This window comes from Anas acuta, chromosome Z (genome assembly GCF_963932015.1).
Source record: "Anas acuta chromosome Z, bAnaAcu1.1, whole genome shotgun sequence".
Taxonomy (NCBI): Eukaryota; Metazoa; Chordata; class Aves; order Anseriformes; family Anatidae; genus Anas; species Anas acuta.
Genome location: NC_089017.1, coordinates 28,630,811 through 28,702,899, shown reverse-complemented (window position 1 = coordinate 28,702,899; position 72,089 = coordinate 28,630,811). Strand labels below are relative to the sequence as shown.

The window sequence follows — 72,089 nt, the reverse complement described above, 5'->3', positions numbered from 1 at the left end:
AGCTTAAGGCTGGGAAACGCGGTAAGTCTTTAAACTATCCAAGGTACTTCAGGTGGTTAAACTGTAATTGACATTTAAATACACACCATCTTTTACAAAAATTACTGTAATGACTTCAATATATAATTTATTATTTATTTATTTTTAAACCTCAAATGGCAATGGCATTCCTACTTAATAGCTCGGTATTTCTCATGTTGAAAAGTACATTCCTTCTTAGAGAAGTATCTTGCTGTTCTTGGATACTGCCCTGAAGTAAAACAAAACAAATGAAAACAAAAGTCATAAGTGCTTTATAAGATATTTCAACACTGTGCTTGTTGTCTTTTGGCAGGACCTGCAACACAAGAAAAAAGGGAGGTTGAGTTCAGCACTGTAATATATTTGGTGGGTGGAGAAGTACTGGTGCAAAGGAAGATAGCACAACCATGAAGCAGGCAGCTTTTATGGATGCTTCCTTTGTTCGAGGTACATATACCTATTAATCTCATTAACAGTATCTGGTGATGTGAATTGACAGATTTGGTGATACAGTGTGGAAAATCAAGAGAGATGGAACTGCTCTAAACTGTTTTCCAGGAGCCAGAAAACCTAGTTGTGGTCAATGTCAGAGTCTATACAATTTAAGGCTTCTGGGAAAATAATAGTTTCATATTTTATATATAAATCCCTTATGTGTTCCCTTTTAGCTGGCGTGGAGGAACAGCAGCAGGTGAATTCACCCATGAACTTAATGAACTTATTGTCCTTTTTATTATTGTTTTTTGAAATATTCTCCAGTAAGTTGAATTGCTTTCCTTATCCCTTTCTCTGAGCTGAAATCAAATTTCTAGTTTGTAAAGGTTATTACTCCTAGAGTTGAGATGATCCTATAACAGCACAGAAAAAAAAAAAACTAAAATGTACATTGTCATGGAACTCACTCAGATGAATTGAAGTATTTGGGGAAGAACATATTTTGCCATTGGAAGACAAACTGGAAGATACTAGGCTTTTCTCCAAGTTGGATGCAAACCTGAAGTACTGGCATATATAACCGGTAAAGAACCATCTCTTTCGCAGGATTTATTTATATTCTTGACAGTCTTTATATGGGATTTTGCCAGTCAGATCACACCTCATGAAGGATCTGGGGAGGCAGCCAGACGTCAGAGGCCAAACAAATCTGCTTGGCCAGGTAAACTTCACCTTCAATTACATTTGTGTGAATTTATATTAAATGCACTCATATGGGATTTAGTTTAAATTAACATCACTGTAACCCATAGGAGAACTTGGGTCTAAAATGACCAAAAAATAAACCAAGTGATTGCATTTTAATGGGAAGGTTTTGTCTTATGTTTATAATAGTAATCAGTGAGGAGTATACCGTCAAATGTTGCTTGTCTTTTTTTTTTTTTTTTTTTCCACTACTTACTCCCAGCATAGGAGTTATAATTATTTAAATATACATGTATATGTATACTATAATATAATTATAAGAGTTATGATTATTTAAATACCTTGAACTTTGATAGAACCTTCCAGTTATTGCACATCCTGTTGCAGAGAGGAATTTGAAATCTTTCTTGAAATTACTTACTATGAGAATAGGGAAAATCTTAATGGAAATACTCATGGGATGTATATGAAATCTAAAACATAATTAAACAAACAAACAAAAGCATTTTGAAGTTCTAGTTGTATTGCAGTTTAGGGGCTTAATTCTTTGATGATGACATCGGTAATGGTGTAGACCAGTCCTATTTACACCTGTGGGGATACAGGCAGAATCAGATATATGAAAACTTTGGACACCTCTGACGCTTAGGTTTTTGAGCAGGTAGTTTACAAGCATGATATATGTTTCTCACAAGGAAAATCCAAATATGTTCAAAATCTAAAGGGCTGAAATCCACTTCTTGCTGGGCTTACTGGTGGGCAGTGGCTTTTGACCCTGATCTTACTTTCTGTAAACTTAACTGAGGACTGGCTATTTCAGACCAAATGTTCCTTTGAGCTCAGCAGGTGATACGTCTGTCTTCTTTTTAGAGAACTGAAGGCCCAGTCTCTAAAGGAAAGTTGAAGTCTAGAGACTTCTGTCTCTAGAAGGAAAGTTGAATACTGTATAAAATTAAGTTTGTTCTTCCTTTTTTTTTTTTTTTTTTTTTTCCTCTAATCTTGTCTATGACTTACATTATGTTAAATATTAATGAGCTTTACAAACAATAGATTATATTTATCCATTCACTCTCTGAGGTCCACTAGCTTAAGTCATATGTGTCTTACCACCCCTTATCATCTAAGTTCAGATTTACAAAACCCATTTTGCATGAGAACAAAGCAATAGCAAACTTAGATCTTATCTGTATATAAGATATACGTATCTGTATACTTGAACTTATCTGTATATAAAGCCAAGGAAGACTCATTGTTATTTTTTGAAAACAGGATTTCTTTATCATATTAGCTGTCTGTGAACAGTTTTTGAAGATACAATAAATGAAGCAAATGAAAAAAAAATGTCTGGGAAAAAAAAAAAAAAAAAGGTTACTGTTAGACAATTTCTAATCTGTTCAATAAAGAAAATCAGTTGTCTTCCCACATTTACTCTTGGACATACTGAGTCTGCTATCTAACCTTTTCGCTCCAAGAGTGATTGAACACTCTTTCTTCTTCACCACTACACTTAAAATTTTAAGGGTGAGGGAGGAGAAATTTTCTGTCCTCTACCACTATATGGTTTCAGATGATGTCTTGTGGCACCCTGGTGATGATGGGAGAGTGAAAGGCTCAGATTCATTTAGTCTTAAAACTGCTGAGGATGATGTTCAGAGAAAGAACCTGACCCTTACTAAACTTCATGTCTGTGCTTCAGAACCAAGATCCTGGTATGTTTTCTACAATGCCTTCTATATTGATAGACAGACAGACAGACAGATTGAGAGATCGCTCTAATGCCATGAAAGCCATCCATATGGGAGAATCTGCGTGTATGTATGTACATATCTATCTATCTGTCTACTTACCTATCTCTAGCTATCTATATATCTATAGATAAAAGCATATAAAATAAATAGGTAGATAAATAGATAACCATACAGACAATGACATAAGTTCATATGGCCAAAACACAGAGCTGATCATCTAGCTCATTTTTCCTCACAAACTCAGAACTAAAAAAAAGACATTTCCACAAACACAGACTTTTGCACATTCACACAAACAACCAAAAAGAACATGAAAAACTTTAACTTTCTTGTTGCCAAAATGAAGCTATGATAGCAAGCATGATGCTGCCTTGAAAGTCCAGCATACACTTTGTCTCTAGGATGTTCATTTAACTTGCAAGTAATATCCTGAAAATCAGGTAGCAGTGATGTCACTCTCTCTATATGTTGGCCTTGAAATGAGACAATTAACTATATGGCCTGACAAATATAGATGGTGACTTATTTTATGTTACATATGTTACATGACTTTGCAAAGAATAAGTGCTTTACATAGTGTCAGAGCAGAGCATCAATAAACATAGCAAAGCATCCTGTCTTCTAAAAAAAAAATAACATTCTTTAAGCTAGGTAGATATGCCTTGCTGGCTTTCAAGGTCTCCAGGCCAATAACCCTGAAAGAAAATGAGAGCTGTAATTAAGATTTAGTATGAATTTACTGCAGAGGCATTCAGTGACTTTACAGGCTTCAGAAAAAGCTGTATATTTTGAAGGTCAGGAGCACTACCAAGAACCATTCTCCAGTGACTTTTTAAGCTTTTATACAGTGTAATTTGAGAAACAAAATAACCTGTCTTGCTCTCTGTTCTTTCTTGTGAGCTGCAGTGCAACATCTTGGGGCATTGAGCTTCTGAAGGAAAGGAACACAAACAGCAGGTGAGTCTAGAGGGAAGAGACTGATCACACCCTGATGATGACATAGATGATTTAGAGATCTGAAGTAACCTGAGGGCTGATGCTACAGAACTACGTGGGGAAAACCCACAAGCAAAGCTTATACTTCATGACTTTCCCACCTGCTGATAACATAAACTGAATATTTCACGTAGACGGGTAGACAGGCCATCAGGAATCTACAGGTAAGTGACCTGGCTTTCAAGGGAAGTACCTCAGTAAACTGCAGAGATAGAAATCAAAACAGAGCTTGATTACCTCTGTGGGGTTTGATAATTCTGTTACATTTTTTCTTCCAGCTTAGTCAATTTCTCACAATATTTGGGTGCTAAAAAACTTTTTTTTTTTTTTTTTTTTTTTTTTTGTGGGGGGGAGGGGAGGAGGTATAGGAGGGAAGAGGAGGTGGTGTTACAGCCATAGAAATTATGGAATTACTGGAACACCTACCTGTCTGTCTGCTAGGAGTGTCAAGATGGGTCTTACTCATTGCCCTGTGCTCCAGTTTGGCATCTTCATACTTCAAGCACAAAAAAATAGGAAAATGAAAGAAACATTACCAGATTGTTCTGAAAGATAACTGAGGTTATACCAGGTAGTATTCTAGATAAAAATAAATAGGTCATTGAGATTATTTCTTTCATTGGTAAATAACAACTACACCTAATGTAGAAAAGTGACTAAGGGGGGAATACTTCTTAGGTAAATAATTTTATATTTGTCCCCCAGCCTTATTATGCAGGCTTAAATTTTGAAGTAAATCCTAGTAAAATCTAAAGAAAAGCATACATGAGTGACAACAGATGATGAATCAGTTGTAGTGAAGGATCATTTGCAAGAGAGCTGATAGGAAAGAGAAGTTATGGATGCCCCAAAAAGAAGCTGTGGATGTTACATCCCTGGAAGTGTTCAAGGCCAGGCTTGATGGGGACTTGGCCAACCTGACCTAGTAGTGGGTGGCATCCCTGTCTGTGGCAGGGGTGGTGGAGCTAGGTGATTTTTAAGGTCCCTTCCAAACCAAGCTATTCTGTCATTCTATGGAAGGAGACATTCCATCTAAATTACAAGTCGTCTGCTTATCAAAAAAAAAAAAAAAAAAAAATTGTCTGAAATGTCAGTTGCTAGAGATGCGTGTGGTATATCATAGCAGTTTTATTAGTTTGGTCTGTACTATGTTAGCTGTCAGCATCAAGGGAAAAGTCATTTAAGAGGGTCATTTACATTACAAGTTTTTGCAAGAGTCGGTGACCTTCTGTCTGCTGATTTTGTAGCCAGTATGTGATTTCTAAACTAGTTCTAACAGAAAAATAGCTCAAGAGTAAATACAAAAAAGCAACTTACTGGAAGTATGTTTTCCTAAATAAATCATAATATTGAGAAATGTTGTTGTGTGGTGTCCTACTCCTGTTAGCATTTTTGTTGTGCTGTCGTCTGATGCTCTTGATGTGGTGTCTCATTGCACATGAAACTTCATCTGAACATACGGCATCATCTCTTCCACCAGAGTATGACTTTCTGGTATTTCTAGGGTATATATTTTTGAAACAGTCACAAAAAGATACTCATGGCAATCTGTATGTTGGGAGTATTTCAGTTACATTGGACCATGTTAATTCACTGTGCTTCCCAGCAGAGTTAGTTTGCAGACATGAGGCAGTGAGCTCATGAAGTCAGGCCGCTTTGATACATCTGCATAGATTCATGGCATGATGGGTAGATGCTCTCTAGTGTCTCACATTTTTTATTTTATATATTTTTTTTTTCATGAATATAAAAGTTGCACAACGCATAATAATCCACTGTCCTAGTGCAGACCCACCCTCCACACACCTTGTGCAGATCACAGGTAGGCTAACACGCTCCAGGATTATACACATACTTCTCTGCAAGTCCCTTTTCAGCACCACAGTGCTTCAGATGTACCAGACACTGCAAATCACTTCCTTGATTCTATTTCCAGAACTGTCTTTTCCAGACACAGAAAAACCACAGTTTAACAAAACTTCTTTCTTTTATTTTCAAGTAAATGACCAAAATTGTATTGGAAGAATCTAATTTTTGCATTTAGTAATTTTCAATACCATTTGTCAGGCATTTGTGTGTAAGCTAACATATTCAAGTCTTTTTCTATAAGTGACTGCTCTCCTATTTATTTATTTTTATTATTATTTTTTTTTTTACTGTGTTTTGATGTTAAAATATATTGACTTAAAATATCTATCCAGAACAAATGATGTTTAAGCAGAAAGCTTTCTTGGATGGACATTATGTCCATACCCAACATTTTGAGAGAGTAAGCCCAAATAAATCATTGTTCTTTCTGTTGAACCAACTGAAAGGTCTCCTCTCTACATATGACTAGAAGCTACTCCTAACGTGTTTATTGCTCTGCTTTTATTCCAAGTGCATATGCAAGATTTCACTGGTTGATATTTTTTCCTCGTCTGTAGCTGAAATCTCCTCTGGGTATTCATTTACTTTTTCCCTTTAATCTTCTGGAAAACATATTTGCTAATCTAAAAATATTTTACTTGTCAGTTGTCACTAGTGTTTTAAAATAAAATTTGGTAAAAATGGAAACATTTTCGTAAAAATTTCCACTACACCTTGCTGAATATTTTTTTTTAATATATTAATACAACTCTTCTTTATACTGACAGAAATAAAGGATCTCCCACTCAGTCTGTTCTCTGTCTGTAAGTGCAATTTTATAAATCAACTGAAGCAGTTCTGCATTATTGTAGACACCATATAGCAAACCGTATTGCAAACCTTTTTCTCTTTGCCACTTTTTATTGTTTGACACTTGAAATCACTGTTGTTAGAGAAATGAGACCATAACTGGGCAAATCTGATTTAGCCCTTATTCTGTGCTTTGAGAAAAGATTTATCGGACTCTTTTTTTTTTTTTTTATATATATATGTGTGTGTTTTTATTTTATGATTGCCAAAAACATGAAGTTGAATGTTGCTTAAACTGTCATATGTTACTTGAAGATAGGTGCATCAGGAGGAGAAATTGTCAGACAAACTTTCTGATGGAGTATAATTTCTGAAAAGAGATTGAGGGATGTACATCTTAATGTTGATTTGCAGAGATACTGCAGACCTGTAGCTGTTGCTGTTCTGGACCATGTCCAGGGTCATGAGATACTCTGAGCCATACTAAAGCTTGAGATTTTGTGTTGGTGTCTGGAGATTATCGCTAAGATTAGCATCTCCCGTAACAGTTTTATCTCAGGCTGGGATGAATAGGATCTTGAAATTTACCAGTGATGCAACTGGGAATATATCCACCTAGTTAACTTCCTTTCACATAGCTGAAATTTGGTCAGATCAGCACTATCCACAGGGGCAAACTGCTGTACCTAAGAAATCCAACCTGCTATTGTTCAATCCCTACAAAATCAAACCACAAGTAATTGAGATGCTACTGAGGAGAACTCATTACTAAACCCTGGCATATCAATTGGAAATTATTAGTACACTTAAGTCCTAGGACAATATACAGTGTTGCCATATAGCCAGTGCTGAGCTAAGGGGGAAATGATATGGTTTTAATACAGAGGAAAAATGGACCAGAGAGTAAAAAAGTAAGAGCAAAACCACAAAACAGCTGGTGTCTTCTCAGAATACCTCAGTACATGCTCCTTCATCCATTTTTGGTGTTTTGTACAAACTGGATCTGGAAGTGGGTGTAGCAAAACAAAGGCTGTCTTGCATTCAGATTTGTGAAAAACAAGCTCTCTGGAATAATTTAAAAGAAATATGGGTTTAACAGTCCTCAAAGATTGATCAACATCTCCAAGGCTCTCATGTACTTCTAAGACTTTATCTGTTGCCAGTTTAACCTAAAGAAAGACAGGATTTGGTGCAAAAAGGATGCAGGTCCTAGTGTCTGTGTCAATGCTAGAATTGGTTGCACTGTAGATCTGCATAATTTTAAGCAAAAAAATGATGGTCTGGTGATAAATCATACATCATATAGGTATATCATACAATGAAAATATTTTTGTTCTTACTGCTACTTAAGCATGGAGTTAAAGAAATGGTGAGATGATTTTGAACAGTTGTGTCTTAGTTGAGACTGCTTGTCATAAACTGTCCACTAACTGTGGCCTTTCCTGTCTGATACAAAACTCAAGAGATATTTTTGTTGTTGTTGTTGTTGCAGCTAGAAGAATAATTTTTGTTCATAAAAGTCAAAGGTAGGTCATAGCATTGACTTCAGTTAACTTCAGTTTGACCTCGCATTTTCTCTTTGCAAAGGTCATCTGATTCATATTGTGTTTACAGCTGTCAACATCATTCAGCCTTTGATTTGCTCAGAAAGGTCAGCCTTAACTAGACCACAGCAAGACACATTTAGTTGTGCTTGCTTACAGGCACAGGTGTGGTGTCAAAAATGCTAGCAGGGACTTCACTGAAAATCTATGATAGCAGCTTTCCTTCTCTCTGCACTGGGCTGAACACTGCTCCCACACTGGAAAGTCATACTTAAAGGACAGCAGAGCTGCTTATTTTCACTGACTAGTCCTAATGAAGTTAGTCATAAAAAGACATTTAACCTTTGCCACCAGCTCAGTGGATGGCTGCAAGTACCTAGCAGAGATATTTACCATAAAGGAAAGCTAGCAAGTTACTTCCTTGTGACTTGTAAGCTGAAATTAACTCCCAGAGAGCCATTTAAGTAAAAATTTCCAAGGGAGTTTGAGGGCATATCCAGGAGAGGGTGTCTCAGTATGTATTGATGTCATGATGACAATGCTACTCTGCCTCAAAAAGACTGGTATCTATTAAAGTTAACACAGGAGTTCCTACATTGAACAACACAGTTCTCAGAACTACACTGGGAATAATCAATGAGTTGCTCTGTTTCACCTTGCATGTTTTATGTTTTAGCTAGAAAAACTGATATGCTTGTTTGTGCAGAAAGACCATTTCAGCATAACACTAAGAGAGAGGGGCAAGAGAAAGAAGGCAACATTTGAGTTCAGACTTCACTGTTACTTGGGGTTTGTCCTCAGAGCTTTGACCGATTATATGTGATATAGCGAAAATTAATTATTTAAATTAACATAAATAAATAATTAGATATTTCATATTTAGAGACTACACATGTATGCACACTACAGGTAATAGGAAAGAGACTTCAAGTGAGCCTGATCCCGCCACCATTCTGGAGAAAATACGTTTGCAATCATATGAAGAACTTCTTTGTAGAATCAATGGGACTCCTTAGACATGTTAATTAAGTAGATGTATAAATCCATTCAAAGAAGTAGGATCTTGACATACTATATACGTTCTACATTCTTCTAAGGAAGTCCAATTTCATAGCAGCATAAGACATTGGCACTAGGAAAAACTGATCATAGGTAATATACCTCAATTATCTTACCTGGGGTAAAGGATGGACACATAAAACAGCCAAACTGTAGATATTTCTCCCAAAATTACAGAAATTAGCAAACGCAATAAAGGGGGAGTAAAAGACAAGTCATCTTTGGTCAGTCATCTGGACATAAGACTTCAGGATATGCTAAAACAACATTATCACTGACTACAATTATCACAGATCCACGTAAATTACTAGATCACACAGCCCCTCCCTCCTGCCAAGTCTATAAGATTTTCTGATTTACATTTACAGATGCTTTACTCTTTCCAGTATTCAAATGCCATGTTCAGTAAGTCAAACAGTTAGGCTTCAAGGTGTGCATAAACAGAGTAAACAAATACTTCCTCCACTAGTATGAGCAAATTAGTTTGCATGTCAGTTGTTACTTCAGCCAGTAAGTTGAAAGTCTTAGAGATAAGATAACTAGAAGGAAGAACAAAATAAATGTATTGGAAAACACAAGATTCATGCTTGGGGCATGGACCACTGATCCATCATCAGTCACTGCAAACATACCTAAAAAGACATCTATTTCTCTGGGGGTCAGAGCTCAATTTTCAAATAAACAATTGACAGCATAAGTTTCTGTGTTAAATCCCTTCAACTTGTTGAGCACTGGCTTTCAAGAAAATTTAGCATAAATCTTCACCTCCCTACTCTTTCCTACTGCTAGCCTTCCTGAGAACTGGAGTAAGTAGCTGAGAGGTAAGAGGCATGAGGCATGAGTCCCACTACTAAGGACGTATATACATGTATAAAAGTATGTAATATGTATGTAATCTACATATATGTAGATGTTATCTACATCTCTCTCTCTCTCTCTCTCTCCCTCTCTCCTTCCCTCTTTCAATCTATAATGTTCTTTAAGAACATGGCACACAGTAGCTTCTCCAAATAAAATCAACTCCAAAGTTTGAGATAGTGCATTATCTTTTTATTTAGCCTTGCCTTGCCTTGCCTTGCCTTGCCTTGCCTTGCCTTGCCTTGCCTTGCCTTGCCTTGCCTTGCCTTGCCTTGCCTTGCCTTGCCTTGCCTTCCCTTCCCTTCCCTTCCCTTCCCTTCCCTTCCCTTCCCTTCCCTTCCCTTCCCTTCCCTTCCCTTCCCTTCCCTTCCCTTCCCTTCCCTTCCCTTCCCTTCCCTTCCCTTCCCTTCCCTTCCCTTCCCTTCCCTTCCCTTCCCTTCCCTTCCCTTCCCTTCCCTTCCCTTCCCTTCCCTTCCCTTCCCTTCCCTTCCCTTCCCTTCCCTTCCCTTCCCTTCCCTTCCTTTCCCTTCCCTTCCTTTCCCTTCCCTTTCTTCTTAAGCAGTTCATTCTATGCTGGACCATGCTCCACTTTTCTAACGGAACAGAGATACCATTAATCAGGATTTTCCCCAGCAGATCACCTTCAGTTGTTAAATGAGCTGTTATGGAAAATAAAAAGAGAGAATATAAACTACCACAGTTCATATTATTGATTGCGCAAACTTTCCACACAGCCTAGAAGAGATCTAATTAACAGAGCTCCAAGGCAGCTGAAAAATTCTGATAAATGCTAACATTAGCTCTGCTGTTTCACCAGAGAGAATGTATATAAATGAGACCAAATCCAGAAAGCAAGGTTGTGTCTCTGTTGCCGTTCTAGCATAAATAAGAGAAGATAGAAATATGGAAACACCAGGAACATAATAACTGTTTGCACAAACTTTAATGTGCACTTCCACAAAAAATACATACTTTAGTGCTGAATGTGAGAACCATAAGCTAGAGAGCATCTGTGAAGGAGGATCCTGAAAACAGAATTCTTTAAAAAAGGTAAATTGTTAAAACTGCAAAACTGCATCACAAGATGAACATCCACTTTACATTCTTACTATACCTAGAAAACAAATACAATTAGCATACACTTGTGTTATGCACATCTACACCAGATTAAATATAAGGAATGGATTTTTTTTTTGTTAATTTTTATTTTTCCCCCAACATCATCATCATAGTCATTATGCACAGTTAAATTTAGCCAAAAATAATTGTAATAGTACTATATAAATGCTAATTCCTAAATAATCAGGAATCTTATGGATGGTTTATGGATGCTTCAGTGTCAAAGAGATTCAGCTAGCAGGCTGAATGGCAACAGAGAGAAGAGGCAAAGGTCTTCTGAAACAAAAGGAGGACAAAGATTTGTTTAGAAGTATAAGTACCAGATGGAAGAGTAAAAGAAGAAGAGCATTAAAGAGCATCACAGAACAAAATCTTCAGTATAGATGACTCTTTAATTGCCAGAAAATGCAGTTTGTTTTTGCTGTTGTTGTTGGTGCTTTTTTTGTTTGTTTCCCAAGGAGTCTTTTCTCCTTTCTCTGTACACTTTGCTGGCAAAATCTGATCTTTTATACAGAATTTAATTCCATGTAGACTGGAAGCAAGAAGGCAAGAAAAAGAAAATGTTTTTACTTTATAGTATCTTCTGTCTCAGACTAGATAAAAGCTCAGTAAAATACCTTGAGGAGATTTTCTGTGACCACATTGCACTTTGTATGAATTTGCTATTCTTTCTTTATAGTCTGGTTGGTTTTTGTTATCAAGAATAGCCATGAATGATAATTTTACAGTCATCTTGATAATGTTATGTTCTGGTTGTGTACAAATGTTTGTGACAATAATAATCTGACGTTGGACTGAAGTGTGTCTCCAAATCACAATAGCTGTGACCTTGCATGTCATGAGAAAACAAAACAAATCAAAACAAACAAAAACAAACAAACAAACAAAAAATCATGTAAATTTTTTACACTTCAATAAACCAATAATATTACTAGGAAATACATCAGACTTTCAAATAAAATAATATATAAAAGGATTAAATACTAGTGATGCTAATATGGCCAGAAGATATGTCTTTATGCTGTCTGAAGTACTTAGTAGCTTCAAGTGTCTGTACCAGTGGGAAAAGCTGGGATTCTAATATTATTTAAAACAGAAATGTGCCCTTCCGCTCCTTTGCATTCAAGAAGACAGAAAATACAAAGTTTCATGTACCAAAAGAGTAAAGCTGCTTAAATAAGAACATTAGCAGACTCAGCCTCCTTCTGGCTTGTTTTGAGATGAAGGTCAGAAGAAGTGGTACTTTTGAAAACAACCTTCTTTAGTAGAACTTCTAAAATGTAATTAAAACTTTTTTTTTTTTTCTTTTTTTCCCAATTAATGCAAAGCCTTGTAAACTAACAAATAAACAATGAGGCTAGTGATTCTGATGAATGTCTGGTTACAGAAAGTCTATTTCTTCTCCAAGATAAGAAAGGGAGATTTTTTTTTTTTTTTAATTAAACATTCTTATTAGATATAAATGACAGAGAAAAGAAAACAAAACAAAATAATTTTTAATGAGTTCCCTGGGAAAAAGTAAATTTTGGTACTTCTAATAATGACAGATGTAAACATCATTATAAAAAGTTAGTTAGAGCAATTATTGAAATCTATTTAAAGCCCTAAATCTTGTAATTCTAATATGGAACAGCTGGTGCTTATGTAGCGATTGTCCTCCAAGATGTCCATCTAGCTTCATCTTCCGTCGTATTTTTAAGGAACTGGTAATTGTCCAGAATTCTGAATGTTTTCAGTCCCATCAGGCTCTCAACATTCCACTCCTAATTCAAAATATAGGGCACCTATCCATGAATAAAAAGTATTGCTTGATCTTTACTTGCTATGATCTTTCTAGTATGCCAGGGACTAAAATGATTTATGTATCACCAGCTTGTGGGCAAGCTAGCAAGGCAGTGCCTAGCTCTCAACAGTTACTGAAGTTCCTTTAAGCAGAATAAATATTTCTCCCAGACTGGATACTGCCTGCCATTTTCCCTAATGTAACACAGATACCTTGGGGACTGTGGCCAGCAGAGGAAAACTGCAGGCACATCTGTACTACAGTAAGGTATGTTGTTTCTGTGCAATATGGAGTAGTCACTGTCTAAAGAAGGGAATTTTTGAGGAAAAAGGAGTTGCATTTTGTTGGACTGAAAGGCTCCCCTGCACTGCTGCAATTTGCTAGCTGAAAGGATGGCTGCATAATGAAACACAGTTCTGAAGTCTTCACAGTTTGTAAGTGTGTTTCCTGTGAGTGCAGATACACACGTGCATTGTTGATGTTTAACCCCTGTGGGCAGCTCAGCCACACACAGCCAGTCGCTCATTGTCCCCAGGTGGGATGGGGGAGAGAGTCAGAGAGGTGAAAGTGCTAGAACTTGTGGGTTGAGATAAGGACAGTTCACCAGGCAAAGTAAAAGCTGTGTACACAAGCAAAGCCAAACCAGGAACCCATTTGCCACTTCCCACAGAAGGCAGGTGTTTAGCCACTTGCAGGAAAGCAGGACTCAGCACGTGGAATGGCTTCTTGGGAAGACAAACACCATCACTCTGAATGCCACTCTCAACCCCTAACCCTGCCCCCCAAGCTTTTTTTCTTATCTCAGCTGTCATTGCTGAACATGATGCCACATGGTGTGGGTCTATCTGGGCCAGCTGTCCTGGCTGTTCAACACCCCCAGTTCCTGGTGCACCCCCAGGATCCTAGCTGGCGGGGAAGCAAGAGGAGCAGAAAAATTCTTGACTTAGTGTAAGCACTGCTCTGCAACAACTAAAATCAACTAAAAGTGTTATCACTACTGTTTTAATGAAAAATCCCAAACTCAGCATCATATTAACCTCTATGAAGAAAATTAACTCTGTCCTAGCCAAAGCCATGACATGCATGCACAGCGCAATTTCAGCTCCACTGTTTATGAATCTGAAGCAAAATATTATGCCTGACCAATTCTGTTACCTCTCCAGTGCTTAACACATGATATCTTCAAAGAAAATCTTTTCTTTTGATTATATATTCCACTTAGGTATATGCTCTGCTGTACATCCTTACTGTTCCGTGTATACTTTCAGTGACATACACTGAACTGGAAAGTATCTACAGTCAAAATACAGAACACTTAAAAAGTCAATATACTGTAGCAGGCTATCAGCATTTTCAGATTCATTGTCATGGAAAACTCTACAATGAGACTAAATGTTTGGAAGATATAATATGCAATAAACTTGATGAAAAATAGAAATCCAAATTATTCCATAAGAAAAGAACAAGCAGTTGGAAGTTTAGGTAAATACACAGCAAAGTATACCTCTGTGCAGTAGTCACAGCAGTTAAGAGAACTGGATGTCATCCTTTGTTGTAGCCTAAAATAAATGAATTATGCCAGTATCAATTATAATTTGCTATATGAGTGGGGTTTGATTTCACAGGTAGTAGTTTTAGCTTGTAAACATTCTGTAAATATCTCTACATCATAATCTCTTTGTATGCATTCTTAACAATAAAATCAGAGGAATCTTAATAGAAGAGGTGAATACAGACCATATATTAAAGCTGATTCTTTGGTTCTTTTTTTTTTCTTTTTTTCTTTTCATGCTAAAAATTCTTGTTTTAGACCAAGATAGTCAAGAGTGCTAATATTGAGCAAGTGTGCTTTGACTTAGTGGATCTGTGGATGAGAAAGCACTCCAGATGATTGGAAAAATTTTCGCAGATAATAGATACATATTTTAATCACAAAAATATCTCTGGTTCACCAGGATATACAGCCTCCACATTTATTTTAATTTCTACAAAGAGAATGCATAAAAAGTGTAGAACATCTGTACTAAGCAGCATTAAAATGAATTGTTTTTGTGAAGATCAAGTTTTCTTCAAAGATATTTATAGAACTGGGAAACTTTGAAGTTTATTCAGACCTTGCCTCTACCCAGACATTTGTTTCTGTTTGTCCTTTCACTACTTGCTTACATGGAGGCAAAGCATTTCATCCACCTCAGTGCTCTTTCAGCACAGTAATTGCTGTGTCCTAGATTCTAGTCCTGTTATTTTCAATGAATGGCCCTCTTTTCTTTTAAGAGTGTTAAAAAAAAACAAAAAACAAAAAACAAAAAACAACAAAAAAAAAAAAAAACACATCTTTTACGTCTTTTATAATGGATGACAAACTTTGTCTTTTGCCTAGCTGTGACTTGAATATTCTAATCAACATAAAGTAGAAACAGGACTCAATCAAACAAATATTTTTTATCCCTATGCCACTAGATAGTGAACACTATTTGGATTAATTATATATGTAGCTATAATTTTAACTACAATAATTAAAAGATTATTTAATTGTGAGTACATTTCTTAGGCCCAAAATAGAAAAATACATGAGAAAATATTTACAGAAAATATTTTGCATACGAACGTTAATCAATGAATATTTATTAAATTATGTTACCTGTGGAAATTAGAATCACAGAAGGCTGTATTTTCAAACTATGACATTTCAATGTCATGATATTTCAAAATATGACATCATAATGCATGAGACTAATCTTCACCTCATGTCTTCACCTGAGTTCACCCTGAAGTCCTTCACTCATCAGCTGTTAGGCAGTGGAGCATGATTCTTGTGCCTTTTTATTTTGAATAGGGGGACAGGCCATCAGCCAGGCAACTTCCCAACTCTTACATTGTTCGTGCCTCTCCTGGTTCACACTCTCTGAGTCTAAATAAACCAACCTACATGTTCTCACAAGAGAACAATCACTCATCACCTGTCTGTAGCCATGGAGTTTGAAGTCCTTCTCCTTACTTTTTAAGTCAAAGACCATTTATTTTTTCATGAGCTCTAGACAACTCCTTTGGCTCTGGTTTCAGCTCAATACAATTACAAAGCACCCCACTGTGTGCAACCACAGTGCAGGCTAACATTTTTTAAGCAGACAATCCTGAATGACAAAAAAGAGTGTTTCCTCAGTGAACTTCTTTATCTCCTTCTAATACTTTCCCCTTTCTTAGACACAGTTGACATCCCTTCACAGATTTAGACTGTTTTGGGCTATCCTGAAAGTTTGCCTCTCTGCTAATTAGGGAAAATAGAGACCTCTGGCAAGAGCTGCATTGTACAACAAACAAACAAAGAAACAAAACAAAACAAAAATCAGGCTTCTCTCAAAGTCACAGTGATGGAGAAGCCAACTGTATCACATAAATATAATTTTCATGCTGAAGAAACTCGCTTCTATGTGGAAAATTTCAGATTTTCCTCTCATGTACACTGAGGAATCTGACACTTGATCTACTCAGGAGACAGAGATTTGCCAAAGAACGAGGAAAGAAAAGAGGAAAAAGTAAAAATGGAAAAGTTAGGAACCTTTTATATTCTGATTCATTTCACATATATCTTTACTGTTTTGACTGGTGTTTTGAGAAACCTGGCATCAAAATACTTCTGTTTTCCTTCTATCTGCAAATCTCTTTGAAAAACCAGTCAGACAGACACTGTAAAACTCAGGATGGATAAACTCCTTCAGCAGAGACATTTCTGGTATTTCAGTGTTTATATAGAGGATTCTGTTCATGTGATCCATTGGAAAAGAAGACTGAGGCTGTGTACTTTTCAGACCTTCAGTTTCCCACAGTGAGCTGTGAGTATTAGGTACCTAAAAGCAGCATTTTAAGAAAGAAACAAAGTATTTATCCTAATCACCAGAGTTTTTTCTTGCTGTATAATAAAATCATGAGGTTGATACACTTCCAAACAGATATACACAATAATGCTTTGAAGAAGTCCATAAAGAAACATTTGGGTGAAGATTTTCCTTCTTAGCACTTGTTGAGAACAGAGTGTATGTGTGTATTTAAACAAAACTCCTGGTAAAAAATAATCAAAACAAACAAACAAATGAGAAACATGCATCCCAAAAAATCCACCAAACCTAGCCAAACCACAACAAAGAAAGAAAGAAAGAAACAAGACAACAACAACAACAGCAACAACAACACCAACAAAGAAGGAAAGGAAAGGAAAGGAAAGGAAAGGAAAGGAAAGGAAAGGAAAGGAAAGGAAAGGAAAGGAAAGGAAAGGAAAGGAAAGGAAAGGAAAGGAAAGGAAAGGAAAGGAAAGGAAAGGAAAGGAAAGGAAAGGAAAGGAAAGGAAAGGAAAGGAAAGGAAAGGAAAGGAAAGGAAAGGAAAGGAAAGGAAAGGAAAGGAAAGGAAAGGAAAGGAAAGGAAAGGAAAGGAAAGGAAAGGAAAGGAAATTAGAAGGCTATCAGCTATGACTACTCATCTAGGGAATGAACACAATATGGTGGTTTACCACTAAAGATTAAGAGAGTCCTTTTGAATGTAATTTCATTACCACAGGTTTGTATTGTTGTCTTTGGGGCATTTGAGAAGGGAGAAAAGAAAGTAAACTGTCAAGAGGCACATACGAGAGTGTTTCAAAGACACTGTTTTTGTACAATTTCATGTGTCAGTGGTAGGCAGATGAGCTTCATAGGGCTGCAATGGGAAGAAACTTAGGTGTGTAAAGTTCTGTCTTAGAGGACCTTTCTTTTAACTTACAGATTAAATAGTAGTCTCCAAATGAAAGGAAATCTTGGATATTTCTTCCTTCAAATTATGACTCAGTAACTAAAGGCCAAACCTACCAGGTACTTAAACACTTAGAGATGTATGTAAGTGGATAGTGACATTTTTTAAAGTGCATAGCTACCTTGGCCTAACTTCATGAAGGTGATTGAAATTATACACTTGATCTTAATCTGGTCCTTAATTCCACTGAAATCTCTTAGAACCACATGCAAAGTTACTTCTAAAACTCTAGTTGCCTGTAGGAGTCTTCAGACACCTAAACCCATTTTAAGCATGTAACTAAATCTGCCTAAAAATTACCATCCTTATTTAATATTAAAGTACCAGCCCAGTGCCAATGTACTAATGCAGTAATCTATCTAGATCCCTTGTGCAATGACACCAGCATCTTGTAATGGAGCTTTCAAACATGAAAAACCCATAATAATTTACCACTGGCTATTGAAACAGTGTGTCAAACCCTGAAGAAATCCAGAGAAATAGAAATGTTTGAAAAATATTCCTATTAATGCTAAACAGTTTTCATGAAGCTTAAAGGCTTGGAAGTTGTAAATAAAAATCTCATAATTTTCATGTATAAATCTACTTCTATATGTATGCTAATGACTTCTGAAAGATTTAAATCACTTTTCTAAATAGTAAGTTATACGATCTTTTCCTGATTATATGTATGATTCTGAAGGTAATATCTTAGCCATTTTGTGTAGAAGCTCTCTGGGTAGGTGCGACATTAGCAGTGACACTAACAACAGCCACCTGAAAGTAGATGGATTACTGAGGAAACAATTTTAATTTTAGAGCACATGAAAAATAGCTGTTATGCTGGAGTTAACAGATAAAGGATAGCTTGCATTTCATGAGTATTGTATTTATTAAAAGAAACAAATCACAATATGCATCTAAAGTTATCCTTGGCAGGATAAATAGCAATAAGCTGTCTGAAACACAGCTAGTAATAATTATACTGTTAGTAGTATAACAGTACTACTATTATACAGTTAGTAGTTAATGTAGTCATCATTTTTCAGCTGCTTTCGGCAGTTGTTTTCTTCTTGCTGTCCTCCTATGCATTCCTTTCAGAATTAAGATTATATTCTTCATTACCACCTCTCATTCTTCAGAGTAAATTGTGAAATATCTAAACCAACAGGTGAGGACTACTTCACAAGAGAGCTTAAGGTATGCCAGTTTTAGATGAATTCATTATTGATTAACAGTTTCAAAATCTACTGAGTTTCTTGCTTAGTAATCACTAGCAATGTTCAGATGAAAGAAAACCAGAAAACACTGTACCAAATTCTGCTGCTTCAAAATTACAATGATTTCTGTTACTTGACATCCTGCAGAGAATACTGCTAATTGGGAACAGCATCTCCAGTACTAGAGGCAGAGAGATTATAAATCTGCAGTGCAGCAACGTTGTCCTGACACATGCTGTTACCAAATTTAGAGGGAGAAAAAATGCAAGTGACATATGAGAAACACCAAACTTCCGTAGTTACAAAAGTAATAGCAATATGACTCCTTGCATAATGATCTGAATTCACAAAAACTATATTTTCCTGAAATATAGTTTTTTTCAGGAAAAAAAAAAAAAAGACAATTTTTCCTGGTGACTGAAATTATACCTACAGGAAAGATCCTTGTTCTAAATTAGGATTTTATTTTTATTTTATTTTTTCTATTTATGTATTTATTTATTTAATCACAGTCCAAAGGTAGTCCATGATTTATTTGTTTTAAACACAGTTTGACCCAGATGCACTGTTAGAGTACAGAGCAATATATTCCTATTCATTCTGTAGGGAGAGTTGTGAGGCCACATCTTCACATAATCTCTGACTTATTTAAATTCTGAGTCTAGGACTCAAGATAAGATTTAAGAAACTGCAGAAAATGATAAGAGAGAAGGTTATATACGAGCTTGGTGAACAGGAGAACAACCCTGATTTGCCCTGAGATGGTTGAATCACACTTGCTTTTAATTCTTTTTTTTTTTTTTTTTTTTTTCTGTTTATTATTACATGATCATGTTATGAAAGTAGTACTTACGAACGTGCTTGGAAAGGAAGGCAACAGAAGAGACCTGTGGCTGTTATCACCTAGAAAATCTTGTTAGTCTTGTAATTTTTTGTGTTTCAAGATTTTAACTCAAGGATCTAGCATGAAGGGAATTTCTAACAAGGTAAAATTCTTTGAAGAAGTTGCACTACATTATGCTTCAGTTGTTACAGTTATACAATGGACCGTTCAGTATTAGAAACGTGTATCTTGCTTGTCATTTCATGGGGTTAGACAAATAAGTACAATTTTACAGGTCAAAGATAGCTGACATATGGGAATTCAAATATTCAGCCTTTGTGAGGATTATTAAAACATTCAGACTTTTAGAAATGCATTATAAAATGTAAAATACAATAAAGACCCATTCCATGTGCTCTAAAAGCAAATATCATTGTTAAGAGCACACCCATTTATACTTAAAAGTTTTATAGGAAACAACATTATTTAGGTTTTGTATCACTCTAAGTTCACAAGGACTATGGGTTATAATTGATCCGTCTACTCAATCTATTTTTAATTATTTGCTACAATAGGTTTAGGTTAATCCCTGAGAATTACAGACATAAACAGATATATAAACCAGAGCACCGAAAATAGTTATTGAGAGCTACTCATAGAGTACAAATTTGTTTGTTTGCTTGTTTGTTTTGTTTCAACCTGCAACACAATGGTGCTGGAGTACTGGAGCTCTGTAATTTCTCTCTTGGTTTGATTTCAATAGCTACCAATACAAGGGAGTAAGTGAAGTAGGAAGAAAGCAGGAAGGAAGAAAGAAGGAAAAGGAAAGGAGGGAGAAAGGGCATTCACTTAGGATGTTCTGTGTTTGGTATTCTCTCAAACATTTCTAAGAACTCTTCCTTAGTGTATAAATAGTCCTGTGTTAGTTCAGGGCTGCTGTTGTTTGCAGTGAAGTAGATAAATATACACTGAGCATTCTGGTGGTATGTTTCACGGGTTTTTGAATAATAATGATTTTAGATGTGTTCTGCTTCCAGCAAATACAATTGAAAAATGTCAAGTCAAATGTCCATTGGGTCTAAATTGCTTTTGCTACATTGACATTATAAATTAAAATGTAGTCAGATATCTTTTGACTCTGACTTGGACCAATAATGATCCTTTTATCCAGAATTACTACAATTTACAACATAATACTATCCACATTAAAAAACTTTAGTGACACACAAACTCACAGTGAGGATGACAGAACAAGAGGATGCAAATAAAACAGTAAAACAAGGAGCAAGTAGTAAGACTGGATACTATTTACTTTATATTTTAATATTGCCTGATCCTACACCAACGAGTGAGATTTATATGACTACTTCCTATTAATAAAAAAAAAAAAAAAAAGAGTAATAATAATCTTATAGCCTTTTATTCTTTTATAAGAGTCTAGTAATTCTTTAACTGAAGTTAAGTAAACTGACATTGTAAGTTTCAGGCCACTGTGTCATATTGTGTATATTCTGAAAAGTCCAAACATTGTTTCAAATAAGAAATTCAGAACAAAATTATATTTATAATATTCTTCAAATTCCATTAAGAAAGTATTCTCTTCTTAAATTACTCTCATTTATGTTTTTCTCTCTGTTGAAAAGCACACAGCTTTCGTGATACTAGCAACATCTTTTTTCTTTATTTTCTTATTTTTGGGTGTGAGGGATAAGATAGGTAGCATTATCCCAATATAAGATTGTCTTTTAAATCCTGTCTACCATGAAAAAAAGTAACAAACTGAACCACAGAGGTGAAAGTAAATGTTGACCTTTCTTCCCAAGCATTCCCATGGCGACAGAGCTAACATGCATGAATTACGTAAATATAGAAAGATCTAAATTAATCTTACTAAATAATATCAGGATAATTTATTAAAATGAATCTTTGTTCTTAGTTCTAACCTAGCATAAATGAAAGTACAGCACATATTTGTAAAAATTATCTAAACTATAACTGCTGCTACTAGTAGAACAAAGAAAAAACTGAGAGATTTTGGCCACTTTATTTTTTCTCTTCTAAAGCTATTTTTGAAAAATACAACATAGATAGATAACTGATAAATGGTATAGGAAAAAGAGGTGTCTTTGCTCCTTGATGGCTATCAAGGGAAAGCTTATGTATCAGCAAATAATGTGATTCTCCACTGAGTTAAGATAAACAGCTTCCATAAGATGCACTCTGTAAAACTCATTTTAAGTATTTTGATTAGACTTGGAACAAATTGGCAGCAAAATTTTTGTCATTCCTTGCCAGTGTGCTGGCAGGAAACAGAAACATTTGTCACTATGGAAGCCCAAGAATCTGCTAAAATGAAGAATTGTTTATCATATTACTCTGTATAAAACTTTTTTTTTTTTTTCTTTTTTAAATGAAGAGAAAGACAAAGTAAATGTGACATCAAACCAGCTGGGGGGAGAGAAGGAGAATGAGAGAAGGAGTGGGGGTGGGGATGGACCTTGTAATGTATTAGTACTGCATTAAGTACCTTTATTTACATGCTATGGTCTAAAGCAACCTTGTTTACAATCATGAATTTCATAAGGCTTAAGGATCTTGGAATGCAATACACCTCATTTATTTAGCTCCTTCACCAGCCAGTAAGACTTCAATTTCTGACAATTATCCTTTATTAATTGGAGGAAAGGTCTTTGTAATGCTCCCTGACTTACAGCTGTGATAGTACGCTCATGAGACCACTGTTATCTGGCAGTCCTTCCTTTCTACTCTCTGTGTTCTTGTTTACGGGTAAAGATCTGGTCTACTGGCTTGACTAATTGGACCTTCAACTGCATATTTCAAATCAATTTACAAACAAACTTTCATTAACAAGGTACAAATGAACAGGGAATTAAGCAGTATAGTTTATATTTTTTACATCCTTATTACTGATTTGGAATGCTAAAGAAACACTAAGCACATCTGAGGACACAGAAATCCAGTATTAATTTATTATTTATGATATTAATTCCTTTACATTCCACCATATAATTAAAATTATCTATGGAGTTAAAAAAAACACACTTCAATGGTGATTCAACAATTCTTACTCATTTGAAACATTTTACAGTCTTCTTGTCTAAACAGTTACAGAAATAAAAATCTACTTCAAGTACATTAAAAGGATTAGGAATACTAAATTTTAGAAAATAAATTCTTTATATAGGAAGAGATATGCTGAATTTTTTATATGCCTTACAAAAATTTTCGTATCTGTTTTTTATTAATGAGTACTTAAATAATTAGATAAGACATCCAGAAACAGAATTAAAAAGAAAAAAGAAAAAGAAAAAGAAAAAAAAAAAAAACAAAAAAATATTTAAACTTGAGATTAATTGTCTAAATGATTTGTATTTATGTAAAATGCCCATAACAGAGGTAGGTGAAGAACGCTATTACACAACAGCATTTTAGTCTACTTAAATACACTCAGGACATATGCTCTGTGCTTTTTACTCTCTCTACTGATAAACAGAAGGCCTCTGACAGGTGATAAAGTGGCTATTGCTGTAACAATGATGGAGGAAAAAATAAGAAAAAACAACTTCTGATTTAATGTCAAAAAAGTCTTAACTGTGAATGAAGGACAGATGATAAATCCTCTTGGAGGCCGTTCATGGGTTGTTCAAAAGGCTAAGACATAAGAAGCTGTTCATTAGTGGTAAATAGAGACACAGTTTTGGAGGGACACAAGTTGTAGGATACAAAGCTGCTACTGTGTAAATCAGAGTTCTCAAGTTCAGAGCACATTTTCCATAATCCTACCTCCAAGCATGTATGACCTGAGAGCTAATTCTTAATGTTCTTTCAGTTTCAAGAGAGTAAAACCCATAGAATATTTTAGTACCTATAACAATTTCATATATCTTGACTAGTCTCTTCATCTAAAATGGGGACATGCCTACTAGGTAACATGCAAAAAGTAAATACCTTGTATCTATGTCATACCTATAGTGTTAGCTTATGGACTTCAGAAACAGCACTGCGCATGGTAAAAATGTGTGAGATTTTTGCCCTGTGGCATACTATCTCCTCAGTTCTCTCTCTCTCTCTCTTTCTCTCTCTCACACACACACAAAAATATATATTATATATACATATATATATATATACATATATACATATATTTATATGTGTATATATATATATTTGTACCAGTTACAAGCTGTGGAACAGACCGAGCTTTAAAATAGAACCTGAAGCTTTTCAATGCTACACAGGAGAAATTAGTTCCATTAGTTCCAGCGCAATGCATAACACTGTTGGTTTTGCACTAAAACTATAATTTCTGTTTGAATTATTGTGTATCACTTGAAAATACAGCTTGCATTGATTTAATAGTTTCAAGTGGCACAGAAACCACTTCACTGTTAATAATATGGTTCTTTACTTTCAGTTTGCATTCACCATCACCAGCTTCCTTCTCTTGATCTCTATACATTCAATCTCTATACTTTTTTTTTTTTTTTTTCCCCAGTAAAATACATAAATATTTCCTATATAGATACTTTGAAAATGAGATCAAGTTATGGGCTAGCCTCCTGTTGGATTATTTGATGGATTGATACTTAAATCCTCCATGGTAGAAGGGTCTTAAATCTTACCCTATGTAGTCCGTTATCCAGACCTCAGACCATCTTCGTAGACCTTTTCCAATTTTATATATTACTTTTTAAAGGTCTTTCAGACACAGTAACAGCCTTACTGATTCCACAAAGGTTTCCTCCTCCCAGTATTTTCAAGCTTCTCCATTCTCAAATTGTATTAGAGATATGTTTCTCAAGGTTCTTTCTAAATTAAAGGATGTTATTATTATTATTATTAGCTTTGTTTTTAAATAAAGCAAACCATCCTTGGATGGTAATTTCCATTTTATCTTTTAAATGGAACTCATCCATTGAATAGAAACTTCATTGACTGTATGTTCTTTAAAATCAGGACATATGACCTAAGACAAAAACCATCTTGGTTTGACTCCTTATACAGTGAAGATATCATACTATTCCTCAGCACTGGTTAAGCGCAAAAAGTAGTCTTAAGTCTATAAATTACTACAATGTTATTCTGTAGCCAATAAAGTAGCCTATAAATATTTCTGCAACACCAAATCCATGTGAGCCACAGAAAGGAAGACATGATAATGTTTGTATCAGAGCTTTACCAATTATGTAGAGGTGACTCCAAATTAAGATCGATATAAATGGGAAAACCAAAACATTTTATGTCAGTAAGCATATGCAATACTCAAACATCTTTTTTTTTTTTTCTTTTTTTCTCTGCATCCTAGGAGAAACACAGGAGTTGAAAGAACAAAACACTGGGACTGAAATTTTGCACACTGTGCTGTTATAACTGAAACAACACAGAAATCAGTTTGCACTCCTCTTTCCTTTGAACATGAAAACAAAACTAAACAAATCTAATCTTTCCTAATGGGTGGAAAGAGAGTACAAAAGAATATGACAGCCGTTGTGCCTGCACTGTGCTGCTGTGTGGGATTGAGTAAGAGCTTCTTACTTCTGCCTATCAAAAGCCTCTAATTTAATGCAACAGTATGTTGCATCCTCCAAGAGGCAGCACCTAGAATAGTGCTGTAACAAGCATGACAGGTTTGCTGAGACCCAGGGAAGAAAAAGGAGATCTGTATGAAAAGTGCCTTTTGAGTTTTGTTATATTGTGCCTTCACTGAATTTCACAGAAAGGCTGAGGTTGGAAGGAACTCTGAAGATTATCAAGTCCACCCCCCTCACCAAGCAGGATCACCTAGAGCACATTGTATAGTAAGCCATCCAGGTGGGTTTTGAATATCTCCAGAGAAGGAGACTCCATAACCTCTTTGGGCAACCTGTTCCAGTGCTCTGTCACCCTCACAGTAAAGAAGTGCCCTCTCATATTGAGACAAAACATCCTGTGCTTCAGTTGAGAGGCACCCACTGTCTCTCGTCCTATCATTAGGCACAAATGAAAAGAGTCTGGTTCCATCCTCTCAACACTATCCCTTGGGATATGCATTGATGAGATCCTCCCTCAGTCTTCTCTTTCCCAAGCTAAACAGGCCCATCTCTTTCAGCTTGTCCTGGTATGACAGGTGTTCCAGTCCCCTAACCATCTTAGTAGCCCTGCTCTGAACTCGCTCCAGTAGTTCCATGTCCCTCTTGTTCTGAGGAGCCCAGAACTGGACACAATACTCCATGCTTCTTTTGATGCATGCCAGAATACAGTTGGTTTTCTGAGCTGTGAGCACATTGCCAGATTTTGCTGAGTTTTTCATCAACCAACAACCCAAGTCCTTCTCTGCAGGGCTGCTCTCACCATCTATTTGTGCTTAGGACTGCCCCAGCCCAGATGCAAGAGCTTGTACTTGGACTTGCTGAACTTCAAGAGATTTACATGGGCCCACCTCTCAAGCTTGTCTAGGTCTCTCTGGGTGGTATTACTTTCCTTCATTGTGTTGGCTGCATCACATAGCTTGGTGTCATTGGCAATTTTGCTGATGGCACACTCAATCCCACTCTCCATGTCACCAACAGAGATGTCAAATAGTGCTGAGGCCCATATTGACCTCTGAGGAACATTACTGGTCTCCACCTGGATGTTGTGCCTCTGACAGCAACAATTTGAGTGCAGCCATCTAGCCAACTAATTATTCACCAAAGGGTCTATCCATCAAATCAATGTCTCTTTGTTTTGGGAGGAGGATGTCAGACAGGACAGTGTCAAACTCTTTGCAGAAGTCCAGGTAGACAAACCCAGCTAGTCCACATTTAATTGCCTTTATAAATGTCTTTAATGGAAAGAAGTATTCAGTTTCATGAAGTTCTTTTTGACATGTTACAGGTCATTTGCAATTGTTTTTATCTGTTCCACAGTACTTTCAATCAAATTCCATGGTAGCAGCTAATCAAAGGTTTCATGTCTACAGTATTAAGAGGCACAACTTTAACTTTCCAAGGCTTCTTTTTTTTTTTGTTGTTGTTGTTTTTTGCTTTTAAATTTATCCAACAAGTGTACACTTTCAAATATATATATATATACCTATCTTTAAAGCATTACCTCATCTTTTTATTTCTTGATGAAAACAATTTATATGTTCTTTGCTGGTTAGGTGAACCTCTGAAACACCTAGGGACATATTTCTCCTTACTACTTGTAATAGAGTCTCAAATAAAATATTATGTCCTCTTCAGATCATAGATACTTATCTGCTCAGTGGTCTTCCACTAACAAGAAAGTGTAATCCAGACCTGTACTTAATAAAACTGATGCTTTTCCACATTCCAGGTAAAGATGTATCAACCAACTGTCATTCCTTTAGAAATAACAAGCCTTTCCACTGCTATTATTCATCTACAAAGTCTTTACAAGTGCTGTTATTAAACTTCTTTTGATGCTTTCTCAGAATAGCTCAAAGAGTGGTGATTTGCATTGCCCCAGCCTCCTTTTTCAACAACACAGTGATTACAGAGTAAGTACTTTGAAGCAAGCCTTGGAATTAACGTTCCTATGGGCAAATTAAACCTTTTTTCAGCCTTACTGTTCTCAGTACATAAGAATATATACCTCATTGAGTAAAATTCCCTATTTATAATAGAAATCATTCTTCTTCATACTTTATTTTTTTACTGTTTCATTTTTTTTTAATTTATTTTATTTTTAGCAAAATCATATTATTTGTTCTCTACAATGATTTAGTTTTCTTATGAGAGTTACTTAAGACAAAGACTTTCAGTTCATTAGTATGATGCAGTGGTTAGGGTCCAAGCATGGGAAACTGAGATTTCCTGTTAGTCATAGCTTCAGTCTCTGTGTGCCTCAGTCCTGCATTTACATTAGGACAATAATAATGACAAGTTAATTAAATTTGAAATTCTGAGGTTCTCATGCAAAAATAATACCTACATATAAATTCTCAAGGCACCGTACCTTTATACAGCTATGCATCTTTATTCCAAAGTCATGTTACTAATTTGAATTCTCATGTTACCAGTTGCCACAGCGAAGAAGTTGAGCAAGAAAATAAAATACATGCTAGCACAGATTCAGATTGCTAGAGTTATAGTAAAAATATTAATTAAAATAATAATGCTTTAAGTGGCAGAATAGCCAGTAACAGATTGAGAGTGGTGGACACAAAAAAGATCCACCTTAAACTTCATCTCATTTAACTTGTTCATCGAGGAAGTAAAAAGTATGATAAATGGAATGTAAATGAGATTTACAGATCATAAGATTTGATGTGGTGAAAAAGAAGTACACTAAAGCCAGCTGAGAAATAAGAAAGGTTAGAAAGTTATTCAGGAAATAAGAAAATGAAGTCCAATCTGGAAAATATGTAAGCCATTGCATCTAGGGGAAAAATAACTTGAAACTCTGATATTTAACACAAAAGGGGTTCAGCCAAATTCCCTCTGGGTGACACCAGACTGCAAATTATAGGAGCGCTTGCAAAGGAACACAGCAACAAAAAATGCCAGTGTAAATTTAGGTTGTACATGTAGAAACACAATAGTATGGAGTATCTAGATAGCTCTAGTCTGTGTAGCATAAAGAAGACCACAGATGCTGCTTATGGCTAAAAGCACCTTTGTGCCAAAAAATAACAGCAAGCTGGAGGGAGTTCAGAGAAAGAAACAGAAACAAACATGTGGTTATAGGGATTAATTTATGAGGAAAGTTCAAATGAACTAAATACCTTGGTTTGGATAAATAGTTACTAGGGGGGATATGATTACATTCTTCAAACACTTCAGAACTGTTATCATCAAGGAAGAAGATAAATAGGGCACAAATCTGGCTCTACTTCTACTTTCATAATGTCCATGTACTTGAAAAAAATGTTCTCTGTTGTCTTCCAAATGACGTCTTTCATCTTCCTTCAAATCCCTTTCAAAAATGTATGTGTTGGTATAGAGGTTAAATATAAATTTATTATTTTTTTTAAATGTTTCAGGTCAACTTAAAAGTTTTATCTAGCTTGTAATGTTGCTTTAATTTTATTTCTTTTTCTGTTTGGTTTAGAAAAGACATCTGAACAAAAGCTAGCCATTTCACAGAAGAATGCCCTTAGAAACAGGCACGGAGGACTTATACTTCTGTATAAGTCCTTCAGTTTCTCCTGATTGCGTGTTTTCCTTTTGCACAAATTACGTGTATATACTTACTGACAGCAGGACTGAAATTCACACACCATTTTCCCAGGTACTGTTTTAATCTCTAAACAATTTTGCTCCACACAGAAGTATCTAGAGACACAGGAATTGAAATAAGGGGTAGAATGGATATGAACAAGGATTTTCATATCCAAATGGTAAGCTGAATAATGAGCTTCATGTAGAAACTGCTGGAAGAACTTCTGTGTCACTCATTTTAACAATGGTATTTAGGTCTTCATTTAAATCAGGACTTGAAAACTTAGATTCGTAGATACATTTTTTTTTTTTCCTGTAAAAAACACTTTAAAAATCAACAAACCAACAACCATCAATTTGGCTTGTTGAGTTCCATCATTGGACCAGGTCCTTAGACCTTAGTGCCACATACACTCATCTTTTTCATATATACAGGGATGTGGGTTCTGACTTCCCCGGGCAGTCCATTCCAATACTTGACCAACTTCTCCATGAAGAAATTCTTCCTAATGTTCAATCTAAAACTCACTTGGCACAAATTGAGACTGTTTCCCCATGTTCTGTCACTTGTCACCTGAGAAAACAAACTGACACTCTTCTCACTGTATCCTTTCAGACAGTTGTAGAGAGTGATGGGGTCTCCCCTCAGCCTCCTTTTCTCTAGACTAAACAGCTCCATTTCCCTCAGCCACTCCTCATAAATCTTGTTTTATAGTCACTTCTCCAGCTTTGTAGTCTGTAGTCTGTAGTCAAAGATTTGTTTGTCTTTGGTTTGGGTACGTCATACAGTTAGCAAGAGTTAAAGGGGTAGCCAGAGTCATCCTAGTGGCAGTGAGTCCTTCAAGCTAACTGGAAAGAACGGGTATTTTGGTCTGCTTTAGGACCTCAAGGACCTCTCTGTGTATTTTGTGCACTTGCTACAGAATTCCAGACAGTAAGAATTTAAGATGTTGCTACATTTCCACTAAGATGTTGGTAATACATTCCACTAATTAGAAAGTATAACTGTGATAAACATGTAGTTTCCTGTTGCTGCTTAGTGCTTTGGGAAGGTGGACTACATTCTCAAGTTTCTAAACATGTGTTTAATTGCTAAGTTTTAGATACAGTTTTAAGTTGTTGACCTTTATTTTAGGACAAATAATTCAAGTCAAAGGTAAACTCTTGCTGAAGTGAACAGAAGTAGTTAAGCTGTATCTCATACTGTTGGAAAGAAAATCAATATTCAGCTATTTCTGTTGATAGAGGAACTTGATCAAACATATAAGAGATTTGTATTGAAAAAATAATTAACTCTAAATATCTTCTTCTTTAAAACAACCAGGTTACACACTTTCTGTAGGGAAAAAATAAATATGAATCTCACACATAAAAATATCTCTGAAAAGCAGTACAAAAATGTCAGGCACTGGTAAGCTAGATTTTTTTTTTTTTTTTTTTTTTTTTTTAGAGAAGGGTGAGATAGTTTTCAATTTATTTATTTATTTATTTATTTTGGACAAACAAATTGCTTTTTCAGCTATCTACACTGATAATCTTTATGATTTAGTCTGACACTTCTATGAGGTACTGGCTCAGATACTTATGTGTTTGTCCACAAGAGGCTGGACATCTTAACTGTGTAATTAGTATGGAATGCCTCAGAGACATTTTACTGCATAGCTTTTCAGAATGAAGTGAGTATAAATTTATGCTTTTGTCCCAGTGAGATTGTAAACATTACAGCTCTTGTCTGACTAGATCAGAATTGTTAAACATTTAGACAGTTCTGAAGGAATTTATGCCACCCATATTTTTGCCATGAAGATATTATCATATTTTGACAAGAATAACTGTCTCTGTACTGCTCTTTATTCTCAGTGAAAGCCACAGTCAGATCAAATAATCATTCAATATAGATAGATAGATAGATAGATAGATAGATAGATAGATAGATATTTTTCATAATGTTGGGCTTCAGTGCCTAAACAGAATAAAGCTTCAAAAGCTCAAAAATGTGCTTATATTCTTATACCCTTGGAATGCAATCTACTGTAATCATTCTTTTTTCAGCAGCCATTGATTCCTTCTATACTGGTCAATACTTATTTAATTTCACAGCCTGTTATACAGGTTTCTTGGTTCTTGCATTCTATTTGGTAGAATCCGTTAAATTGGATCCAGCCTACTATTTGTCTGAATGTCCTTGAGCTTCACAGTGAAAAAAATGAGCATTCCCTAACCAATCTGTTACCTTCAATGAAAACAAAATAGATGCAGATGCACCTTTCTAAATTAAAAGTTATATAGAGACAAGGATTAAATAGTTGGAGCTTTCCTTGTAACACAGTTTTCCATGTAAAATGAAGCAGCCAATATATAATAGTAATAGATCTGATCTGTGCAATGAGGGTTTAGGTCTTCTCTGTTTTGTAAGAAGACTGGTAGCTCCAAGTCTACCAGCTCCTTCTGATTTTATGCTAATTGTGTGCTTATACTCTCAGGTTAAGGTTTGGTCTTCCCTACTAGGTCTATGATTTTTAAAGGTGACATGTGAGAGGTGAAGATAACATAGCAGCTGAGAAAACAGTAAATTACACTGGTCATACTGTGTAGCTTTGGTAAACTGTATGCCATTTATTGTCATGAGGTAAGTCAGTCTATCAAAGACTGTAGGACTATTTGGACAAATAAATCTAAGCAAGCGTGTAGCTGCTGATAGAAAGAGGTTTGGGTCGTAAGCATTTTTGAAGGATAATCTCTTATTCTCACATTTTTGTTTTAAATGCCAACTGTTTCTACATGTTTCTGCTTCCTCATCCTTAGAACAATAAGGTCTACCTACTTTCTGCTTATGGGGACTTTGAGAAAGGATGAAGATAGCTACAATACATTTAACATTTAATCCTCACTTGAAGAAAAAGCGATGGCCTTTTGTTAATTCATACTCGACTCCAGAGTTACTGTGGAATGTTCAATACACCTGAACTTCTTGATCACAAGATACACAAAGTCCTCACAGTGATATTGTTTCTTTTGTAAATCCCACACTAGAAAATTGGAGGTGCTTTATTTATTTATTTATTATTAATTTATTTAAATCATATTTTGTGTAGACAGACAGGGACGGAATGATGAACTCTAGCAGTCAAAGAGGTATTAGCAAGAGAAAGAGAAGTCTTTATCTGTAGTCTGAGCTAAGTCACTACCACCTGACACTTAATGGAATGAAGATTATAATAGGGACCTAGTAACTACTATTACAGAGCAGTTAGAGAAATCCAAATTTGTCTTGACTTTCCTTGATTTTAATAACACATGCAATGTTTTAAGGCATGAATTACAGTTAGTACATAATTCACAAGAGTACATATTAGCAACGTGAAGGACTGCTCTTCAATTCTTGAATTGAAACAGCTTTCCGTATCTCTTACCTCATCCTTAAAAAAAACACACACACACACACATTGGTAGTTTTTGTTTGTTTGTTTGTTTGTTTTCCCATGGGGCTGAGTTGCAGACATTTGGCTAGCTGACAAGGAAAATACAACTTTTTAAATATCTTAGACAGGTGCCATGACATAAAGCAGTACTGATTTAACAATGGCTGAATGACTAGAATTTTCCCCTACTCCTGGCCTGACACACATTTTCCAGTTTTTAGAAAGCCTGACTGAAAAGCTGGACTAGAACATCACTACCCTTAAAACAAGTATTAGTTCTTAACACAGAAGACCAATTCTTGCTTTATTATTACTACCTTTTTACTGAATCCTTGTATGGTAACAATTTCAATGCCAGTTATCAGAGAATATTGCTCCATTATTATCTCTTTAAAGATTAAAAAGAAAAGAACAGAAAGTTGAATAGTCTTCCGGTAACGTTATGATTATGGAGGCATTCAACAGTGAAAATAATGAACTCTGGATACCAAGTGACTCTTCAGAAGACCATTTGGCAAGCTTCATTTGGAAAGATTCAATGTCTGCATAGAGTCTGCTCTGAGCAGGCTGAAAGGATAACCAGCAAGATTTAGCTCCTGATTCAGCCAGGCATTTAAGAACATGAATAGTCCCATTGAAGTAAATGAGATTACTCACTCACGTACTTGAAGTTAACCACACACTTAAGTATCGTTCTGAAATGGACGCCTACACTTGGAGAATGGTAGTATGAAACTTGTTTACCAGAGACTGGCTACAAATCAGCCTATTAATGTTTGTACGGAAAGTCTGTCAGAGCTTTCCCATGAAAGGTACATTTCTCCACCCCACTGAACCACTAGGATAGCCAGGGTACATAGGTAAAACAGATAAAATAGTCCTTTGCCTTGCTCTTTAAGAAGATTATGCTGGGGCAGAGAGTAACCTCTTTCCACTTGCATGTCAAGAGAGCCATTTATTTTTTTTTTCTGGACTTGATTTTCTTATATTTGAATGTTTATGAGTGAACATATTGATATAGAAAATACTCCTGGGATACAAATCTAAAATGAAATTAAAGAACAAGTGCTAATCAATTTGCAAGATTTGCAAAATGATATTCATGTTGGTTGTTCTTAAACAAGGCTAAAATATCCCATTAGCATTATTCAAGAAGTTTTAAATGATGTCCCTGATCACTGTCAATGATCATCGTTCTCAATTGAAAAAAATTCTTTCTCATTTAGCTTCAATTAGAGCCATGAAAGAGGCAAACACATGTCCATCTTTAGCATTATGAAAATGAGATGCTCAGGAACAACAACAAAAACAACAACAAAAAATCAATAATTTTAGACAACAAAAAGAAAAGACTGTAAACAGAACTAACACCTGCTGAATTTCCAAAATGAGGCTACCTACTCAAGAAATGACTATGAATTGTTCATCTGAAAAGAAATGTATATTTCACAAATAAAGTATATATACAAACCAATGATAAAATACCTAGAACACATGAAGATTTATACGGTATATCATTTTTTTCCTCTTAGAGTGTGAAAGTCATAAGACATAATAGAAAGTGAGATACCTGCTCTGGAGAATGGTATCTTCTCATTAGAAAAATGTGGTTCTTGATATGTGACTTCAAGTTCTCTGGGCTTTATTCCAAATTTTACTTTGAACTTCCCTCATTATCATGGAAAAACGATAAACCTTCGTACCTTATTGCTCCATATCAAAGAGGTAGACAATATTTTATTATTATTTTTATTACTATTTTATATTTTATTATTATATTTTTAAATTTCTTCATGGTAAAGCCTAGGTTTTCACATCTGCTTACCTGTTTTAGTGATGTTTAGATACAACAAAGCCCCAGTTTATTTTGAGTACCTACAAACTGCTGAAAGTTAAACTGTTGTAGAATATAGACTCTTACTGAATTAAGGAATTTCCAAATCTATAAATTTTGTCTTCTCATCACTACTTTTTGGCTAGTATTAAAGCTGTGTTTACTGTACTGCTTAACATAAACTGGTATCTGTCAAAACATATACACTTCTGAGAAGAGAAGGTGGATTTAGTAGTGGCCAGTTTTGTTTCTGCCAGTGTTCCTTCCAAGAGTGTTAAAGGGGGCATGGTAGGGTTTCTTTCATGCTCTTCCTAATGTAGAAAAGGAAAGAGCATTGGGAAAAGGCAAGCAAGTTGTCACAATTTAAAGGATTCTTGAAGTTATTCCCCATATACATAGAAACAACCAATGAAAAGGAACAATGACTTGTGATTGTATGCCTCAGTGTACTATAATGTATAAAACCATGAGGTCAACAATGATGGAAATGAGACTGGAAATGGAAATGAAGAGAAGCAATTCTCTTGCTATTTCCTGTCTTTAATATCTGATCCTGCTTTGTGCTCTTGGTTCTCAAACACTGTCTGGAACCTACACTGAAACAGCATTTTTTGTCATTGGCTGTGTCCTAATCCTTTTTCCACTTTCTCCAACTTCTAATCTTTCTTGCTACAGTTGTCTTCAATACCGTATGCATGCCAACAGCCTCTGAAGTTTTGCATCAAATAATCTGGCACTGATGGAAATGTGTGTTCCTTTTCCAGGCCTGGTTGTGAGAAAACTCAGCAAAGCAAGCCATGAGTTTATATCTGAGAACATGGCTTCTATCCAATAATGTATCAAATTTGTCAGAAGTGTCTGACTGAAGCCCTTTATTATCACATACTGGTGAAACGATTTGCCTGAAGGGGAGGGAAACAGAGCATTAAGAAATTGAATGAATTGCACATTGTTCATGAGAGACTGTAATGGTACAGTCTTCTGTGTCCTGTACATTCCAGTAACCACCCCAGGCCCTATCTGATTAATATTCGGATGCATAGAAGCATAAGAATCAACTTTGGGTTGGTAATACAAATCAGCCATTTCTAGCATGCTTCATGGAATGTGTTTTTCAGGCTAGATCATATGCCTGCTAGTCTTAAAACATGGCAATATATCATTTTTACATTGTCATTTGTTCATCAGCCTGATGACATGGCAAAACTGGCAATTCGTGCTTTAAATATTCCTGTCACAATATTAAGACTAACATCCATTTATAAATGTGGAGGACATTATACATGGATTTATTTATTTTATTGTCATAATAGCCATGGTAAAGCTTACAGTTTATTTGTTTTCTAAAAGAACAGAGATGTAGCCTAGTAAGTCCAGTACAAATTTTGAACTCCTTCTTGAGGAAAAAACAATGATTTTTGTATTTCTAAATAAATCTTACATCTTTATGAATTAACAAGTGCTTAACAGTCTTGCTAGAAGTTTGTTGGCTGAAATGATTAAGGGAAGAGGAAAAAAGCTCTGTAATTTATTGTACATGAGGGCAGAAAAAGAGAGCCACAAAAATCAAAGGGGTTCACATTATGTGAAACTGTAAGAGAACCTTAGTGTAAGAATGATTTTCTCAGTAAATCTGTTTGAAGTCTGATTTCCTAATAGGGAAAATAAAATATCTATTGAATTACTCTATATATGCATATTTAAAGGTACAGGAATGTCAGCATTTCAACAGACAGTCCAGCACCATTCATGGTGTTATGGATCAACATTATTCAGTGGAACATGTTTCTAACCTGAAACTTTTTGAGGAGCTGCCTTTGTTCTGGCTCTGATAGCCAAACACTTGAAAATACAGACAGAAAAAGGGAAGTGATTATATCTTCTAAGCCATAGGCTGGCAAAAACAGCTAAACCATTCAGAATGAAGCTGACCCCAACCAACCTGAACAAAAAATACCACCAGCAAACGTTTGCTTAGAAGTCTCTGGAAATACTATATCAAATACTCTGTCCTGTGCAAGATGTATCTCTAGAAATCCTTCAAGGCTCTACGTAGCCTCCAGGACCTATACTAGTACATAGTTCACCATTGGTCCTCTGTTTATTCAAATTATTCACTACATATTTACTCCCTTGTTTGTATGTCCCAGTTCACAAAATAAATACATTTCCTAAAAAGTTTATGTACTCTCAAAGAAAGTATTAAGAAAATGTGTTGTCCTTTAGCAAATTCAAGGGTATGTTAAAAATTAGAATTCATTTCAGAAGAAAAAGTACAGTGGTAATATTGTATTAACATTTTGGGGGGAATCTTCCTCTTTTACTTTTGCTTCTGTATAAAGGATCAATAACTGTTACAACCAGAAGCTCACCCTTCAGCTTTCTGCACTTACCATAGTAATTTAAGCTACACTATGATGAGTGGAATAAGACTAAAATCTGGAAGTTTACTATAAAATATGCATATATATATATAAACAATTGCTATCTAACAGCCTTTCTCAACTCTCCCTTTCCTGGTAATGATGCTACCTGAAGAAGTAATTGGTATAATGTGAAGTTTAAAATGAGTTGGTAACTCCCTATACAGCACTGTGACTCACTTTGGAAACCAGTGCTGATATCAGCACGTCAAATACCAAAAAGAAAGTGACCCAGCAGTGACTTTGGGTAGCTTCACAGACTGAAGCAAATATTGACATTACTTCAGGCAATGGGGAGGTGGGGTGGCACAATGAAAGCCATATTTATCCTAAAGATTATGTCACTGTTCCGAACACAGCCTCTCTGTGAAAAAAACAAGGAACATTTTAATTGCCTTTCTCCTCCCCCATCTTCAAAATATTGTTAAGATTACTTGGCTGTGCAAACTGTTTGATAGCCACTTGTAAGGAAGCATAGGGCACTGTATTCCTGAAGAAAAGAAATGGTCTTCTGAGCAATCAAAATACTAAAGATTCACAAAAGGTGAAGAGGTGCTCCACAGTTTATTTTTATTTTTTCTATAACCTAGGAAGCAAATAAATTTGCTGAAAGAATTTTATTGCAAGAAATAAATACTGGGAGAATGCTCTCAGGTTCACATGAAAAGACAGACACAGAAAACAACAGCACCAGCTACAAATGAGATGTGGCTCTCATATAATGCATAAGGGAAAAATAAATACAACATTTACCTTTTAAATATTTTTTATTATATATGTATTTCTGTACTACTTTAAGACATGTGTAGCACTTTGCCTTCAAATATTTTAGTGGCGTGACTTAAGGCTGGGATAAACTATCCATGGAGTCTGACTACCAAATGCTAATCAGAACATTTTTATTTAATTGGTTTAACAAACACTTTTTTAAAGTAGAATTTAGAAAATGGTTGTCCATGGTAAATGCACAACAGGCATTTATATTTGCTTTCTGTGTATAAAACCTTTAGGCTGACCTTTGTAAGTTATCATCAAGCAGATGGTCTGGTCAGATCTGTCTTTACCTATGAGGTCGCTATCATCTGGATGTACAGAGGACTTAGTTGTTCTCCACTCTGTGGAGAACAATTCTCAATTCTCTCTCCTATTTTTTTTTCCCTAAGTAGGCAGCGCAACTGCATTATTAGAAGTAGCACTTTACACTGTATTGCTTTATTCTATTTTGCCTGATAAATCATACACTATTGTTTATACACTCATTTGGTGAGCGTATAAAATAATGGGAACATTTTTGGCACTAAAATTTGAACAAAGGATTTACTAAGTCATTGACTACAAATACTCTCACATGCAACTTTTTTTTTTTTTTTTTAATTTTCTGTAATGTTGGTTCTTTGCATTTGACTTGGAATTCAAATTAAAAAAGATTTGAGAGTCAAAATCTAGATTATTTGTCTTTAAAATAAAGTTAGTAGCAATAGTGACATTGTCCCAAAGCCACACTATTCTAACAATAAAACTTTCCTTACTAAAATCATAACAAGGTTTCAATGTTCTTGCTGTTTTCTTGAATATGATAATGATCATATGCAAGGTCTTAATGGACTAAAACAATTGTTAGCTTTAAACCTTGGACCCAAGAAATGTGTGCTTTACAGTCTGCAAGTACATGCAGAATTTCAGACCTCTGGGTTCAGTCTGTTGCTTTCTATCCATATGGATGTCACCCAAAAATAGAATTAAAACAAAACAACAAAACACAAAACAAAAACACAAAAGAACAGCAACAAGGCATTGTTCAAGGATACCAATGTAGTTTCTGCGGCCAACTAGGGAGAAAGAGGGAAATTAAATTGTGTTATTTTTTCTCAGACATTTGTATTATGAAGTTCTGTAGGAGTAACTAAGACATATCTTTCCAAATATCTTACTTTCAGGACTGAGTCAAGAAAGCCAACCAAGACTACAGAGGACTGTCAGTCCTGAAGACTAGGTGTCTACTAGAAAAGCATGCTTTTAAAAAGACTTCACAGATATTGTCTTATTAATATTACATAACAATGTAGAAAATTCCATGGGGGAAATTTTTATTTACTATATTTACTGGGCAAATTTAATCTCTGTCTGGTACAAAGGTTAAGTGCAGACAGCATTAATCTCTCATTAATTCATGTAAGGGAAAAGCATCTACATGTATTTGTTTCAGGGTAGAATGTTCTTATACTGTTTCTATAGTAAATTCGTTGCTATTCTGGAAAAGACAAACTTTCTGTAAAAGAGCACAGTTAAAGTAAAACAAAGCCTCTTTTATTGTGACTCACTGTAAGGTGATAGATGTTTTCTACTGATAAAGTGTTTACAGGGTTTAAGTTAATTCTTTATATCAAAGACACATCTCTTAGGCTTGTTTTAGAAATGTTGGCAACATGAAAAATACTAGCACAGGCTTTTTAGACAGATTAGACTGCTTAACATTGCTAAACAAAAACCTCACAGAATCTCACTGGGTTATACGGGGCTATATGAGATGCAGCTATATGGTGTAACCAGACATTACTTCAGACTGCACTTCACCTACCTTTGCCAAATAGTTCCCTTCTTCAAAGGGAAATGAACAGAAGAATTTTGTAACTTTAAACTTTCAAACATTTCACCAGTACTTCCAGCCTTTAAAAGGATGCATTTTATGACTTCCTGTAAAGGTCACATCTCATTTTAACAGAATACAACAGATTTCTGCCTTCTTTATCACCCTCTTCCAATTTCTATGATCATGATAACATCCCTTCCAAAGGCAGAGGTGCTGTTCTGTCTTCAGTTTCTGAGTACATTGTTTCTGGCCTATTGGTGGATTCAGGAGTTTCTGATCAGTTCTACATCCTTTTCCATAATTTGTGGAGACAAAAACAGTCATGCAAACTTGAGATCAATATGAATCCTGGCAGTTAGCAGAGCGTTTTCAAAGACTTTTAATTGCTCTTTTGAAAGTGCAACAAAACTTCACATCTAGGCCCATATTGGCAGAATCTTTAAAGCACCCATTTTCAGAAGTGAAGGTTTGAGCTTCTTTTTCTTCCCTTGACAAGTTTGTGAATCAGAGAACATCCATTTACTAGTCGGTTCCTCTTATTAGCTAGAAACAGTTCTTTAAAAACAGAACGAATACTAAATTTATCTTTTGGATTGTCCCCTTTTGCCTCTGAATTGCATGGCTTACATAGTGGAATCTCTGTCAAAGATAAAACTAAAGCAGCATGGAAATAAGAATGGAATGGGTGTTGCTTGTAGCCTGTGATTTCACAAATTGTCTCAAAATTGCCCATCATGCATGGAAACAAGCTAAATGACAGAAGAAACTAAGCTATACAAAAGTAAGAAATAACAGACAATGACAGAAACAACAAATGAACACTATTAGCTGTTTTTTCTTTTTTTTTTTTTTTTTTTAATCTGTTTTTCCACATTTGAAACAGACATGCATTCATAAAGTGCTTTCAGATGCACTGCTGTATAGAGCTAAATATTTTTATATTTATACAAATGTATAAATTTGCATTGGTAATCAAGAAAATAAAAACCTCAGCTCTGCTAGAAAAGGGCATCTGGATCCCTTTTTATCAGACAAGGATTTTACAAGGCCAAAGTTGACCACGTCAAGAGGAAGCTGGAAAAGCTATGTAAACTGTTTAAAAGTAAAAACTAATTAAACAATTGAATTAGTTATGTATCATCATACATTTTCAATTGCTTAAATTGTGAGGCTTTAACTGAATTGCAAATTCTTGGACTTAGTATGAGATAATCAGATTTCAGTCTGCCTTAAATGGGAAGTCAGACTAAATGATTGCTGACTATGAACTCCTACTAAATTAAGGACCTTAAGTCAAGCCTAAATCTTTGATATTTTTATGTTTAAAAATAATCAAAATAACAAGGTATTCTTTTAACAAAAATAACAAGGTAATTCTTTTTCCTGTTCATGAGAAACATAACGCTTGGAAATTGTTTCTGAGAGTCTCCTGGCATCTCTGTTTTGTTATCTGTACTCTTTCTCTATTTCCAGTCAAGATACATACTAAAAAGAAGCTAAGCACATAATAATTTTATTTCACTGTTTCTAGTATTTTTTTTTACTGATGGCTGATTCCCATGTAAACGAACTTTTAAATCATAGCATGATAAATCTATCACTGATGTAATTACTTTTTATCCAGTATTACATCTGTGAGTGGGTGGGTGACAGTTATAGGTTGTGTTTTCCTTGAAGTTATTTTAGCATTACTCTGGGGGAAATTTGAGAAGGTATGTGAAGAATATTTTTTTACTTTCCTTCGTAGTTGAAAGATTTTATGTGCATCTTGGCCCACTGCCCAAAATCTCAGATGGAGAAGAAAAGACTATACATATTGCACATTCATTACGTTCAGAGGGAGTATACAACCTGATGTTTAACTTCCATGCCAAACAAAGAAGGTAAAAAAACTTTCTCAAAAGGCTCACAGCTTTAAACTACGGTGTTCTTAGATTTATATAACTTGAAGTAATAAAACCCATTTTGCATTTACAGATGATATTCCACTTTATAACACACTGAGAAATAAATTTTCCAAGATTTTTCTTCAGACTTTTCTGTTTTTCCAAACAATGTCCAATGTCCAATAATCTGGGAAATGAATAAAAAACAAATGTATAAACCCCACATTTCAAAATTTAAGCCCACATAGCATTGCCATTTCAAGGCTTATCTGTTTTTCTGTTTTTCCTCCGGATATCTGCAATACCCTGGTTGATCTCAGAAGTTTACTTCTGAGGTACCTGCAAAACCCTGCTTGATCAGTTGCTTCTCTCTTTTTGAGAAGCCTCATTCTTGATAACCACAAATTTTTTCACTCTATTTGAACAAATCATAACGTCTGAAGTAAAAAATACATATTTTGCTTTTTAATTTTGTTGCACACAAACACCTATTGTATCAAGAAAAAATAGAGGTACCCCCAAAGCACAGATCATCACTTCCAGTTTCTAGACCTTTTACCTTTTCTCCATATTTGCTGTTGATAAAACCTGGACAAAACACATCCATGGAATCATGGTTTGGAAGAGCAGAACCTTTCTGGACAACTACAGTTTCTCAAAATCAACACAGACAACAAACTTTGACTGAGACATGTATTGACTTTACTGCTGCAGTATGCGTGAAACATATTTTAAATAGGCAGCCTGTATTATACCTTGCAAACATTAGTTTATACCATTATTTTCATGCTTTATGGCAATAGGAATACAGACAGACATAAAAAGACTCTTCCAGCTAATGTGTAAGTATCGGCACCTATTCCACTGTACATAAGCTGGAAATACAAATTCATTGATCTGTTCTTGACAGACCAGTTAATTATATATTCTTTTTTTTTTTTTTTCCTGTACTGTATGTGGACGTAATCTTTCGATTCTAAACCAATTAAAATGAAAATTTGCTCTCTAATCTACACAAAAGCATGTGCCAGGGGAATCTCAAAGCTAGAGACTTTGTACACAGAAGTTTGTTCCTGTTTCTCTTCTCAGACCTTTTCAACGTAAAAGCTCTCAACCATACTAATAGGCAAAAAAGGTTAGAATAAACTCTTATTTGTAAAACAGGAAACAAAAAAGCAGTGGGAAACACTTCTTCTTACTAATAAGAGTGTAAAAACAAAGTAAACCTGCTAGGGGTTGGAGTGTGCATGCAAAACCTGAACAGGACTTGCCTTTTAGCAGGTTGTATCCTGTAAAATGTTTTACTAGATTCCTCAAAATTTCAAGGTTAAAAAAAAAGTCATTTTAAAAATTACGTAATTAAAAAAATACTATTTTAAAAATAATTCTGTTGAGTATTGTTGGCTCAGTATCCAAACTTTCAGAATTAGGTATTCTGAACATGGGGTGCCTCCTTCACTCTTTTTTACGTGTATACAATATGTCACCAAAACAGCAGGTTCAATAAAAATAAAAGGTGCAAAGCACAAAAATGAAATATTCTCTCATGCAGAGCTTCCAGTATTGGAGTGCACTTCAAGACATTAATGAAGCCAGGAACTTAAAATTGTAACTAGACAAGAATCATGAGAAAATTCATGACGAAAGGACTCCCCTCTCAATCCCCCTCCCCTCAAATTGTTTAGGATACTTCAAACTCCAAGTGAAGGCAGATTAACTAGATCAAATATCATTGCTTATAAAATAAAATTATTTTGTAGAGGTATTTTCAACATTCAGATTTAAGGCTCAGTAAGAACGCCATCTTTGGAAAAACCAAACACAATAGTCAAGAAAATTTATCACAACATAAATTTATCAGAAGATATTTTATTGCCAACAAGTACAAAATTGATGCTCTCATTCCCTGATGTCTCATTTTAAAGATAAAGCTTTTCCTTCACCACTTTGAAAGATCTGTAAATACAGCACTAAAAAAAAAAAAAAAAAAAAAAAAAAGCAATAATAAATTAAGAGAAAGAAAAGTTGAGCAAGACAGAAGCAGATAACCCACCAAGAAGGAAATGTGTTAGAAGCAATAGAAAAGTTCTGAAGTGGAATCAAAATATCATAGTATGATTTACTTCCAACAGAAATTTGGGGTTTTGCACATAAAATAAAACAGCAGCAAAGAAAAAGGATAAATACAAGTGCATATATGTCCCATTGGAACTTGCTTTTATTAACCAAAACAGTAGTACTCATCAGAATCAATTTTGGGATGTTTATGCAGAGGCTGTGAGTCCTCCATAATAGAAGAATCACTGAACTGGTCCATATCTGAAGGGGTTTGGCGACCAGGGACATCATCAACTAAAGTGTCCAAATAACTCCCCACTGATATTCCATCCAGTCCATCGCTACAGTCTTGTAAACTGTTACAGCTGCCATGGAGAGATGTGTCCTGACTTTCCAATAAGCTGCACAGGCTGCCACTCAGACTGCTACCTCTGCTGGCAATGGACTTCTCTTCAATCATCCATTTGATTGATTCAATACTTTCATTGATGATAAGTAGCTGGCGCATAAGCTTGACATCAGTGGCTCGGAGATTAACCTATAAGGCAAAAGCAATTAAAAAGATTAGTAATTTGCTCTAAAATCAGACTCTAAATAGCAAGCTGGAGGCAATAGAAGGATTTTTTAAAACACGTCTTCAATATCTAGCACAAATCTGTTTAAATAATCATATATAAATATACGTTAAGTATTACTATACTTTCTATGAAGTTCAAGTGGGAACCTAATCATGCTACATAAGCAGCACCTTAACAGGAATGTTAGTCATCAACAAGACTTACCACGTACCACTGGTAACATACCACTATGTTGTTAGTGGATGAAACATAGCTATGACATGACAACTCCTGGGGATAACTTTTCATTATTTAGAGAAGCAAGACACACACCTGTGTTCATTTACAATTAATTTCAGCCATTTAGCAGATCCAAGCAGCTAAGCATTCACCTCACATTCTCTTTGTTATAGATATGGTAGTAATCTAAAATTTTCGGATGTGTGTTATTTGCAAAAAGGCTTGTTGATCTTAAACATTTACTCACACTACATCTGAGTTTATGTTGTAAGCTGCAGTACAAATTCCCAAGAGTTGAAACAGATATGTGTAATTATTGAAACTGTAAATTTCAAATTATTTAAACTAGTATCAGATGAAGGTTATGACTTTGTGGTCAACCACGTATTATAGACTAACATAAAGACTGACAATCGGCAAAAAATAACTGAACAAAAAATACTTTCCAAACACCAACTCCTATTTTGCAATGTAATTCTCATGGTTGATGTACACACATAGAAGTGTTAACAGTAAAGCATAGTGGCATATTTCAGTGCTGCATCTCACGGCACTTTATGTTCTCCTTACTAGAAAAACTTAACAAGACACTTCTACTAAAATTTCTGCAATGAAATTACATATAAAGGTGATGCCTTAGTGTTTAATTCATTGCTTCTTTCTTTTCATCTGAACCATGATGAGCATTGGCAAGACATTCTGTGGAATCTCCTATCTGTTACATGAAACAAGTGAGAATACTGAGAAGGTAATCTAACAAGTTCAAGATGATTCAGTGTTTGCCCATATGGTCAAGTGTAGAGAAGCAGTGGCTACTCCCAACCACAGTGTGAATTTGTGAAACAGCTGTTTAGTCATGCAACTGTGTCTGAGCTAAATCCTGATGAGAAGACAATGCTAGTTTGCAACCTCATCAGCTCTGCAGCCCCTTCCAGTAGCACCTCGTTAATACTAAATGTTCGACATCACAATAGACACTTGCAATCTCCACATCCACACAGATCTGGGCCTACATAAACTTTTGCCACAGTGCCAACACCAGGCATGCATGTTTAAAACTACCATGAACAAAAAAGTGATTTCAAAAGAACTCATAGGATACCATGTCTAGCATGTAATTTGTGTCATATTTTATTGCATGTTCTTACATCCTTCAATTGTACAAATCAAGCATATTACATGCAGGCATGCCACCAATTTAAAATACATATTTAGAATATACTTCCCCTTTGTATATAATTTGTCTGTGCTTCTCTACAAAAGTCTGTGCCACAATCTCTGACTGTACTAAATACATTATATTAAATACATTAAATGCATTAAATACTCTTCTTCCATAGATCACTTACATGTTAACTTTCAGACAATTCAAGACAAAGCAGTATATTTGAACAGCTTTAGTCCACTGAGAAACAAGAAAACAAGTCAAATCTGTTACGCCAGACAATAGACATTTTATACTATTCGCCAATTCCATGATTATTATACAGAAATATAGCATCTGTATTGTTCATCCACAGAGGACTAGAATGAGATTGATATTCTCAGGAAGCAAAAGCTATTTCTTCTTTTGCCAAGCAAGACATTTGGACATGATTCTTTCCATACTCGAATGCCAAATTCTTTTCAATATCCAAAATTACACTGACTTGTTGTGCTTTTCAAAAAATATTTTAATGTATTTTTTATTCTGTTAGATACAACAGAGAATTGTACTGGCTCTGGCTAGGTTGCTTCATTGCAGCCTCTGCAGGTGATGTGTTCAAGCTCTGCAAACAAATCAGCATCGATGTCAAACCAGTGGTTTAACTACAGCAGAGCAGTACTTGCACAGCATCAAGGCCTGCTCCACTTCTCACTCTGCCCCCCAGGCAAGAAGACTGGGGATGAGCAAGAGGTTTGCAGCTGACACAGCTGGGACAGCTAACCAGAACTGACCAAATGGATATTCCATTATTCCATAATGTCATGTCCAGCATTAGAAGACTTATTTGGTCTTTCCAAAGTACCTGTGACTTGGAAACTGGGCATCAGTTTGCTGGATAGTGCGTGATTTTATGTACTTCATTTTTAGTTCCTTTGCAGATTTTTTTTTTTCCTTCTTCTCTTTGCTTTACTTTTGAAACTGTGTTTTTCTCAACCCATGAGTTTTCCTTACTTTTCCTCTTCTGATTCTCTCCTTCTCACTGGAGGGCGTTAAGACAAGAGAGTGAGCAGCTAATGGGTGTTTAGTTACTAGCCAGAGTCAACCCAACACAAAGATTTTTCAAACTTTGCAAGTACCAGATTGTCTAGGTAACTGTCACGTAAGTATTCCCAGTCTCTAAAACAACTGCTGCATTATACTCAGTTCAGTTTCACAGGGTTTAATATAGATGATCTGTTACCATGGAAAACAGCTTTACCATATAGTTTTAACAATAATGCCCATCTATCACTGTTTCAGATGTGAGGTTTTGAAAACAGAATGACTATTTTGTAGCCCTCTTAATCAAGCCAGCTTTTCTTCTCCAACCCATAAATCACTATAAACCATTCGCTTAGCAACCAGGCTGTTGTGACAGCAGCAAATTAGCTGACTTCCCAATTGCAAGTATAGATTTCACCAATTTCCTTTATATATGCAAGTTTGGAGACTGCGATTTCCCAAAAGGCTGATTATGGCAAAGTTTAATGGAACTAGCACCAATACACCACTGATGAAACAATCGCTTTTAGATAAAAAGGAAAGCTCATGTATTTCAGTTTCAGTTCAGAGGATATGACTTTTTTTTGCTCTTCAAGTATCTATGGCTTCAGAATTTCTGTGGAATGGCCTTATTAGAGTAATTCTTTGCATTCTTGCTGACGAGTCCTCCTCGTCCAAGTTACTATTTAGTCCCAAGTCTCCCATGTCAAGTGTGTACTTTTCCTAAAGCAAACACTAAAAAGTAGTCCACCAAGATTGATCTTTAATGACATTTATCTCATCAACTGATAACATAAAAATGTTACTATGACATTTCTTGCCTCTTGTGTATTTCAGCCCAGACACAATCACATTAGTTTGTACTTACACAGTTGCAACTCATGTAAATGTTGGAGCAAACCAGTCGGTTCCAAGAGGTCTCAATTAAAGGGACTAAACACAATACAATCTCATTACATTTGACAGCTCCATGCACAGTAACAGGCACAGTTAAGGAATAATCTAAACAGAGTGAATTGTATCTAATATATGTATTTCGCAACGGTTCCTACAGCTGCTCTTTAATGTAGAGCACAACACCACCAAAGGGAAGGTGTGTGTGCGTGTGTGAGAATCAGCACAATGTTATGACATACAGCAAGAAAAAAATTGTGGTAAGACAGAGAAAAACAAATTTTGTTTACAACCTAGCTTATATATCCTGTTGTTTGGTTTGCATAATCAAAATAGTACAGATGCCTAGGAATGCTTAACATTAAAAAGCCAGTCGTGGCATGTGAAAATAATGAAATTAAAGTGACAGCGAGCATCTTTCATGTAACACAGTGTGGTAGCATTAGTGGACAGAACAATTTAGCATTCAGACACAACCAGTTATTCAGTCTGACCTAAACACCCACTTAGACCTCTTTTCCCACACTCACACTGGTTGTTCTAACAAGAACAACATTGCTGCCCTTACTCATCTAGCCTTGGTTATGGGCTTCCATGATCAACACTGTCACTTGCATGACACTGTTACACAAAAAATTTATAAATACACAGACATCTGTGTACGCGCACACACACACAGATATATACACAAAGACATTTACACATATTACTGTTGTTTCTGTATGTACAGTGTTTCTCAAACAGGATTGGACGAGGTTACTGGTTTTGGAATAAAACTCTTAGTGATTATGGCTGTTAACAAAGACAATTAATGCTTCTTGGCAGTTGTACAAAGTAGTGCATTAGCTGTCCTAGTCTGGTCATTTTACTTTTGGATCAAAGACTACTGGCAAAATAGACTTGTGTTTTCCTTCTGTATATTCTGTAGACGTAGCTTCCAGTCAGCTCCACACACAGTGGGCCCCCTCCCCCTCTAAAAACAAGAAAGTAAAAACAAGAAAGCTAAAAAATTAAATTCAATATATCCTTTTAATCTGTCAAAGCCATCTACAACACTAGTTCCTTTCTGCAGTCTGTTTTCTTTTAAGTTCCTAGAAACACATACTTTTTTTTTTCTTTCCTTTTTCTCTTTCTCCCCCCCTTTTTCTTTCTTTTAAAAACAGCAAATCTGTAGTGATATTAATGGCAATTAAGTGTGGTCTGAGAAAAAAGATAGTCCTAAGTTGATTTAAAAGACTTTGATTTAATTTTCTCCTCAACACCTTTATGCTGTGTGTTGTAAGGAGCCCAAAAGAAAAAGGAAAGGAAATCAGCATGCTTGTACAACAAAGTATTTCCTTCAATACCGATCTTTCAATCATAGCACAGTGAAATAAGTCACTCAAAGACATGAAATCTTAAACCTAAATGGATTCAGGTGGTTGTTTAAGTCACCTTGCTCTGCACAGGATCCCTAGGCCTCAAAAACTCATCAAGGATTCAGGAGCATGGGATCTGGGGTTCTGAAGCAGTATGCCTTTGTACAGTTATTCACAGTACAGTTATACACAATAACTGGAAGTTGCATGGGAACAGTAGCAAAACATGGTACTCCACTGCAAGCAGTTTGGCAGTAGAACAATCCTGCATAAAGAATTAGCACATGAAGAGGTTAGATGAAATGGGTACTGCAGTCAATTCCGTCTGTTGTTCGTACTGTCACATCCATCTGTATTGCCTTTTTTACAAAATGACTTTCAAGCCCACACAATCTTTCCATGACAAACAGGCCCGTGTGACCACTACAGTTTAGGAGCATTACTGATTCTACATTGCTGCTGACTTCTTCTTCCTAGGGTGTGTCAGAGACAGCTTTCCACCCTCCTGCATCATAAACAGTCATAAACAGTTTTGTGGTTACCCATCTATGCCTAGCTCCTCCCCTTTCTCTTTTAAATGGCGGATTACCTTAGTTTTCTGTGGAATAATGAACTCCATGAATTCATTTGAGATGTAACACAAATTAAGTAAACCTAGGAGTCAGTGTCCAAATAAGAATTTATTTTGAATTCTGAGAAGTCTGCTTCTCCTCAGAATCCAAGCTTATTCTTGTTTCTCCTGGAATTGCTTTTTCTATTACAAATACTGAGCAACTATTTTCAAAATAACTAAGAAAAGTAATTCCCAAAGATAGGGATAAGACATGAAGCATAAAATAAACATTTGTTGGAAATGTTTAATTATTTGAGCAGATTTAGTATAAAGAAGATCAGAATTCATTCAGCAAATATAGAAAGATATAAAATTCATCAATAAAACATCGTCTGTGAGAGATGTTTCTGTGAGAACATGCATAACAAGCTAGAAATATTCACAATATGTGAATACATGCATTACTTAATTGGACTCACTGAGCTAACATATTTACAACAGGAATGAATGTGGTCACACATACAGACTTTGTTTATTAGGCAACCACCACAAAACAACCACACAGCACGTGCACTTGAAGGTTAGCAGGCTCAGAATGATATTACAATAGCTTCTCAACAACAGTGAGAGAAGGAAGTGTTTTTTCTTCCATTCATTTAACATGTCTAAAAATCACAAGTGATAGATAAGGGTAAAATTTCTGCTCCTTAAACATACAGGTTAATTAGCAGGTTGTGCATGAGCTCTGTCCCACTTTAAGCAGATCTTATGCATCTGCTTGACTTTAAACCTCTTGCCTGCTACCAAACTGTCCTACTGTTTGCATGAGGTTCTTAAAATAATAAGCCACTCTGGGCAATGGTATTTCAGGATCAAGATAAAAAAGCAGTATCTAGTCCGACTTCTGAATCTGAATGCAAACTTCATCATCACCTGTCAAAAAGCCGAGCAGATTCCATGTGATAGAGCAGAAGCACACAGGTTAACAATTCCTAGCTAGAAGGATCAGCTACTCACTGGTGGAACTGCAACTGCTTGCGGGATGTTTCCACATCCACTCCACCACAAAATCAACTAGTTTAGATTAAATTCATACACTACAATAATTGAAGCTAGCTCAACCTATCTGACACTGTATGTGAGCTCTCTCATTTCCTTGGTTTCTTAATATGCATAAATAATAAACATAGTAACCACAGTTTGACACAGATAAGATTGTCAATAGGTTGAGGTAGATACTACAGTGCTCATCAGGGATATATGTGTCAGACTGATTCACCTCACACTACCCTATGTAAAACACACATGCCTTTTAAATTTGATTTAGTAGTGTTACAGGTAGATCAATAGCTTTTTGCACTTCTGTTTTCTTTGTTTTCTTTCAGCATAGACTTGAGTCACAATGCATTGCTGAAAGGTTTTCCCATTTCTTTCCTTTTATTTTTTTTACACTTGCAGTAGTCTTCAAACAATAAGAGGCACATAAAAAAAAGTTCTCTCTACAAATCTCAATTTACCAGATAAATCCTTGATTTATAGTTGCAGTTTGCTGATCTAGTTTATTTCTGCAAATTAAGCAAATTACACTGACCTTTTTTCAGCTGCACTTCTGTAATGAGTCATAATAAAAACATGTTGGCAGGCTACAGAAGCACTTCTGACAACATACTTTTTCCACTATTTTGTAAAAGACATTATTATCTTTGTGTTTCTCTTGAAAACTCACAAATTTTAAAAGGCACAGTAGATTTTTAGGCAGCATTCCCTACAATGAAGTCCAGAGAATGAGCAGTTATTAAATTTACAGTTTCTGTCTGCACCCTTAACCTTGCTAGTTTAAAAAGAGGCTCTAGTCTAGTCACGATCTCTCTACAGCCCGCTGAAATTCCAAGCAATACCACACCAAGTGCTTACGACACTTATTTCTAAAGGTCCTTATATAAAATTTGGTAGCAACATAACATAGCTTTGTGAACAGAGTCTCTTAACTAAGAGGAAAAAGGAAGGACTATGTGATTTGACATCAGCCAGAGAAGAGTCTCTTTCTGCAGACAGGACTATATCTCACACCAGAGGAAGAAAAGCACCCGGAACCAACCACTCACTCACTCACTACCTGCAACAAAGAAGTGGTTAGGCCAGATCTGAGACACCACCAAAATGATCAGGATTCAGAGCAGAACATGATGAGAGAAAAAGTTAGCTCAGTAAGAACTAAGAGTAAGTAACTCAATAAACTGGTTTCAAAAATATTTCTTGCAAATACACGAACAAAACATTATGCCAGTATGGTTATTTTCTGGTATCTTCTCATAAACTACACCATTAATTATTTACATTTCTCTTACAACACCCTATTTGAATATATTAGCTTTGTACATACTAATTGATCCCCTTCAGACTTGACTGGAAAATACATGCCATCGAGTTGTGCAATTGCTTAATTGCATTATCTCTGTAATAAAAAAGTGGATTTCAATACCTTTTTCCTCCTCCCTGGAATGTGCATCATCCTTTTCTTGCTAGTATCAGTAGGTAGCCTGTCATTTGCATTAATACATAGTAATGTATTAATGTATCTCCATGATTTGTATGAATCATTAATTCAGTAGGGTGCAAAAATATTTGTTTAGTTTTTAATGATACACTGTTTGAGATATTCTGTACACTCCAGTGCAATACTAAATTCACATGGGAAAAATCATCTTGCCTTTGTTTTTTTGGTTGTCTTTTTATTCTACTGTGAAAACAAAGCTGGACTTAATATCTACTAAGTAGATATGATGACTATTATCAGAGATAAATACACCACACGTCTGAGAGCAAGCAGCAAGAAAAATTATATTAGTTAAGTCCATACTTCACCACCTCCTCTTCTCCCCCCTCTCCCCCCAATAAAATAAATGCTAAATCAGAACTTTAAATATTGAAGCACCACAGAACGAAACATCCAGCCTCAGAAGGATGAGAGAATATAAAAGGAAGCTCCTGATTGTTTTAAAGCTCAGTTGAGGAAACATGAACAGGGAGGCACTGTAACAATTTAAGAACAGTAAAAAGAATCTAACACAGTATGAAGTTTTTACTGTATGTTTCTAAATATCACAAGCTACTGTCATAAAAATAACATCTGACCTTGGAAACGTATCTATGATGACAGAGGTGAAAGTGTCCGGTAAAGTCCACACTATGGGCCCACATGTGTTGACAGACAAGGTAATGACACTACAAATATTCAGGCCAACACAAAGCTGCTGCAAACAGTGTCAGAAGTGTTACAGCAGATGGACTATCATAGCACCATTGTAATGTGCTCTGAGCATCTGTCACAACACAGCAACTGTTGTGAACTTTGCTTTCATTAAGTTACCTATGCTTACCTTGATCAAAACATGCTCCTAAAAATGCAGTGCTAATACTGGAAAGAAATATTTATTCTTTTCTGAATCAGGTTAGGTTAATGAGGACTCTAGCCCTCTACTTATCCTTTTAAAAATTAATTAGTTTTAATACTGGCACTGTGTAATTATGCTCAAAAGCATTGAAGTACAAGAACAGTGATAGAATATCATGGGTTTTGGTAACAGATACATCTGAAACTTTAAAATATTGCTTGTACCTAGACAAGAGTGATCCTCAACTTGTTAGTCTTTTTAAAGAGAGAAGAAAAAAAAAAGGAAAGAATCAATACATGCTTTATTCAAGTCAGAACTGAGACATGACAATATTACTATTACTTAGGACAAAACTAAACTTTCTTGAAATTCAAGTCTGGTTTTGCAGTATCACTGGAGAGACACATGAGATTCAAAAAAATTCAAATATTTGCCTTCCCAGAGTTCAAAGTAGGATTCTGTTTGTTATAATTCTGTGGCCCTGGTGATTGGATAGGTTCTGTTAGAAGCATAGTTTTAATCTAACAGTCAAATCTCTACTGTTGGCACACTCCCATCCTATTTACTGAAGGTTTATCTGAATAAAAAGGAACTTCAAGACAGCCTTGAAATAGTAAGTGATAACATGTCATCTTAGAACTGGTTTATCAGAGTTGAGAAGTGATATGCTGATCACTTATTTTTTCCTATGGAAATGTTATGAACACGTATCTGTGCCAAATCTTTTTAAAAAGTATTTAATAAAAAATACTGAACATCTTATCAAACAAGCCTCTTTTTTTTTTTTTTTCTTTTGATTCCTTTCCTTATGTTTAGTCTGTAGACCATTAAAAGTTGAGTGTCTTTTGGATTCAGTCCAATTTATTTATTTTTTTTAAATAAAAAATGTCACCCAAATCTCTCCACCAGTGCTATCACCATCCTGCTAAAGTACTGTTCATTCACATGATTTGTGCTCACCTGAATGTATTAGCAAATCTGTGATCTCTCAGATAAAGTGAAGCCAAGTTTTCTATTCTGAGTTTTGAAACTAAAAATACACTTTCAAACTTCCAGATCACAGAATCACAGAATTTCTAGGTTGGAAGAGACCTCAAGATCATTGAGTCCAACCTCTGGCCTAACACTAACAGTCCCCACTAAACCATATCCCTAAGCTCTACATCTAAACGTCTTTTAAAGACTTCCAGGGATGGTGACTCTACCACTTCCCTGGGCAGCCTGTTCCAATGTCTAACAACCCTTTCAGTAAAGAAGTTCTTCCTAACATCTAACCTAAAACTCCCCTGGCACAACTTTAGCCCATTCCCCCTCGTCCTGTCACCAGGCACGTGGGAGAATAGACCAACCCCCACCTCGCTACAGCCTCCTTTGAGGTATCTGTAGAGAGCGATAAGGTCACCCCTGAGCCTCCTCTTCTCCAGGCTGAACAAGCCCAGCTCCCTCAGCTGCTCCTCGTAGGACTTCTTCTCCAGGCCCCTCACCAGCTTCGTCGCCCTTCTCTGGACTCAAGCACCTCGATGTGCTTCTTGTAGTGAGGGGCCCAAAACTGAACACAGTACTCAAGGTGTGGCCTCACCAGAGCTGAGTACAGGGGGACGATCACTTCCCTAGCCCTGCTGGTCACACTGTTTCTTACGCAAGCCAGGATGCTGTTGGCCTTCTTGGCCACCTGAGCACACTGCTGGCTCATATTCAGCTGACTATCCACCATCACTCCCAGGTCCTTCTCTGCCTGGCAGCTCTCCAACCACTCATCTCCCAGCCTGTAGCTCTGCTTGGGGTTATTGCACCCCAGGTGGAGGACCTGGCACTTGGCCTTGTTGAACTTCATGCAGTTCACCTCAGCCTATCAGTCCAGCCTATCCAGATCCTCCTGCAGAATATACCTATATATAGTTAACTTCTTTTATCTCTTTCTAACCCACTAAGAAGGGATCAAACAGTTTGCAGCCAATCTGCATCTGGGCTATCAGGGTTAAAAAACTAGAAGCAAACAAGAACTGAGTACCATTTTCAGCAAGCCATAATGGCTTGCTAACTTGCTTGGCTAACACAATTAACCAAGCATGCTGCTGCTTTTAAGCCTTTTTCATAGGTAGGCTCCTACAGAGCACACTGAAGTAATCCATTCTGGAAGTTGCAAGGCATGATTATGCAAGTTACAAGAAAACATGTATTAAAATCAAATAATCAGAAATCCTAGATTCTAGCCAAAGAGTTCTCATAAGGTAGCAGGAGTAAACAATTATGAACTATAAACTTCAAAAAATGTCAAAAACAGGTACTCTAGATACCTGTGTTTCCACATTATTTGATCCCTGCTGACTAATAATCATCAACCACAGGACGTGGTGCAGACCTCAGCTTCTCCTAGACCACTCTGGCTCAACTCATACTCAATTTTAATACCTTAGCACGTTCTTAGCAAATACTTCTACATACCATACAACTGCAGCACTGTGCTGAACTGCACAGTGCTGCAGTTGTATGGTATGTAGAAGTATGTGCTGCACTGTGCTGCACACATCCTAGTTCAGCACAGAATATTAATCTGTAGTACTACAAGATACCTCATACTACCAGAGGTATGAGTAGGATGGGAAAGAATCAAGGTAACTGATTACATTTTTCCATTTCTCTTACTACTATGGAAATACTGACTAGTTAGGGAGCAGAAACAGAACGCAAGATTTGCTCCTGGCTAGGAAAAGACAAATATGTCCGTTGAAAATAATCACAGAATGGTTTGTGCTGGAAGGGACCTTAAAGACCACCCAGTTCCAACACCCTGCCATGTGCAGGGACATCTCCCACTAGATCAGGTTGCCCAAAGCCCCGTCCAACCTGGTCTTGAACACCTGAACCCCTTCAGAGAAGGGACATCCACAGCTTGTCAGGGCAACCTATTACAATGCCTCACCACCAGTGAAGAATTTCTTCTGAATATTTCATCTAAACCTACCCTTTTAGCATATAACCATTACCCCTTTTTATAGGGGTAAAAGCCTTTTTTAAGGCTTTTGACACGGTTTCCCATAGGATCCTACTGGACAAAATGTCCACCATACAGCTAAATAAAAACATCATACGATGGGTGAGCAATTGGCTAACAGGCAGGGCCCAAAGGGTTATGGTAAATGGGGCTGCGTCAGGCTGGCGGGCGGTCACCAGTGGGGTCCCTCAAGGCTCCATTTTAGGGCCGGTACTTTTCAATATTTTTATAAATGATCTGGATGTAGGAATAGAAGGCATTTTGAGCAAGTTTGCTGATGACACCAAACTTGGAGGAGTTGTGGACTCTGTTGAGGGTGGAAAGGCCTTGCAGAGGGATCTGGATAGGTTGGAGAGCTGGGCGATCGCCAACTGCATGAAGTTCAATAAGAGCAAGTGCCGGGTCCTGCACCTGGGACGGGGAAACCCTGGCTGCACGTACAGACTGGGCGATGAGACGCTGGAGAGCAGCCTAGAAGAGAGGGATCTGGGGGTCGTGGTAGACAACAAGTTGAATATGAGCCGGCAGTGTGCCCTGGCAGCCAGGAGGGCCAACCGTGTCCTGGGGTGCATCAAGCACGGCATCGCTAGTAGGTCAAGGGAGGTGATTGTCCCGCTCTACTCTGCACTGGTGCGGCCTCACCTCGAGTACTGTGTGCAGTTCTGGGCACCACAGTATAAAAAGGACATGAAACTGTTGGAGAGTGTCCAGAGGAGGGCTACAAAGATGGTGAAAGGCCTGGAGGGGAAGACGTACGAGGAACGGCTGAGGGCACTGGGCCTGTTCAGCCTGGAGAAGAGGAGGCTGAGGGGAGACCTCATCGCAGTCTACAACTTCCTCGTAAGGGGGTGTCGAGAGGCAGGAGACCTTTTCTCCATTAACACCAGTGACAGGACCCGCGGGAACGGGGTTAAGCTGAGGCAGGGGAAATTTAGGCTTGACATCAGGAAGGGGTTCTTCACAGAGAGGGTGGTTGCACACTGGAACAGGCTCCCCAGGGAAGTGGTCACTGCACCGAGCCTGTCTGAATTTAAGAAGAGATTGGACTGTGCACTTAGTCACATGGTCTGAACTTGGGTAGACCTGTGCGGTGTCAAGAGTTGGACTTGATGATCCTTAAGGGTCCCTTCCAACTCAGGATATTCTATGATTCTATGATTCTATGATATGAGTGTATTCCCTGAGAAAGACTCCCTCTCCAATAAAGAGACCCTCTCCAAATTCCATAATCAGAATCACTTCAGAAGTGAGAGAACTAGACAAGGAAATCTGGGCCACAACAATGTTGGACTGAGCAAGACAACTATGGCTATATTTTAAAAGGGCTGGATAGGGCTCTTTTAGTATAATTTTGTTGTTGAACTTCAATAGAACAGGAGGGAAATGACCAAGCAAAAAGAAAAGATTGCACATCATATTGTTGGGATTAAACTTCTTTTTCTTCTGAAATGGGAGGACTGTTGCTTTGCACTGATGAATGTATAACAAGCTATACAAGTTGACTGTCACTGTGAGCTGCCTCATCTGCCTATGGAGAAAACAGCAGCTACCACTCCTCTATTGTTCCAGTCACAGCCAACTAATGCTAGGCACTAACAGAGGAGTAAGGCAATTCCACTTGATGTTGAGGACAACTACTATTGCTTTGGCATACTAGTAATGCTTTCTTCTCTTGCAGTCTTCCTTCTCTACTCTTGAAGGATTTTAGTTTTTTCCTACAAACCCTGTAATACTATGAACCAGCCATAAGCCATCACTTGAGATTGACATATTCTGAAATATGCAAAAGTCCTCCTAAGAGATATTAATTAGACCTCTTAATGGTTACAGTAGTTGAAGTGTCCCTGTGAAGGCAAAATGAACTTGCAGTCACAGGTCAGGAAGAGTCCTCTTACCACTTAGGTTTCATGTCCACTCCTCCTCAAACCATATAGTTTCGAGAAGCCTAAAACAAACAATAGTCTGAGTCTACAATGACTGCAGGCACAACTTCTCAAAGTCAGCATATTTATGTGCAGAATCACCTAAACTCTCTTAGCTAGAAGACCCTTTTGCCCACAGAAAGGATTCTTTAGTATCAAACTAAAAAAAAAAAAAAAAAAAAAGTGCTGCCACTATTTCATTTCACATGTGCTTTATTCTAAACACGTGTTGTCTGGCTTTGACCACCAGAGTAAACAGTCTATATTAGCAGCCAAATGTAGAGAACAAATTCTCGCTCATGGTGGGCCAGGAGCAGCCACCCTCCTCTAGGCACCATTTCAAGCTTAAGTGTTAGTCTCTTCCCAGATACCATTCACTTCACTAGTTTTTGAAAAGGTAGCAAACTGATGCAGATCCTAATTCTGCTTATATAGAAATGCTTCACAGTTTTCTTCTTGCTATCAGGACTGTCATTTATAATTATTGTAAGAATCAAGGTCAGAATCTGAAGCTTTATAAATAAAGTGCCCAATGTTTGCTATGCCTTATAAGCATGCACCCTAGTCACAAAATCTAGTTCAATCATTTCAAATTGAACATTAATTTAAACCAGTAGAAATTTGGTAGGAGAACAGGAAAAAAAAAAAGATACAGACAGAAAAATGTAAAGCAGAGTTTTATTTGTTTATCTTGTGGTAAAAACAAGAAGTCTGGAAATACTCAACCTATTTATTAAATTATAACTCTTGGATGTGCACCTCCTTCTGTATCTACAGTGAGGCCAAAACAGCAATACAGCAGAACAACTCTTCTTCTGGAAGCATTTTAGCCATAAATGCAGCTGGTGTCCAACAACATTGAACAAAATTAAGCCAGTAAAACATTTATAAAATCTGCAATTCCCAGTAGTTCAGCAAAACAGCAATTCAACATTGCCATACAGGCGCTAAATGCTTTCACTTCACCTGGCATTGCACCCAGCAGGGCTGTACAATATTGCAGGGAGTTTGGTTTACAGCACAGCAAATGAAACATGCAGATAACTTCCCCTGGCAGCTCAGTGTTTGTGCTTCCTGTTACCTAACAAACGTGTCATATCATTTGTTTGACAAAGCATTAAGAATTGTCCTGTTGGTGTGAAGAGGGGAGAAGGATTAGACTGATGAGAAAAGGGTTGCATAGCTGTGTTTGTATTTCTCTTCTCCGTATTTATGGAAGCTCTGGGAAGAGGGTCCATAGCCTGACAAAACAGCATAGCTAACACTAACATCTGACATGCATATATTGCTTAAACTCTCTAGTGTCCTTTGCTTACAGAAGGAGAAAAATCTCCTTTGGAGCAACACTGGGGGGAACCCTCAGCTGTGTTTTATTCCACACACTCAACAGCCCCAGACTGGAAGCCAGTGGGACTCACTGCTGGAACAGTATACAGGGTATTTCTGAAGTAATGGACCATCTGTATCTGCTTCTACATTTGATAAAACCTGGGTGTGAGTTTTATACCTGTCAAAGCTCTACAAATGAGAAGGTCTATAGACATACCAGAGTTCATTCCAGCCAGCTATAATGAACACTTCACCTCTACAACCAAAGGTTCTGTGGAGTTCGCGAACTACTCAGGTACTTGACTGAAGTTTTTCAGAACATAAAGACATCACAGGATGTGCTTAAAAGGCCCACTGCTCGCTTTGGACATAACCCAGTTCTCACTAGATACAGACATGGAGAGACAACCACTGATGCCTGAGCTTCACACAGCAAATGCCAAAGACATAACATGTTAAAAACTATGAAAAAGTAGTAAGATTGTTTCAACAAGTTAAGTTAAAATCTTCTCCAAATCACATCTTCCAGTAATGGTTACCTTATGAAAGTGGGTCCAGACATGTTGGAGGCACAGTGATGTCTTAATTTGATAGAAACATAGATGTGAATTCAACATCTACTGAATTAAGTATTCTAGTCACACACCTTTGGACTACAAAAAGAAAAGAGAAAAAAAACAATGCAATGTAGATTATGGTGCACCTATTTAAATGACAACATACAAAAAATACCGTCTCTGAGATAGGAGGCTCTAGCAGATTGTTATAGTCACAAAATAAGAGTGTAAGTGGCTCAAGGGATGCCAGTGCCATTTATATAACCATATGGCTCTGTGCACTGTGGTACAGAGAATGATCAAGCCCAGAAACCTACCTACCCTCAGAGCAAGGCTTACTACTTGATAATCTGCAATATGGTGAGTGCAGGTGCAAGTTTTTCCTGCTGGATCTGGTTTGTAGCCATTCAGCTGATAACAGAAGAGCCCCTCACACTCATACCCTTACACTGCAAAGTACAGATGTGCAAGAATGTTTTATCTTCTACATTAAAGAAACATAATTGTTTTAACTGTTAATCTCCTTGGCTCTCATTGCAGACGTATATTTCAGAACAAATATTTCAACATCTTCCTGAAATTCCACAGCAGTCACTCCCACATAATTCTCTCTCCAGTCCTTCTCTAGTCCTTGAATAACTTATCCTGCCTACCGCTGAAAAGTTAATTATTATTAAGTGACTGAAAAGGTAAAGATTCACAGGTTTAAAATTCTTAGTACTAGGATTCCCTTCTGGCATTAACTGAGGTTATCCGATGACAAGGATGATATTTCCAAACTGTGCTTGAAAACAACAGCCCACAGGACAGAAAGACTGAACAGCTTAAACTAATGAAATACACCCAGGAACTCCCTAACAAGAAAGCCAGACACAAGGAAAGTCTTACAGAAGTTATTTTTCCTTATGCACCCAGTAAACTTATCGGCCCAAACTGGGTAATCCTGTTCCTCACAATTTCTCTGTTGATGGATGCCATCACACTTCAGTCCAAATTCAAGATTCTCCTCCCTCCTTCTTCAGTTGTTTTTTTTTACAGCTGTAATTAACAGTTTCTTCAGCATTGTAGATATGTTTAATAGCTTTCTGACAAGCCTGCAAGTAGCCACTTTTGCTGCAGTTCTTTTAGAGCAGGGCTTAGTCAAACTACTCGAGTCATCAGAGCTTAAAAAGTCACCCATTTCCTATATATCTCCAGGACAGAAGGTCTGCATTCACAAAAACCATGCTAAAATTTCATTTATTGCCTGTTACCTTTGTTTCAATTAGAATTTTAAAATATGTACACATAAAATTATAGACTGTGCAGAACACAGATCCTCTGACCTGAAATGACCTGGGCATTGCTATGCAAGTAGTAGCAGAAATCTTGCAGTAAGAAACTTAGTGATGCACTGATGCCTTCTAAGGCTCCAGCTGCCCTACTAAATACTGGCCCCAGCTTTACATCACTGAGGATAACTGGGTGATCAAAGCCAAAATTCAACAGAAAGAACAACTGATGTGATGGCAAAAAGTAATCCACCAGTGGTAAATGCTTATAGGTAGCAGCCCCACTTACAAGTGTGAGGACTGGAAAGAATAGACTACAACTCCGCTTTTGTAACAAAAATTTTCCCCTTTTATTACAAGATCTTCTACAGTTCAAGTCTTTATCTTCACAAATAATAATCCACAAACCATCTTTTAAAGCTGCTTGTATGTAAGACTCCCAAGTGTCATGGTTACAAATACAGGTACAAATCCAAGACAGAAACTGCCCTTGATTTCGCAAAGTTCCAATTACTTTTCAGCACTTGTTGGCCGGTCTTCTGTGGTCAATGTATGTATTTAGTATTATGCATTTCAAGTTTTTTGAGTTTACACACAAAAGGTTCTTTTTAACTATGGTTATCCCTAAGTATCCACACAAAATCATGCTGTTCTGCTGATTTCATTAGAAAGTTTGCAATCTGTTTGCTGTAAGCTATTGTAAATCACTTAAACTGTAGAGCTCTGTACAGAAGGGGTTTAATTTTCAGCAAAACACCACATCTTTTCATTATGAACTGTCATCAATCAGCTTTTAAAAAACAACTTCAAAGCCAAAATTCTTCCTCCATCCTTGAAACAAAATAATCAGGAAAGAAACAGCATGAAATGCTAACGTGCATTGTTTCAAATCAGGACTAAAAGTCTTATCTGTAATTTGGCACACTAACTCTATCTCGAGTGCGATCAAGCATTGATGAGACTGCTGTGACAATCTCTTGTATTGCATGTGTTTTTGCATGTGTTTCACACTGATGATGCTAGGTCAGGTATCTACAGTGTTTCACAGGTCAAGCAGTAATTAATTATGTAAGTATACATGTACTTTCTGAGGACTTAAACCTTTCATTAGGTAGCACAGCTGAACAGGAATGGCCATAAGTGCTGACTGGGTGCAACACAGTGATGTTCCAGAATTCAAATCATGCAGGTACTGCATGAGATTTGCCAGCCAAAAGATGCTTAAATATGCACAAAGTTAAAGTTGTTTACCTTGTCCTGCTGAAGATAGTCTTTAAAAGTCAGAGAACTTGGCGAAGTTATGGTAACATAATTAGATTTTAATTTTTTCTTGATAGATTTGGTCATTATCCCAAAGGATCAATCTACAAATTCCTTTTAATCCAAGCATCCTAATATCACTGTACAATCTAAATGCCACATAAAAATGACAAACTCCTTCAACGACATCATGACAGTTGGAGGGTATAAAAGAGAGAACTTGTTAGCAAGATCCAACATTATGAGCTTTTTCACTGAACTTCTGGAAGACCTGTGGAAATAAGTTAATCTCTATTTCTGTATTCTTTCTTTTTTAGTTCTAAGAAGAGCCTCACTTCAGGGGTTCATTGAGCAACTGCTCACTAAGAAACCAAGGTTAATCAAATCCTCCTACACAGGCTTGAGGCTTAGCCACTAGTAATTTTATATTTAAGATTTTATCTTCAATCAAGTTTTTAAGCAAAAATTCCAATTAATCTAACAGAAAACCAGCATCTGATACAGAGCTTTGCATTGCTGACTAGACACACTGAATCATATCTTGGCTTCAACTAAGTCAATTGATGTTATTATTGGAAACAGTAAATGTAGACGTCTGTACCTACAGCAAGTGTTAAATGAGATGTTTCAAGGTACATTTGTTGACTTTTTGAAAATGCCTTTCAAAGAAGCTAATAAAGGTAGACCCCCCCCTAGTTATTGTTCTAACAAATCTAAGCAAATCTGAAGTTGCTCAAAATCTTAAGAGCTGGTAAGAGAGAGTTACAGAAAGTCTACCCTTCAGTCTGCATCTTCATTTACATGCTAAGTATATGCAAAAAATGTTAAAAAAAAAAAAAAGGAGAACAAGGAAGAGGAAGGACTAGTATCATAATGATCATATTTGCCTCAGTTCCAATCAGTACAAGTACCATTAGTTCTTCTTCATTTTGTCAGGGCTTCATGTTCATTACCCTTAAAATAGTCATAATAAAACAGAACTATTAGAGCAACGGGAGAAAAAAAAAATCAATTAGTGAGACTGCACAGGCACATTCCTCTTTCTCAACTAGCTTTAGCCTAAATCTGTCATACTCAATTTCTTGGCAATGGGATTGTTTCCACTTATTTATTCCCCCCCCCCCCCAAAAAAAAAAAAAAACAACAACAACAACAACAAAAAAACCTGCTGCACTCAGAATACCCAGTTTGGCCTTCAGGCTCATTAATGACGTTTGATCCCCAACAGTGTTCACTGGAAGAAAGTTCATCTAAAAGTTCCAGCTCTGCCATTTCCCTCTTAATTCCAAGACACTGTTTACCTTTTTTTGGACCCAAGTACTCTTATGCAAAGCATGTTATTATTTTAGTCTGTGTAGTGCAGACAGAGAAATGCAATAAAAATTTGATTTAAGAAAAATATGAACTGAAAGAAAAAACCTCAACATATTTTTTTTTCAGGTATTAATAAAAATCTCCCTTTGAGTAAACACAGAGCTTGTGAAGGAGAAATGAGGCTTCTGAACTAGCAGCATCAGCAGTTAGTGTTCAGCCCTCAGGTTCAGCAGTTACAAGCCATGTTGATTACTTACAGCAGCGTGCAGCTGTACTGAGTGGTGACCTCACAAGCATCACACACCAGAACAAGGTTGCAGCTGTGAGGGGTATGGAGTATTCATCAAATTCTAGGTTGACCAGAGAACAGCATTTTGACCCAAGTTAACAATTACACCTTGCTTCTCTTGTTATGCAATGGCCTTATGCCTCAAAGGTTTTCAGCACTACCAGGGCAGTGTCAATCACAGACTTGGCTGGGAAAAGTGAAGGTAAAAAAGGGGAAGGTGCCCCGGCTCAGCAGGTTCGTAGTTAAAAAAAAAAAAAAAAAAACCTCCATGGTGTTCTGCACATGATTCCAGTGACTACCAACAAAATTGGGCTCCGGAGAAAAAGAACAATCCACTCAAGACAGCAAACAGATCAGGGGACACAAGCTTCAAGGCCTCAGTCAGAGGATGTACAGTTTACTCCCACACACCTGCCTATCTGTCAGGAGCTTAAACTCATGGTCAAAAACACCACTCCTAAATCAAATATGGACCTGATATGCTCATGTCTTTAACATTCTCCTGCAGGAGATGACATATGGGAAGTAATCGTGTCCACCCATTTTATTCATGCTCTTCCAGGCCCAAGGACATGGCAATGTGATGATAGACATCTCAGAGCTTCCACCACCTCGCTCTTTCTCAGAAACATCCAAATCAACAGATATCAGTACTTCATTCTGAAGCATGATAAACATATAGGGTGGTTGAAAGAGCAGAAACATAGATTTAATTGGTGTCTGGAGGAAAAAGTGAGCACTGAAAGAAGAGAAGATGGTCCTCCATTTTAAAATGAGGAAAAATTATACCTACCTCCATTCCTGCACAATGGAATTTACTTCAGTCACTGGAAGGATAACATACTACCTGAGATAAGGCTTAATGTACGTTCCCAAGCATTACAACTGGGTTCAGGTATGCTTTCGTTATTCTTTACTGTCATGGGCCAAACAGGCTGTCAGTGGAACACAGAGGTTCCTCCTCTCATAATGGCTCATAACTTAGTTAACAGTAAAATACATCCTTAGCACAGCCAAAAGCTTTGGAATCACCATGATTTCAACGCAATGAAAGGTCAAAATGTACTCATATTATCCATAATATAGCTTTGTTTCTCAGATTTAGTTGAAATTTGTCAACACAGGCACAGCCATTGTAACAAACAATACCTGTGGGAAAGGACAGAAGTTGAGCTGCATAAACACACAATTTGTATGAAATTTAAAAATAATTAAAAAAAAAAAAAACACGTCTGCTCAAAATGTCTTCATTAACAAAACCAATAAGATAACATAGTGAGATAGTGAGAAGGTACTGGTCAATATTAAAGATTAAGATGTCTGCACACCAGTCAGTGTCAAGTTTTTCATGTGTGACTAGGTGAGCCCGAATAACCTTGCTTTGCCAATACATACAAAAAGGTTGTCTCAAGCCTGAAGCAAGTAAACCAAAAAAAAAACCCACAGGTGTACATGTGAACTTCTGTGAGCAGGCTGCAGAAGCTGGTATCAGAGAGCAACTAGGAAAAGATAGCATGATAGACATTGCTTGGATTTGGATTCAACTGCATGAAGTTCAAGAAGGCCAAGTGCCGGGTCCTGCACCTGGGGCACAATAACCCCAAGCAGAACTACAGGCTGGGAGATGAGTGGTTGGAGAGCTGCCAGGCAGAGAAGGACCTGGGAGTATTGGTTGACAGTCGGCTGAATATGAGCCAGCAGTGTGCTCAGGTGGCCAAGAAGGCCAACAGCATCCTGGCTTGTATCAGAAACAGTGTGACCAGCAGGGCTAGGGAGGTGATCGTCCCCCTGTACTCGGCTCTGGTGAGGCCGCACCTCGAGTACTGTGTTCAGTTTTGGGCCCCTCGCTACAAGAAGGACATCGAGGTGCTTGAGCGGGTCCAAAGAAGGGCGACGAAGCTGGTGAGGGGCCTGGAGAGCAAGTCCTATGAGGAGCGGCTGAGGGAGCTGGGCTTGTTCAGCCTGGAGAAGAGGAGGCTCAGGGGTGACCTTATCGCTCTCTACAGATACCTTAAAGGAGGCTGTAGAGAGGTGGGGGTTGGCCTGTTCTCCCACGTGCCTGGTGACAGGACGAGGGGGAATGGGTAAAGTTGCGCCAGGGGAGTTTTAGGTTAGATGTCAGGAAGAGCTTCTTTACTGAAAGGGTTGTGAGGCATTGGAACAGGCTGCCCAGGGAGGTGGTGGAGTCACCATCCCTGGAAGTCTTTAAAAGACGTTTAGATGTAGAGCTTAGGGATATGGTTTAGTGGGGACTGTTAGTGTTAGGTCAGAGGTTGGACTCGATGATCTTGAGGTCTCTTCCAACCTAGAAATTCTGTGATTTCTAAACTTCTTATTTTTTCAATTTTTTACATCTGTTTACTATTATAGCAGATACTAACTACTTTTCTCCCCAGTCAAGGCCTCTTAGATATTCATCAGAACCAAAGAATAATATGCTACAAATAGATGTGAAATAGTGAGATAACAGATTGTACTTTGGTTCTGTTTTAGGAATGATGTTCAGAAGAAGAAGAGACATAGAAACTCTCCTTCTTATCTACTGTTGTTCTTAAATTGTACAGATCTGTACACTGTCACAAGAAAACTGCAGAAGTGAAAGGGACAGATTAAGAACCTGAAGAAACCTTACGGACAGAGGAGAATTCTTATGTTACTGTAGACAACCACAAGAAGATAGCTAACTTCCAACCTCTGGAAGATAGAAAACAGATGACACAAGAAGAAGAAAGTAGACAGAGTAACTATATTTCCTCTTGTACAACAAACACTCATTATAAAAGTAGCTGAACGGGCAGGCACAGAATAAAAGTCAAACAAGGAGGTGTGCATTAGAACTCCCCTGGCTTAACATAAGCGATGAGTTTAGATGTGAAAAACTAAGTCATTAAGACATTAAAGTGAGAAAGGAGGGATCAAGGAAGCTGAGACTCAAACTTGTTCTTTCCAAGAGCTGAGAAGGGGGAGAGGAGAGAGAGGGAAATTAGGAAGCAGAAAAAAAGAATATAGACAAACTGAAGACTGTGATGTGAAACTTCACGTGTAAAGTAGATGAAGAGACCAACTAGCAAGGAAAACATGATGAGGGCAAGTCACTTGATTTTTATCCCTTAATAGGCATAACTGTCATGACATGTCTAAACAGTCATGCCAAAAACTCCATCTACGTTATTTGCTACCTTTGCAGTTCAACGCCCCTAAGAGTTTTATATTATAATCTATGCACAGGTCACCCTACAACCCTTGTACAAGTTTAGAACTTTGAAAACTAATACAAAGGATGCTAACAATGGGGAACAGTGTTAAAAACTAAAATTCTCAGTGATCATTACACTAAAATGCATGGTAGTTTAGGTTAGTGAGCATCTCTTATAGCATACAAAGCCATAAAGCACTAATTGTGATAAAAAAGTGACTTTTCAAGATTAAGGTCATAATCTTGGCTATAAACTGCTGGGATGCCTATTCCTGATTTCCCTTTCCTCCTAGCCTGCTTATTCTTTCAGAACTCTCCCACCCACCCACTGACCTTTTGCTTATATATACGTGAGGTTGCACCGGGACAGGCACAATGGTATAGCATTGTACTTGTTTACATAGGATGAGATTGCTTTGTTCGCTCTGAATGGCAGAGTTCCAAGACAGTTGCATAAAGCCACCTCCACGAGCTGCCAGCAAAATCCTCATCCCAACAAGAAAATAGTATGGAGTTTGACCAAGCAAGTTATGCACAAGAGCTGTGGAAAGAGCCGCTGCCAAAAAAAAAAAAAAAAAAAAAAAAAAAAAAAGTTCTTCTGGAATTGAGCACAATTACAGTCTAATAAAAACTGAGGCCAAATAGGCATTGTCAGAATCGAACCTACCAAGCGTTCAACATTTTTGGTTGGTTGCTCGTTTGCTTGCAAAGAGCGCCGTGGTTCTTTTAGTTTTGCCTTGAAGGTGGCAATTTTATGGCACTACTGAGAAACAAAGTTTCTCGACGACAGCAGCACACAAGGCCGGGCAAGCACCTGCTTTGCAACAGTAAGCAGGTCAGAAGTCCCGAAGTTAAGTCGAGTCACAGCAATCCTCTCAGCCACGGTATAAATAGGAGCCTGGCGAAGAACCACCGCGCGGTTGCGCGGTGTCCGCCCGCAACCAGGTAACCCCCTGCAGACCCAGGTGCCAGGACACCAGGCCGAGCTTCCAGGGCAGAAACCCGCCGCCTGTCGCCGCCGAGAGGCAGCAGGTGCGGCGCGGGGAGGCGGCGGCGTCGCACCGTGCCCACCGCCGGGCTGCGGCGCCGAGGGGCGACCCCGTCCCGTCCGGGCGGCCCCCCGGGCACTCACCATCTCCTGCCGCAGGAGGTGAAGTTTCGTCTCCAGCCGTGCGAGGGCGGCGGCGCGGCGGCGGCGGGGGCCGGGGGCCGCAGCGGGGCCGCGGGCGGGCTCGGTGGTGGCGGCGGCGGTGGCGGCGGTGGCGCGGCCCGGGTGCTCCTCCCCGCGCAGCGGCCGCGCCAGGCTCTCGGGCACTTTGCGGCCCAGCTTCTGCTCCACGTCGCGGAGGTCGGGGGGGCCGCCGGGCTCCATGGCTGCCAGCCTCACAGGGGCCCGCGGCGCCGGGCGGGGCGGCACCGGCGCTACCCGCGGCCGCCCGGCCGCTGCAGGGGCGCGGAGGAGCGGGGACCCGCGGCAGCGCCGCTGCCGGCGCCCGGGTGGCCCGCGGCGGACATGGGGGTTCCCGGCACGCCGCCCCCCGCCCTGCCCTGCCCTGACACCGGGTGGGGGCACACAAAAACTAGCGAGCGGCAGCGGGGGGGGGGCAGCTCCCCCGTGGTCAGGCGGCCGGAGCGCCCCGACCCCGCTGCGGGACCGGGCCCGCGACGCGCGCTGTCGGCGGCCGGGCCGGGCACCGCGACCCGAGTCATCGCGCGCCCCGGCCCGCTGCAACTTTAAAGGCCGCTGGCAGGTGGAAGAGGCGCGCCCCGGCCCTCCTACCGTAATGTCGGGACTAGAGGCGCAGCCCCGCGGCCAACAGCGCGCACCCCGGGCCGGAGCTGCCGGGCAGGGCTGAGGAGCGGCGTGAGGCTTCGGGGAATGGGGAGGGGAAAAGTGGAAAAAAAAAAAAAAAAAAAGGAAAGAAAAAAAGAAAGAAAAAGGAAAAAGAGAGGACAGAAACGGGAAAAGCAGAGGAAAAGGGGAAAGAAAAAGAAGAAAAAAGAAAAGATAAAGAGAGGAAAAGGGAGAGAAAGGAAAAAAGGGGAAAAAAGAACAGAAGAGAAAAAGTAAAAAGGAAAGTAGGAAAGAAGAAAAAAAAAGGGAAAGGAAAGGAAAGGAAAGGAAAGGAAAGGAAAGGAAAGGAAAGGAAAGGAAAGGAAAGGAAAGGAAAGGAAAGGAAAGGAAAGGAAAGGAAAGGAAAGGAAAGGAAAGGAAAGGAAAGGAAAGGAAAGGAAAGGAAGGGAAAGGAAGGGAAAGGAAGGGAAAGGGGAAAGGAAAAAGAAAAACAACCCCTAGAGCGCTGTGACCTTAGACCACTTTCTAACAGGGCTAGATGTATCTACAGGATGAATGTTATTTCCACTTGTCAAACAGGTTTAATTGCAGACAGGCTGATTTTACCCCTTCCGCCATCACCCCGTTATTACTTTTGTACCCCCATCCTCCCTTTAAAAAAAAAAAAAAAAAAAAGTTTGTTTGCTTCATGGGTCACCGTAACTGTGATAACAAGGTATGCGCTGGCCATGCTGATTGCAGTGGCAGAAGTGCCCTGGTAATCCTTGGCCTGGTGTGTTGCTCCATGTACCTGTCATAGCACTGAAAAAGACAGTTCAGTGGTGAAACTTGCAGTTTGACTAGTCCCATCTGCGGAGCTACAGCTGACACGTCGGGGGGGGGTTGAGAAATTTTGGCCAGCCACTCTAGTCACATCACATTTCCAGCAACTCAAATCACAAAACGTAAGCCTAGGAAAACAAAATATTGTTACAACAAACTGGATATGCCCTGTCCAATAATTTCATCAGTACTTTACGAGTTGTTAATCAGAGAGCTTTGAAAGGGTTTAGTACAGCCAAACAAAAGTCCTGCTGGCATGACTGAGAATTTCATAGGTGGATTGATTTAAGACCAAGACACTTATCCTGTCAATATACTCAAATTATCTGGAAGTCCTCTGCTGGAGACGTACACAGAGCCTTTTATCTCTTGTATTTGATGGGTCTATTTATTTCTGGAAAAAAAAAAAAAGAAAAAAGAAAAAAAGATTATTATCAGAAAAGAAAGGCAGAAACAACCACACACACAAAATCAGAATCGTCCGTATGGGTTCCCTCCACCCCAGTATGTGTTATAAAGTTCTGTTTTAATTTCTGTATAATTGGAGAACAGTTTCTGTATATCATTATATCAATACTGATTGTTGCTGTTTTGTAAATTAGCAAGGATTGTGCTGAAGTTCTTCCTGTGTGAACTATGAACATCTTGTTAAGTGAAAGTTTAAGTTTATATTACTGTTGCTACACTACTGAACTATAAAAGGAGGCTTTGTTGTACAAGGAGCAGGTTATATATTTATATACATATATATATATACTTTCTGTATATACATATGCACTTTATATATTAATATATATAAAGTATGATTAAAATATATTTGAACTTTGTTTTTAAAATGAAAATATGAGAAGAAACAACCAAAGTTTCATGTTTTTTTTTTTTTTTTTTTTTTTTTTTTTTAAAAAAAGTGGTCCAATTCATAAAAATTTCCACAAGCCCTACTGTAAACAATCTGAAAATAATGAAAACATTTTTTCTCATTGCTCCAGATGAGCAACATTCAGAACTATATGATGTACCTTATGAATTCAGGATTTTATGCTTTACTATCTTATAGTGTGATTCCCATCTCTTTGCATTAGTACACCAGCATGCCAGTCAATGGGTTTACTCTTGAATTACAAGGGTAAAAAGATGGATCTATGTTAAACCCACCCTCTCAGATCTTCAGCATTTCAAGATTTGATAGACTGATCTGTGTTTAGAAGAAATAGTTTTCTCTTTTAGTAAACAAAAGCAGTACTTAAGCTGTATTTTCATTCTGTAAGATGAAAATCCTCTATCTTTATTTTAATAATATTGTTCTCTTCTGCCCTGTGCTGTCCAATCTTCAGGTGAGATTCAGAGTTGTTTTGAATCCTTTGTTGTTTGAATATGGCCATATAGAGAGATCTTTGCTAGCATTTTCAGTGTTTTAGCTCCTTGTTATATCCTCCTACTAATCACTTCTTCTTGGTAGTTCACTCCCTCAAAGTGTCAATGCTTGAGTAGCCCAACAAATGAGGCTATCTGACCCCTTGATAGGTACTGTAGTGGGTTTACGTGGCAAGGTTTTGGTAGCAGGGAGCCATAGGGGTGGTTTCTGTGAGAAAGATCTAGAAGCTGCCCCATGTTTGGGAAGGGCCCCATTGTTTTCCAGAGCTGAGCCAATAAGCGATGTTGTTTTGTGCCTCTGTGAGAGCATATTTAAGAGAGGGAAAAAAACCGCTGCACCACACAGCAGCTGGGAGAGTGAGAAACGGCCTTGCAGGCACCAAGGTCAGTGTAGAAGGAGGGGGAGAAGTGCTCCAGGTGCCAGAGCAGAAGTCCCCTGCAGCAGGGGACAGGGTGAGGACCATGGTGAAGCAGGATGTCCCCCTGCAGCCCATGGAGTACCACGGTGGAGCAGGGTTCCACGCTGCAGCCCGTGGAGGAGACCATGGTGGAGCAGGTGGCCCTGCACCGATGGAGGCTGCCGCCTGTGGAAGACCCCTGCCGGAGCAGATTCCGGGCCAGACCTGTAGCCCGTGGAGAGGAGACCACGCAGGAGCAGGTGACCTGGCAGGAGCTGCTGCCCACAGGGGAGCCAGGTTGGAGCAGTTTTCTCCTGAGGGATGGACCCCGTGGTATGGACCCATATCTGGAGCAGTTCTGGAAGAGCTGCTGCCTGCGGGAAGCCCACGCCGGATCAGTTCATCAAGGACTGTATCCCGTGGGTGGGACCCCACAGCACAGGGGACGAGAGTGACCGAGAAGGAGCAGCAGAGAAGAAGTGCTGTAGACTGACCATAACTCCCATTCCCCCGTTCCCCTGCGCCGCTCGGGGGGAGGAGGTGGAAGAGGGTGGATGGGGGGGGAGGTGCTTTTGGTTTCTTTCCTTCTCTAGCTTGTCAGTAATGAGCAATAAATCTTACTATCTATCTTCTTATGCTGAGTCTGGTTTGCCCGTTACACTAATTATTGCGTGATTTTTTCGTCCTTATCTCAACCCTTGAGCCCTTTTCACATATTTTCTCCCCATTCCTCTTTGAGGAGGGGGAGTGAGAGAGTGGCTGTGGGAGCTCGGCTGCCCATTCGAGCAGAACCACGATAGGTACACAGTCAGTTTTCTTGCTATTTCTTCTGCATCTTCTACCAGATGTAAGAGCCAAGGTATAAGTTTCATCACATGACTGTACTGAGCACTGGCCTAGGCTTCCTTACATCAAACCACAATTTTACATTTCCTAAAATAAGAAGTTGGAGAAATAAGCACTTTGAATGTAAACTGGTGATCCTAAAAGATCGCACTGTTTAGTTTTCATTGACACTTAAATCTATGAGATCTGAAATGTGATACTGTGTTTGTCCTGAAGGGTGAAAATATTTTAAAGAAAAACCTAGTGCCATCCCACAACACACCTACATTTTCCAAAGGTCACATTGTCAGCTTGGCTTTATGAACTTCAGTCACATGGTTAACCTGCTTACTGCTTTTCACCCTGTAAGGTAAGATCCTTATTATAACAGTATTTCTTTGCAGATTTAGCTCCTGAATGATTGCTGAGGCTAATCACACAGGAGT

At 37.6% G+C, this 72,089-nt stretch overlaps 1 protein-coding gene across 1 annotated transcript; it reads right to left on the bottom strand.

Moving 5' to 3' along the window:
- Positions 1 to 42,902: 42,902 nt before the first annotated feature.
- Positions 42,903 to 68,171, bottom strand: LURAP1L (leucine rich adaptor protein 1 like). The gene is made up of 2 exons (XM_068667189.1): positions 67,562 to 68,171; positions 42,903 to 43,649 (listed from the first exon to the last, which is right to left on the bottom strand). The coding sequence occupies exons 1-2, from the start codon at positions 67,799 to 67,801 to the stop codon at positions 43,275 to 43,277; spliced, it is 615 nt and encodes a 204-aa protein (XP_068523290.1). The 5' UTR covers positions 67,802 to 68,171; the 3' UTR covers positions 42,903 to 43,274.
- Between the last annotated feature and the right edge of the window lie 3,918 nt (positions 68,172 to 72,089).

What these genes read in the sequence shown, in the direction of transcription:
- LURAP1L (XM_068667189.1), bottom strand. Translation starts at nt 67,801, where the DNA reads ATGGAGCCCGGCGGCCCCCCCGACCTCCGCGACGTGGAGCAGAAGCTG. An exon ending in ACCTCCTGCGGCAGGAGATG is followed by an intron (nt 43,650 to 67,561) that starts GTGAGTGCCCGG and finishes TTTGCCTTATAG; the next exon opens with GTTAATCTCCGAGCCACTGA.